Raw genomic sequence first — 72,089 nt, 5'->3', positions numbered from 1 at the left:
TTCATCACCAAAACTTTACTGCAAGGCATGCATCAAGTTAGAAACCTTGTAAAATCTCTTCTACTTTAATTTCATGCCTCCTCTGCCAGGATGTGAACAAGAAAACCACCCATTTAATTGCCTTTAACATCTCCTTGTGACATTTCTGGTTCACTGTGCCGCATCATTGTTCTTTGATGAAGATATAAAACAGAGTTCACATCGTGAACCTTGCCTCGGGCTTTTCTGAACAACCCATGATAGGCTTTTGCAGGTACAAAAGCGTAGTATGTTGCATAAAAGCTAAAGTCAAAGACGTCCTCTTGCAATTTGTACATTATTATCTATTATACTCAATGTGAAAAGGTGATAAAATACAACAGTTTTTTCTGTGGTGAGCACCTTTGCATAAAGCCAAGCTATGAGAGGAGTAACTCAATCATACAAAGGAGTGATATTTACATGCGTTAAATACTTCTCTCACGTATGTGAACATCTCATGTAATTAATACATTTATCCTAAGAGTACTAATGAGATTGAGATGGTTCTTCTCTGGAGGAGTGGCGTCTAAGACAATAGATGATTTGCTCAAGGTCACAGGAGGTGGTCGGGGTAGAGTACAAAATCCTCCCACCTTCAATATCGCAAGGTCACATCTTAACCATTGCATCATTTATAATTCAGATACTGACATCCAAATGTCAAGTGTTCAGAAGACTTTCCATATTACCCTCAAAGATGTCTTTCTGACTTATTCCATCAGAATCCTCAGAAGCTTCTGTGACCTCAAGGAGCAGATGCCTGTTCCCTGGTGTCTCTCAGAGGTCTGAGAGCATCCCATTGCCCAGGGACACACGCTACTGACCACCACCGCAACTAGGTGTGGAGCCTGGTCAAGCCTAAGGGTTTGCTGTTGGGGAAGCCATTGAACAAAGGTGGAGGAGTTACTTTCTCAGCCTTTTGCTTTTCGTTCAAAGCAAATTCACGTTCCCAGGTGTTTGAATTTAAGCTTGTCCTGTGTCCCAGGAATTGGCTCTTTTCCTCTGCACCACCCAGTTGTGCTTCAATTGAAAGTGCAGAGTGGTTTTGGAGGCACTCTCAAACTTAAAAGGCAAGATGGAGTATTTTCCTCCCTCTTCTGTTTGATAGGAAGAATTTGTATTCAGAAGAGATAACTGTAGGAAAAGCCTATTTCCCATTGACTTTAATGAAGCCAGGGATATGTCTTCAGGCTCAAAGGTTGGCTGATGTTTAATCTTGGTCAAAGGTTTGCTCCTGTTCCTTGACAAAATGAGAAGCATATCAGAATGTCTAAAATATCTAGGACATGTTATTCAGGTACCAGGAGTTGTATACAGCATGTGCTGTGGTGAAGCACACATTTTATCTCTGTGTGATGAAGGGCTAGAGAGCAGCATCTAAAACGATGCTAAAACCATCAGCAAAAAAATATATTACAGTAATTAAGAAATATTTCTGCTACTAGTGGCACTCTTCTGTAGGATGTACATAAGTGTAGGCAGTATTAAAGTATAAATTTCATTTCTAGTTAAGAGTTTTTCCCCCCAGTAATTAAAAACATGTAGAGTACGTTGGAAGTGTTTAAATGTATTGCACATTAAATGGGCTCATAAGGATGGGGGACACAACTGGGTGGGGAAAGAGTGGAGTCTGGAAGAAGAAGAGGAAGAAGGGAATTACAAAATTTGTGTGTACAATCACGTGCAATTCATTCAAAGTTAAACTAGGCTCTGTGTAAGATGAGCTAATGACAAATAGAAATGCAGCCCTGTTTGTGGGACTGTATAGCAGGTAAGCAAGCTAAGGAAGCACCCTGTAAACTCTTCAATCTATGACTATGCACATTTCTTTCTTTATAATGGCTTTCCATGGCATTTCTCTTTCACTTCTTCAGATAGTTGAATACTCTGTAGATCTTCATGCAAGCAATATTCCGCCTGTTTATGGGCTTTAGATTTTCCACAGAATAATGAAAATGTCAGATTTATTTTAGTACACATGCCTAAATGTGTAAATCACACCTGTGATAATCTGATGTTGGGCTGGGAGAGTAGAGGGAAAATCACCGAAGACACACGCTTGCCTTTCTTCCAGGGGAATCGATACATTCCCAGCAAAGAACCACCGACTGAAGGGATTTCACATAAAATCAACCTCAGACATTTCAATTACATCATTGATCTTCTTGGTGCTTAATAGTACTTGCCATTTACATTCTATTTAGCTTACTTGAACCTTTTTATTTTTATGAGTTGTTTTTTACCATTCTTCCTCGTATGAGGTGATAGGACAAAACTGGCGCCTTTCTGACCAGTTTCTGTCAGAAGAGCAACGCAATGAGATTGTCCCAGCCCTGATCTCTCTGCCAGTGAAGCTTGTCTGATACTCCCTTGTACTGGCAGGACGTTTAAGCCTCCAGCCCCAGGAATATTCTTCAGCTTTCCTTTTCACTGAATCTTCTACTCAGAGAAGAGTATTTCAGGGGCGTTTTACTTGCTAATGACCTGCAGGAATGTACCTCAGATATCAAAGAGATTAGGCAGTGAATTTAGAGAAACTAGTTCTGTGGTCTTGATTCCAGGCATTATTCCTCTCCATCCTCAGTAAATGCAGCAGCTGGGACTCCGGCACACCAAGGATGAGCCCCTGCAGAAATGGAAGCCGGTAGCTTATGGTTGAGCTGTGCTTCTGGAGAAACCTTCTGCACTGAGAGTCCCTCATTAAAGAACAGGATGACATTCGTCTTCATTTCTTGAACGGTACGGCAACCAGCCTTTTGTATTATCAATCCAGGGATACCAGTATTTATCTTACAGATGCTGGTGAAGGCCCCCTTTCACAGGTCGGATTGTCCAACAGGAGACATCCTGCCTCCCACACCTCAAAAGCTAACGCCCAAGTAACCTTTAAGGCCTGAAAGAAAACATCTCCAGATTCCTGCACTGAAAGGCTAAATTAATTCAATGGCATTACCATAGACTACACGAAATAAAGCGCACGTTTCTTTCCTTGCAGGATGAGTGCCTTCTTAATAAGGTTGTTCTGTTGCCAATAGACCTGAGTTCTGGCCAAATTACAGGACAGATGCTAAAAAGTCCCCTCAGAGTTTAATGGCCGTTGGGTTAAGTGACAGACACATTTGCCTAAGCATCCCGGTCTGGCTGGCATTGTCATTTAGCCCATGAGATGATTCAAATATGCTTTCTATATTTACAGTGCATATCGGTGCATTATTGTGAATAAATGCCAACAAAAGGCATTAAACTCTTTCCTTGGCTTGGTGGAATGCCAATAACATTGTAAGATTCTGTGTCAGGAAAAGCTATGTTTATTTATGTCTTGATCGGGTAGTCTTCAAATACACTGAATGAGTTCCCTGAGAAATCTGTAAAACTACAGAAATGAAAATAATCACAGTTTATGTTAGAGTACCAGGAAGTCAAATCATTAGTTTAAGATAATATGTCCCCAAATCCACCTATAATACAAAGGAAACATCGTGTTTGTCTTGCAAACAAAGACAAACATTAGCTTGACAAATTTTGCTGTGACGTAAACAAGGATTATAAGAACGTTTTACACAAGTAAAAATATGTTCTGAAGTATATTAGCTTGCATTTGTTTTTCTTAAAAAAAAACCACTGGAAACATATTTTTTAAAAAAAACAAATGAAAGCAAACGTGAGAATTGAAAGTAACATTGATATCAAGTTCCAAAGGGAAGAGCAGCAATTTGAGCAGTTTACGTGACCAGTTACAGAATTTGATCATGCAGAAATTATACTCATTTAGACTCCAGAAAAATATTTTTTTGGGGCTGCAATCAGCTATTGAACTTTCTTCAGAGTCTTTTATTACACTATCTGTGTTTCTTTAATCTTGCTTTATGTCCCTGACTCATATGTCTTTATCAATTTTAACTAACAGCAACACGAAGTAGTGGTTTATTCGCAGGGAAAAAAACAGTCGTCATACTCCCAACCCAATCCCCAGCTTAACTGTCCAAATACTTCTGGTCAGAGCTGGTTAGTGACATCATTTTTGTGAACATCTGTCTTTTTCCCCATTCTATACAGCATTAACAGTCCATTGCCACGACACATTCACTTTTCCAATATTGCAGATGGCTGCAAGGACAGTGGGATTTCCTCCGGAGGGCTGCTGGTCTAATGATCTGCTGCTATGATCCAAAGGGACCGAAAATCAGCTCACTTACCGTGAATTTAGCATAGGAATCAGATGCCACCGCTCAGAACCCAACTGTTCTGAGGGCAATGTCAATGTACCATCTGCCACCGGAGAGGAATGTACGAGGAGTGAGGTACCTTAAATATAGTATCAGAACCAGATAAAGGGTCAGAGAACCCCACAGCAACATCTGATATGACCCAGAGCAAAACTCAACCCGAAGTTAAGCAGCTGCTTTCCTTTATAAGGTTTCGCTTCTTCCCTGAAGCATTATGGTAATGCTCTCTGCTGGAAATACACTGACTCTGGATTAGACAATGCTTTCTTTTATAGGAACCAAAATTCCTGTGTCTAAAACTTACCAAAGTGGAAAAGAATCCAACCCAAGGAAGAAGCTCACCCTCTATGCTCAAGCAGAACAGTCTGAGTTTAGAGCGAATTTCTTTCCCCATGCTGTGCTCAGCTCAACTCTAAAGTAAAAAAAAAGGGTATTTTGGCCAACTCCTCAGGGAAACCAGCACCAGGAAAGAGGCAGATAAGACAGCTTCAGACCACAAGAGCTGCTTTTGGCTAGACAAATATAAAATCGCAGGAGCTACAGTCTCTCACACCCTCCGCAGGAGGATGGCTGGCCCCAGCAGCAGCGCCCCAGGGAGGGGGTTGCCGGGGAAAGGGAGCACAGCGAGGTGGCACCGGCACCTCCCGTTGGAAGGAGAATAGATGTGCCACCAGGGACTGACACTCGCTCTGCTGCAGAAGGCAACGCGCGAGACGTGTAATAGACCATAATAACTGAAAAAGAGTTCAGCCGGCATGCCTTTGTATTTTTGTAGCTATCTTTTTCCTTAACCAGCTGAGTAGTTGTTTTTTGTTTACAGATGAACGTGAATACTTCAATGGGATGGGGGATCACATCCAAGGTGAAGGCTTTCTGAGAGGCAAAATCTACTTATCCTCTGTAATCAGGCCAAGCATCTCCAATCTCACCACTACAGGAGAAGATGCCTGCACCTGTTTTCATTTTATTTTCTGAGATTTGCTTAATGTCAGCAGGTGCCCCATGAGTTTCGCACACTACCAGTAAGGGTTTTCCCGGAAATATTCTGTGCCATGCTGTTCTAAGGCTGGTAACAGTGCCAGACACTCTAACAAGCACTCGATTTCAGTGAGTACACACATCTCCTAAGCTCCTACAAAGACAGCAGCATGTTTACAATCAACACCACAAAACATCAAAACTTAAATGGCGCATGGCAATAAGGGATCTTTTTTGTTTTATATCAGAGAGCATAAGCACGCATGATGAGATTAAGAGAGAGGAAATTCTTCATATCCTTCTCTATTTTTATGCACTTTGGGCATATTCTTCTCATCCCCAAATGAGCATAACTGAGTATCTGCTGCAGAGCTCCCCTAAAGGAGGGGGAAAGGCAGGTTTATCCCCAGCCACGTAACATGCATGTCACATACCACTACTTGCAGCAAAATCCTATGCCAAATGTGTTGCCAGAAAGTAACTTCTTCCAATATACACTCCTCTGAAAAGACTTTTGAGCAGCTAATTTTCTTAAGTAGCAAATAGAATGGGGGAGGTCGCTCGGAGAGCGGCCCACTGAGACTTCTGCCCTGGAGTATCGAGGCTCCTCCTGGATCCCAGCTCAGTGAACCTGTTAATAACTTATATTTGATGGTCTTTTAATGGGATGTAAAAACTTCTAAAATGTGCTCTGTTGTGTTAAAAGATTTACTAAGCAAAGAGTGTTAGAGAGGACTGGAGGGGAGGGAGGTGGTTTGTTTAACTGGGGTAAAAACAGAGGGTCGAATTCTGACTACTCCCTGCAGATAAATTTGAAACACTTCCAAGAAAGGTTAAAAAATAAAAAGTGCCTTTAAAGCCAGAATAATCTGGCTTTTTTTTTCCTGTATAAAGTGTCAATGATCACAGCTAATGTCTTTCACTAAAAAGCAAGCTCATGGGTTGGTAACTGGGCCATTTGTTTTGCATTTTTCTAATTGGCTCTGAATGCGCAATGGAAACTGAGTTAACATGAGTTTTCTCTGACAGTTTGTTTAGAGGTCAAGCAGATCTGCATTTGGTAAGAAAGGTGTGATTTCTATAAGTTAAAAATCAGGAGAATGTCTCTTTGCTCGTATTTGTAGGGAAACTACTTTTCTGGCAAGGTGTGAATTGAAATGGCACTCTAGGCTGGAGGAGTGAAATATAGAGACAAATTAGTTGCTGAAGATTATTCCTTAAAGCAGCCTTGAAATATTCAGTTTTCCATTCTTTAAGCCTCCGAGTTTCAGACTTTACTGCTCTGCCCGACTGCCTTGCCTGCAAACACTCGCCTTTCTTCTGTAGGCAATACCCCCACTTTGAAGGCTCAAAGATCGATTCTGACACCTTCTATTGAAGAAAAATTGTCCATAGTCAATTTCAATTTCTTGCTACACGATAAGGAATTTCAACCTCTGAAAAGTAGGACTTTACTCCTTTCTTGCTCACTTTGCTTTTGTTCAGCTGCTCATACGGCTGTAGGGAATTCTGTGGAAAAAATCCTTTAGGAGACACAGCTGGAATAACCCATGATGAAGAAGCATCTGCTCAGGACTTTGCCCTCTCACTCGCAGAACCACTCCTTGCATTTCTGCCCCAGGTCCGCGGGGGCCCAATAACGTGCCCGTGATGAACTTAGTTTCCAGGTCAATTTTTGTTCCCCGTTTCAGGTGAAAGGAATGTCACGTTTTTAGTGGCAGGTCTTTAGGGGCAAAACCTGCTGCCGGGAGAGTCAGCGTGTTTGGGTTGAGATGCTGAATTCTGCCTAGAACTAAGGGCCATAGAAATAAAGTTCACTGTGTAGGTAGTTCCAGCAAGTCTAAAATAGTGTTATTCAGGTGACACAGGGATTGCACAGTGCACTGAGCAGGCTATTGAATATCCTCAGTTAACAGAAGTTTTCACTCTAAGCTATCAAGACTGATCAATATTCAGCAACAGCCATGGGAATGAGGAGAAAACAGTATCTCTAACGTATATCTGCTTTCAAGGAACACTCAATTAATTTGTCCAAAAGAAAAGTCCTCTCAAATCAACGTTGCCTGTTACTGATTTCCTCATATTACACTACATTCGTACAAACCCTTTGGGTGCCAGTGAAATGGAAATGAATCCCCACCCCACCTACCACCCCCAGAATTTTTTTTCCTGAAAATAGGAATTGAGGAGATTGGCTTGCAATTCTTCAGCCCTATTTTAGTTTCCACCAAAAGGTGAAAAAAAAACCCCACAGATATGCTGGTACACAGACAGCTTGACTGTCACTAGCACTTTTCAAATTACCCTGTGACCAATTTTCATCCTCTTTTCTTATTTTTCTGCTTTTTACCCGCTAGTGAATGTCCCACAAACTCAGGCAGGAAAACTTAGATCCTCCCCCACAAAAGATGGCATGTGGCTAAGGGTATAGTACAATTTCTAATAAAAACCTTCAAAACTGACAGTGTGAAAGTCTCACTCACATGAAATAATAAGACACTTGAAAAATCCTGCTCTAAAATCCTCATACACGAATTGAACACCTCCCTTCTTTGATTTCAGCGGCTTTCATTCCAAACTTCCATCATCATTATGCTATTCCTATTGACTAGGTACAATGTTTTGGAAATGAATTGTAAATGAGAGCCATTCCCCTTCCTCTTTGCTGAATGTCCATACATTGGAAGTTTGGAGGGTTTTTTTTCCTAAAGCTCTATGAGTATCATTTTCTTAAGTATTCCTCTTTGAAAGCCCCCACGCAGGGTTTCTGTAAAATGAAGGTGAAAACCTGGGATAGGAAGTATTAATAGTTATAATTGTTCTGAATAGAGAAAACCGGTTGGGAAATTCTCTAAAATGCCTCTAATGGCTGTCACATTTCACTGCCTGACATTTACATGTAATCAAAGTGTCAAGAGGTTTCACTGTCCGTAGCTCAAACTAGATTGTAAAAAGAGAATGAACGCTGCATTTAAACACTGGCAGACTACCTTCAGCATCAAATAGAAAGATGTGAGGAGTATGTTAAACACACAGCATTGGTTTTTTTTGGTAGTTTACAGACATGGTTTGACCCATTCCAGCTCTAAACCGAAATCCCATTGAGAAATTAGAGAAGTATTGTCTTTCTAGGGATTCTTTCGAAAGCTCTTGATCTCGGTGAGAGTTCTCATCCAGAGTCGCGCATCTCTGGCTCTGGAGAAGTAAAGTCCCTTCTTCCTCTTCCAGAGTCAGTCTCCTTAGAAGGACTGTACTGAAAACCAAATCTCTATGTTGAAAAAAAATTAATAAAGCTTCAGAGCCAAAGGAGAAATCTAGCATAATATTTCTGCAAGTGATGCTAAGCAAGAAATGCGGCGTTTGTTCACTACTTCATCCCTTACTATTAAGTGCTTAAATTATGGGGCTCTTGCAGGCAGCTCAATGGCAAATGTGTCCCTTCCTACATGGGTGGCATAATCAGGGTGTCCAACAGAAGGGTTGCTAGTCTGCCCGGTCTCTAGAGAAATGTTTTGCTAGCCTCTGCTCCCAGACTAAATGAATAAGTCTGTCTCAGTGATATTAGATATGGCTTTAACACCACCACAGGCTTCAAATACTAGGAGCCAACCTTGCATCCTGCAGATGACAGTCATGCTGCTGGCACACATGGACCCTACCTGTCATAATAAAACAAACAATTTCTCTCTCTTGCTGTACCTCCTGCATATCTGTGTCAAGCCTTGTCTTTCTGGGAATTGAAAACAAAACAGCAGGAGGGAAGATGAAAAGGTTCAGAAAAATACACATATACAGTTTTGGGTTTTTTCCCCTAAGAAATTTCAACATAACCTTTGAATGTACTCCAGTAATAAAATTCCATATACCAAATATGAACTATTCATGGATTCAAGTTATACGCTTACAGAGAAAGGCCATGTACTGCTTCTCCATTTGTATTGGAATGAAAAGAAATCGTGATCAAGAACCATTTTATCACGTTTACCTTTAAATTACTAACTTTTACCTGACCAGGAGAAGTCAAACCTCACGGTTGAGCACCAGGTCTTACCAGAGCACCAGACCTCCAGCCCCAAGACCTTTGCTGTGAACCAAGAGCATGCTTAAAACTATTTGAGGTCAAGGCAGAAACACAGGGTGAAAAAGAAGATACACTGTTGTGCAGTTACACTGATGACCTTGCACTTAATTGCAGTTAGGCAAAGGAACCATTTGTCCTAGAAAGTCTGTAAGACGAACACAAACAAACAAACAGCGCCAGTTCAAATAAGATAAATTTAACAGAATTGTGGGTTGCAAAATCATGCAAAGTCACCTGTACACAGGCAACCACAGCAGTGATACTAAACAAGGCTGAAGCTGTCTGAATTACAACCTTGGAAACACTGGATTATGGCGCAAATGTAGCAGAATTGGGATCAGTTAGAGAAAAGTAATTAGTCGCTTATTTGGGAGAAGTTTGGGTGGAGACAGGGAGGTACAAGAGTGGAGAAGAGGTGCACGGAGGGAGAGGACAAATAGAAAGAAAAGTTTTAATACCAGGTGCGTGAACGTAGAGGGGCAACTGCGGAGTTACACAGTCAGATTTTGTCCCTCTTAAAACTGCTTGTGTAACAAATGGGAGTGACAGTCAATGGCACTCATGTGTCTCTCTTCCCCTCAGCAGCTAGTAAACCAGAGATTAACCTGAGCTGGAGAAAAACTCAGTCACCTGAAGCACAGCAGCTGTTGCTGGCTCGCTCCTTTTTCACCTCCTGAAGAACTTCTTCTGAAGTTTGGTGTCAAATCAACAGTTTTTATTCTGTTTCACTATCCAGTGCAAGACAATGAGCAAAATTCTTCTTCACTGTATGCCTGCCCTGGGAGTAGATGATGAAGAGAGATGGGAATGTTCTTGTCTCTGAGTTTGTGTCGTGTCAGTGCAAGTGAAGGCCACAGGTTTCTATCTAAACCTCCAGGGCTTCCCTACAAGAATGAAGAGAAATCGTGTTCACAGAAATTAAGAAACCCAAAGTCATGGTGGGTTCCTATTAGCTTCTTGCTTTCAAAGAGCTCAACTTTCCTCCCCTTGAGCGCTTTCCCATATGGAGAGAAGAACTGAGCATATTACAGTGTTATTTCAAGACAAGTGAGTCTGCCCAAGCATTTTTTAGGACAGGAGCTGGAGACTGTTTCACAAAAAGCATCGCTAAACCAAGCTTAAGGAATTTCAGAGCAATTAAAATGCGCTTCTTTTTAAGTGTGCTTCTCCCCATGTTGATCTTCTGAAGTGGGATCAACATGCAATAACAGGGATGATAAGAATTCCTCTCTTTGCATCCAGAGCTTTCCAGTTATTCTTGGGGAAGAGAGGACAGAATCAATGACAGCTATAGAAATTCTGCCTGTATTTTGTTCATTAGCAGACTCCGAAAGCAACACCCCTGAAGAATGGGGTGTAAGACCTGCTTTGTCTCAATACTCTCTTTCACATCAGGAACTCACCCAGAGGCTTTTCTCTAAGAACAACAATAATAAGACAGAGATTTCCCTTAATTATAGAATTTAGACCTTGTTCCTTGCCAGTCTAAGCTCAGAGTGATCGACAAGCTAGTTTGTTCACCAAAGTTCAGTTTTGCCTTGAAAGCATATTAACAGCCAAGTCCACTTACACACAGGTCCTGGCAGAAATGCTTTGAAATCTGGACTGACTAAAATGAACATGGAAAGCTCTCATTGGTTTCAAAGGCAGGAAAGGTTTCAGGAAACAGTGCTGATGTAAAGATTTTTGTTAAATATTCTTCTGTACTGTATATTCGGGAAAGCTTTACTGCTGTATAAATGTCCGAATCCCTCAGTAAGTGAAAGAGTCCAGCATGCTAAAAAGGGGGCACATTTCAAAATCTAGTCCCAGATACAATAAACCTCTAAAAAAGAAGAAGTCTCAATGGAGATGGGCAAGGGCAATGTGCCCATGAAGCTCAGGGAATAATGCAGGGTGTGACTGACCACAGCTGTTGCAAAGAAAGCTGACGTTATCTCAACACATAGGAGACTGCTGGAGTGGGTCAACTGATGGTGTAAACATTCCTCCCTGAGTTCATTGAAAGAGTGTGAATGTCTCCCAGAGTCAGCCAGACCAGCATGGCGGGGAGTGAATACGTGGCTTAGACAAACAGAGTATGAAAACTAAACAACAGACAGAAGAATTTTTAAGGCAGAAATGGGCTTGATCTGACTTTTACCCATGTATTCCTTGGGGAAGATTGGGGATGCCCAGTGTCCTGACGGTGAGCAAATTATAGAGATGAGTAATGGGAATCACAGTGGTATTGTGACTGATCTGTCTACTGCTATTGCTGTATTTTGTGAAGTGCAACTTATATTTCTATTGTGTTTTCTGTGTATTTTGTATCAGCCTGCTAATTCAGAAATCTCATGTAACATCAAATGTCTTCAGGTAAGTACATTTTATATTAAACATTACACCTTCCAGGCATGGAGTTTGTAAAAGAATCTGGTCAGAGAGTATTGGACTCTGCCACTTGGCTGCACAGAACCGTAACTGCCAGACAATCTTTCAGAAGCTTCACTGCACTCTTTTTAAGTCTCTTTTGTAGGAAAACATAGCTACTTGTTGTTCCTGAGGCTCATGAATTTTCCTCATTTTCTGGAGAAGGGGTACACTAGTGTTTGTCAGCAACAGAGTTGTAGGAAAAAAAATTGTATTTAGTTGGAAAATAAGTAAAGGCAAGTGCAAATGACATGAAAAGTTTTTACAAAGAATTGACTGCGTTGTCCTCCTACAAACTCTTTCTCTATTGCTAATTCCCCAAGCCACACTTTCTCTCCATATTTTCTGGTTGCTTCCAAGAATTGTCCCAGAAGGATGGCACTGTCCATCTTTTCCTGGTTGCTCAGATTGTGTTGCTCTGTTCTTCTTTGCTCAGTGACTTCCTTGTCCATACTGTAAAATGCCCAAGGAAACCTGTGGGTTTTGGACCGGTTACAGATAATCCAATCTATCAATACTACAGCCATGCAAAAAACAACTGGACCATAATACTTTGCACATGGTTTGGCCTAAATGACCTTGCTTTGGTTTCTGAAGGGTCATTTTGTAATTTAATGTTTCACATTAATTCCCTGTGTTGAAAGATTAAACTTCTCATAAACTCACTGAGTAAAGATGGAGCCATTCCAGAACTTCTCAAGATGAAACCAGCCATGAAAGTACTGCACATATATGTGGAATACTCATTTTTCTAAGTGGTTACTTTCTGTGTCTAGCCTTACAGAAAAATTAGCCTGCTGAAAAACAATTGCTCTAATTGAACTGAAAGCCTGCTAGGTAAAATTAATTCCAAAGTATAGGTTTAATAAAGTCATAGATAAGAAAGTATCAATATTGCCAGCTAGTCTTTATACTACATTTCTATTGATGGGAGAAATTCCTGTGGTCTTTTTTCAGTCCTACAGTTACAAAGAATACTATAAAGCAAATTAAAACTGATATTTTAAACTCATGCAAAAATATAAGCAAAATGGAAGAAATAGTTACATTTGAGCTGCATTTCCAAAGCAGATGGTTTACTTTAATGCGTAAGGCAAGAGAAGGGGGAAGGAGAGGATCTGTATGTTGAAAAAAAAAAGCCACAAAGGAACTCTGTAAATTCATTCTGTTCCTCTCCAAAATGAATATTCTCATATTGAAGCCATATTGAAGAAAATTTCAAGTGATCTTTTTTCAATCAGCTGTCTTAAACCACAAATTTATGGTCTGGTTTAACAAGCATCTGAAAGAATGACAAGCAGAAAATTGCACATTCTTACTGAAACTTCCTTGAATAAGTCAGATTTTCCAGAGGATTCAGAAAACAGTTTGTTTTTTCTTTTTCTCTCTCTAAATAAAGCCAAACGAACTCGTGCCTTCACTTAGTCATTTAAAGGCAAACAGGTTCTGAGGGGTCACTTGGCTACTACCTGAGTCAAAGATACTATATTCTGAGCACTTTCAAAAAGATGCCCTTGATTTTCAGACTTATCACAGGAAAAATGTCATCTAAATGAAAATGAGATGAATTGAACTCAGACACTGCTTCACTCTCCATTAAACTGCAAACATACACTCTACCCTTCTCGTTAATACAAATATGGAAACGCTGACAACGTTGGTTTGGATAAAAATGCAATGGAAAACTAGCACTACCAGCCACCTCGTCTAGATGGGAGCAGTTAATGTTGGCAGTGCAGTGCCAGAAATCCCGGGTTCTTCTCTATTTAAGTCTCTAGCCATCACATTGATTTATTGTATTCAGATTAAAAAGAGAAAAATGCAAAATAAACATAATATTTACCCCCAAACGAGCTACTGTGGATATAAATTTGCTTACATGTTTGTCATCGGGTTATTGGTAACAAACAGGAATGTAACATGAATTCCACAGAGAAGACTTCACCCTGGTAAGACTGTTGCTTTATTGATGGTTGAAAGTGAGTTATAAACATTTAAAACACCTGTGGCTCTGCACTCTGATGATACATATCTAAATTTCCTACATAAATCCAATTGTCATTTAAAAGTTGTAATCCTGTCCTCAGAAAGTAAGATCCTGTAAAACAGCTAGGTGAAAATGAAATTTGAAGGAAAAGCTCTGAAACATTCTGTACATTCAGGCGTGTGACAAATTTGCGCGTTCTGTAACGCACAGAATCTGTGAGGGAAACTGGTCATTTAAGGCTGCATTAACTGTGTAATACAGGATGTTAGGTGACCAATGAGAACACCCATTTGAATCTCTAAAGCAGCACAAACCCTACTGTTGAAAAAGAACCTAGAAGGTCCCATCGCAAGTTCAAAGCACCGTCCCCACGATACTAACCTCTCCCCCAGTAAAGTCTGCAGAAATGGGTGGATCTCTTGCGTGCAGCTGGAGCCTGCACGAGAAAACAATTGTCCTTGCCAAGAGCATACATTGCCAAAGCTCCTGCAGTTGTCACAGCAGCCATGAAGTGTCCCCTTAACTCCACACAAATGTTGTCTGCGCCATGTGTGGAGCATGGCTGAGCTCTTTCCTCTTTCTCCTCTCCAGTGGTGTCAGCAAGGGGAATCACTGCTAGCTCTCCTGTCTCCCCTCAACAATACGTGTAGCCCTACGACAGTCGAGGATTGATGAAGACTAAGTTTCTTTGCCAGGTATCAAGAAGGATCATTTTCTGGCTCTGCACTGAGTACAACCAAAATGATAGATAAAGATATATCTGTATATATACATATTTCTCCCTGTAGGTACAAAGCCTGGAATGAGCCAGCTGTGGAGGTATTTCGAAAGCAGGTATTGTCCTTCTGGCCTCTTCTGAGCAGCACGCAGGACAGACTGAAAGCCAGCCCACCCCGGGAGGGTGTCTGAAGCAGGGTTTGGGTCTTGGCCAGTGACTCTTTTCTTCTGCTCTGCTTTCACTGCTCCTTTCCCTGCAAACTGAGAACGGGAGAAACCCCTGCACTGCTTTCTGGTTTGCAGCAGAGTCGTGCTGCCTGGGCGTGTGGGAGGCTGCAGCCGCTGCGTGCTGCTGCTCCAAACAGCTTCAGGCACCATCCCAGCAGATGCAGAACACGCGTTCTGGGTGTTTGCACGAGGAAAGATAGGCTGAATGCACAGGCGCAGTGCTCTGAACCACACAAGGAGAATAGAAATCATTGGAAGCATGGAAATTCAGGTGACGCCAAGCAGAAAAACTTCTCAGAACTACATTTAAATACATGTCTTAAGAGCAGAGGCTGAAAGATAAAATCAATTGTGAAATCACCGAGCTGTGCCCTGGAAGTAACAGGATAGATCATGTTAGTATTATCTGGATCACAGTTCACATGGATTTTCTTTTTCGCAATTAAATAATCCATAGGGTATTGATTTCATGAAGCTTCCTTCACATACAGAGTCCGAATTGGAACCAGCTGCAACGTGCCAGCTCTTGTGCTGTTTATTTAAGAACAGGATACATTGCTCAGTTGAGTTTTCCTGTCCAGGAATCCAGAGGACAGTCTGATGCACCGCAAAGTGAGAAGAACATTACATATTAGAAAGGTCTCAAAGGGCAAAAGCTAGAACCAGTAGCGCGGGTTAATTTTGAAACTTGGACTACAGCCAGCCATTTTCAAAACTGACCAAAGAAAAATTGCTCATTGTAGACCACCAGTCACAAAGTGAAGGCAAACCTGAAGAAGCCTGAGGGACTCCGTTTTGTTTAGTAATTCCCAGTTTTGAAAGGGATGCGTTCAAAAATCATGCTGCACTCCCATATCTCAGATTGGGCAACCTAATCCTGGGAAGTCTCCAAGTCACTCTTACTTGTGAAAATTCTGCTCACAATTAAAAACAACTGGCATTTCTTGGAATGTATAAGGCAAGATTATTTCTTACATGTATTCTCTCTTGAGGGGGGATATGCATTCCTCCTGAGGGAAGTGCAATCCAGTGCTGTGGGACGGATTTGGTTTTAGTCTTTGGTATGAGTATTTCTTCATACTTGCCTTTGTAGTACTCATTTTGTACATTTCAGTGAAGTTCAGTTTGCAAGTTGGTCAAGAGATTCAATCTCCTTCTACTATAAAAAATGGGAGATGGCTTTTTGGTACCAACGTCTGTGTGAAGGATTCCGCTGCAGTTTATGTTACTGCAAGTCTGGCATAATCCCATAAAAGTCCCTTTGGTGTCAATGAGCATTTAACAGTAGTTGAATTTAATCAATGTTAACAGCCTTACTCCATTATAATTTAACAGTATGATGTCTTGGGAGAGTATTGAAAATTACAATATGCATAGTAGAAAGAGGGTAACATAATTTATTATTTCAACACGGGTCACTTTCAACTGCCTGAGCTGTAGTGGGTGGTTGTTCCATCTTCCTTCCCTTCTAGCCACTGCCAGCTAATAACAAACCAGGAGCCGAGATGAGAAGGCATGCTTTCTTTCCCCATGTCCGTACAGTGACTGCTTCGATAATTCTTTTATCAAGATCTGGGCCAGAACACTCTTGTATCAGACAAACAACAATATTGCTCTAATGAAGTCCATTGGCTTTTTGACGTCCTGAAGTTAAAGCGTGTTTTGCTGCAGTACAAAGTACAAAGGGAAACATTCTCTAGCACAGAGGCCTTACAATACTGGAATAAAATAAAATAAAATTCGCACCACTGTTACAATCATGGCCAGAAAGAGCAGACATCAACTTTGTGCTTTTTTTCTCCAAACCACTTAGAAAATCACTGTCTGATTCACAGCAGAAATTAAAAGCATTTAATATTTCAAAAATCAACAGTCTAATTAGCATTAACAGCATTCTTAGTTGGATGATTAACTCCTTTTGTAGCTGAATTAAAATCACACATTTAACGGAAACAGTGAAGTGCCAGAAAAAAACCAAAAACCAAACCCAAAAGAAAAGGTAAAGCCGTCTGGCTTGGGTATCCTTTACCAGAACATGTTAGAAATTCAGAAGTGCAAAGATGACAGTCCTTTCCTGGCTAATTGTAAAATTAATGTTGTATTACATGTCCCGTAGAAGGTGTGTGCCTAATGAAATGACTAATGTGCTGTTAAGCATTCATTATCTTGCTCATTGTTCATTAGCTGTGACCCTTCTTCTGCAGCAGGGGCACAGGACTATGAGATCATGAGCTGTCTTGCATATTCTTTGCAAGCCTGTGCAAGGGGCCAAACAAAGCTTGAGATTTTCTTGCATGCAAGGATCCCCACAAGTTCCACAAACTCGTACTTCGGGTCCCCAAAAAGGTCAATGGATCAGCCGTCAGCAAAAGCACGAGTAGCTGATCGTCTTTGTGGATGAAGCAACGAGTACCATGGTTTGAGCTCTGCCAGGGAGTAGAAAGCATCGTCAGAGCCATGGTGAAGGGAGAAGAGGGGTGCCAGCTCCAAGGACCTCTCTGAAGGGAGTCTACATGGGTGCAGGTATGTCTCAAGGGAGGTATGCCGTGCAGGGAGATGATGACTTCTCTCCCACAGCCCAGTGAGGAGAAAGCGGAACGTCAGAGGAAGCCCTGGGAAGGCAAGAAGGCTGCACAGGCAGTCCCAGGAGGGAGTCCCAGGAGGGAGTCCGAAATGGCTCCCTGAGGCTTTGGAACGACACACTGCCACGTGAATCCAGAAGGCCAGCCTTTGATTGACCTGAAGGTGGTTCACTGCAATTGAGATGGTTACTGCACCAGTACATGAAATTACTGGTCTTACAGTTATATAGAAGCCTCTACTTTTTCCGATACAGTGACTTTGGACTGCACTTCCTAAACAAGCATTTAGTTTAATTGGCAGGTTTCAGACCTTGAAGTTGCATTAAAAAGGCTGACACAGAAATCACTGGCTCCAAGATGTTTCCCTGAAAATTATGTGGAAGCAAGGATGAAGAAAAAGCGCAAGGTAGAAAGTATGAACTTTTAGCCATACTTGGAGCCAGAGATGTTCCCCTCCCAAGCCCTTCTAATAATTACATTACTTAATTTAAAAACGGTCACAGAACCTTCCCTTCTTTAAAATGGAGAGCTCTGAACAGTTCAAAGCCTGCTTAACCTTAGAACAACACAAGGTTCCTCTTCTCCTGTTTACTTTCTGGCACAGATCTACCACTTTGCTAAAAGAGACAAAAGAGAAAGGAGAATGAATCTAAAAGAGCAGGCTCCTGGGGTTAAGGTCTCTTCATATCTACAAAGTACCGTTACACATTCATTAACCATTTCGCTGCTCAAAGTGCATTAGAATTCCATAGTTCGCCCTGTGTAATTAATACAACAGAGTCTGCTTCATAATTTCTTGCACGTGGCATCATTAGACTTGTGTCTCTACATCCTCATTGCAATGGAGTGTTTGCCATCTGTTTTTGTTTAGTTGTCAAGTGTCACCAAAGGGATATAAACCAGAGCTGGCCGCCATCACTGACCATGTGAAGCAGCTGATCATGATGGGGAAACCACTGTCCGTACGATTATCGTTACAGTCTGAGGGTGTTGGTCAGGAGCCAACACTGTGCAGAAATTACTAGTGATGGCTCACACTTCTCCCTTCTGTTATTCAATTTTTATCCTGCTCCCAGGGCAGAACTGACAATATAAGCACATCAAAGGGAAACGGAGACACCTTACCTCTTGCCCTGTTATTCTAATTCGTTATGTAGAAACATAACCTACACCCTTATCCCCATCACGGTTCCAAAGATAAGCTGCATTCTTGATGCTGAAGGGGAAGCTCAGTGTGAGGCTCAGTATGAACTGCGGACAGACAAACCTTCACTCTTTGCTTTTTCTCTTCCCTTATGAGGGGTGATGTACAACAGCCAACCACCTTTTTTCCTGCCGTTTCACGCAGGAGGACCAAGTCTGTGTTTAAAGGGTTAGGGTTAGGGTTAGGTTCATCTGCTAATGCCACAGGCAGAAGGCACATCAGACTTCCGTCCTTAAGGACCTGACTCTTAGCAAGAGGAAGGCATCTTCTACTTCCAGTCCTGAACTCCCTTCAGAAAGGCTGACCGGGGGTCTTTGCCTTCCAGACCTACCTAGAAAAGCCCCATGGATGCTCTGTTTCTAAATTTATATGTGTTGCTTGTCCCATAGCATCTGGTTAAACCTTCAGCTTAGTACAACAGAATCAGAGTTCTGGGTTGCGTTACACGAGCCCAAGCAGCTTTTAAGGAAAGAGAAAAAAGTGTGGCCTATCAAAAAAAGTCTATTGGCCATCAATAGAGCACATTTCAAATCAGATACAGAGACCGGATCCATTTTTTGTGCATTATTTGTTGTGCAACTGTATCTCTAGCAGTACATTTATTAGGAATATAAACCAAGGAACAGAGTATAATGCTGTGCCAATACACTGATGGTATCTTCTAAGCCAAATATTCCCTAGGAATAAATAATCCTCTTAGAAACTACATTTAAAACACAGAAAGTGACTGTCGAATTAAGAGCGGGTTTTAAGCTCCCAGGTTTATCTCATTTGCCAATAGTATTTGGAGTACCCTGAAGTGGTGATCTGACATAAACCAGTCATTTGCTTCCCGCTTCCCCATCAGCCCATTTGCAGTAGGGCACGCAAAAGTCAGAGGACCAACTTTGCAGCAGAAGAGCTTTAGCAGGGGGAAAAATGCAAAAAACAGCCCAGATGGGAGAGTGGCCATTTCGCACAATATGGGTACTGCAGCAGCACCTGGTCCATCACAGCAGCCTCTGCTGAAGCGCACACACCAGCCTGGTGAGAAGCCTTCACTGCCCGCTTGATTTCGACAACGGTGATGAGCATCACAGCATTCAGAGTGTGTCTAGATGAACACAGGTAGAAAAATGGATTTGGGTAAAGCCTGAAAAAACAACGGTTGTTCCTCTAGCTTCTTCTACTTGCCCTCAAGGCTCATGTATTTCATGTACTTCTGCAGACATTGTATCGGTGAAGACATTAAAGCTCAGTTTATTATTTAAGCTCAGAACTGTCTAGGACTGGAGCTTCCAGCCTTCAATGTCGATAAAGAAATTTGGGCTTGATATGTGAGACAATGAGGAAAAAAGAGCAACTTGTTCTTATAAAACACACCTTCCCCTTGCTCGCAGAAGACAGGCCAGGTGATGGCAAAAGTGGGCCTCTGCATGGAGTCCTTCAAAGCTGTGGGCTCTCTGTGCCCAGACCCATTGCTGAGACCGTGCCTGACTGTATGATCAGTCACAGACAGGTTTTTACAGCAATCTCCGGAACATTTACCCTGGAAAGGTGTAACAGAAGTGACCGCAAAGGCCATGAAGGAACCAAGCGGAGAGTTTCCAGGAATCACAGTGTCCCAGTGCTCTCGTTCTTCAATGAGTGTTCAGGTACCAAAGGTTCAGTGCTACATCTCTGTCACCTGCGCAAGGCAGTCCAAGCTGTTTCTCTGAGCTACAAGTGGGTTATTCCAACATATAACATAGAACGTCTGAGCCTGACCCTTAGAGCTTCCTTGGAGCTAAAGATATCAGAGGGTTTTGGGAAAATGCAAAGATTTTCGTGTGGTTTTTTTTTTTATTACCTGCATTGCCCTCATCTGCCCCTACCCTCAGTGAACAAAACTCAGAACAAGGCTCTCTAAGGCTGGATGTAGAGAAACAGTAATTTCTGCAAAGTCTGATCCCAATGAGAAAACTCTCTACCAGGTGCATGAGGAAATGTCTTCTGCTGACGTTCTTCTTTGAGTAAGAAGCAGGAGCTGCTTCCAACAAAAGCTCTATCACAAACACGGGTTTCTTGTAAAAATAGCCTCCAGGTGCATAAGTGTCTGTGTGCCTTTGTGTATGTCGGGAAGGGGTGTTATACAATGAAAAGTTTTGTAAATTTTCCATAGAAGTAAACTTTTATAAATGTATAAGCTTACATAAATGCAGCACTGGCAAAATTACCACAAGATGATTAGGTGATTTAGTTCATCTGCTCTGAGTCAGATCAATCATGACAGAATCACAGAATCCTCATGGTTGGAAAGGACCCTTAAGATCATCGAGTCCAACCAAACAACCTACAATCTCTGCCACTAGAGCATGCCCTGAAGTGCCACATCTAGACGTTTCTTAAACACCTCTAGGGACGGTGACTCAACCACCTCCCTGGGCAGGCTGTTCCAGTGCCTGACCACTCTTTCAGTAGAGTAATTCTTCCTAATATCGAATCTAAACCTCCCCTGCCGCAACTTCAGACCATTTCCTCTGGTCCTGTCATTATTCACCTGGGAGAAGAGGCCAACACCCACCTCTCTCCAACCTCCTTTCAGGTAGTTGTGGAGGGCAATGAGGTCTCCCCTCAGCCGCCTCTTCTCCAAGCTAAACATGCCCAGCTCCCTCAGCCTCTCCTCATATGACCTGGTCTCCAGACCCCTCACCAGCCTGGTAGCTCTCCTCTGGACACGCTCCAGCACTTCAGTGTCCCTCTTGTACAGAGGGGCCCAGAACTGAACACAGTACTCGAGGTGAGGCCTCACCAGTGCCGAGTACAGAGGCATGATCACTTCCCTGCTGCTGCTGGCCACGCTATTCCTGATACAAGCCAGAATGCTGTTGGCCTTCTTGGCCACCTGGGCACACTGCTGGCTCATGTGAAGCTGGCCGTCCACCAGCACCCCCAGGTCCTTTTCTGCTGGGCAGCTTTCCAGCCACTCTTCCCCAAGCCTGTAGCGTTGCTTGGGGTTGTTGTGACCAAAATGCAGGACCCGGCACTTGGCCTTATTAAACCTCATACAGTTGGCCTTGGCCCATTGATCCAGCCTGTCCAGGTCCCTCTGTAGAGCCTTCCTACCCTCAAGCAGATCAACACTCCCACCTAGTTTGGTGTCGTCTGCAAACTTACTGAGGGTGCACTCAATCCCCTCATCCAGATCATTGATAAAGATATTAAACAAAAATGGCCCCAAAACTGAGTCCTGAGGGACACCACTGGTGACCGGCCACCAAGAGGATTTCACCCCATTAATCACAACTCTCTGGGCACGGCCATCCAGACAGTTTTTCACCCAGTGAAGAGTACACTTGTCTATACCATGATTCACCAGCTTCTCCAGGAGAATGCTGTGGGGGATGGTGTCAAAGGCCTTACCAAAGTCCAGATAGACAACATCCACAGCCTTCCCTGCAACTAGAAGGTGGGTCGCATGGTCATAGAAAGAGATCAGGTTGGTTAAGCAGGACCTTCCTTTCCTAAACCCATGCTGGCTGGCCCTGATCCCTTGGCTGCCCTGCACTTGCCAGGAGAGCTCACTCAAGATGATCCTCTCCATGATCTTTCTTGGTAACGAGGTCAGGCTGACAGGCCTGTAGTTCCCCAGATCCTCCCTGCGACCCTTCTGGTAGATGGGCGTCACATTAGCCACCCTCCAGCCATCTGGCACCTGCCCCGTTGACCAGGATTGTTGATAAATGATGGAGAGAGGCTTGGTGAGCTCTCCTGCCAGCTCCCTGAGTGCTCTTGGGTGAATCCCATCCGGCCCCATAGACTTATTTGTGTCTAGGTGCACAAACAGATCATTGACTAATTCCTCCTGGATTATGGGTGGGTTGTTCTGCTCTCCATCCTTATCTTCCAGCTCAGGAGGCTGAGCACCCTGGGGATAGCTGGTCTGACTATTGAAGACGGAGGCAAAATAGGTATTAAGTATCTCAGCCTTCTCCTCGTCATTGGTTGCAACTTTCCCCCCAGCATCCAGTAAGGGACGGAGATTCTCCCTGGCTTTCTTTTTGTTGATGTATTTATAAAAGCTTTTTTTGTTGTCCTTAATGTTAGTGGCTAAGTTGAGCTCCAGCTGGGCTTTTGCCTTCCTAATTTTCTCTCTGTATAACCTAATGAGATCTCTGTACTCCTGATGTCAGGATTACTCTCAAAAGAAAATGTTTGCCTAACTTGTTTTTAGTGAAAGGACGTAAATAAAAAGATGCCACCATTCAGGTAAAGTTTGTGGGTTTTTTCTTCCCAAATTGAAATGTTACCATTCAAGCAGAGGATTGTTTATGTTTTGTCATACTGCAAATATTGGTTCGGAAAGGAGTAAAAAAGAGCATTCCCCTAGATTACTACTGAGGAACATATCCATTCCAGTGTTTTATATCTTACTGGTTATCATCTCCTTATTATAAGTTCTGTTCTTTCACTGGCATGCCTTGATGGGTTTACAGGTGCCCTCTATAATTTGGTGATAATGGAATGAACATGGTCCTTCTTGTCACCGCCTGCATATTTTGGATATGTGTGTATTTCCTCAACACAGAGGAGAAGATGACGAGGACGAGAACTGCCTACGTGGAAATCAGAGCTGGACAGATGCGGGGACCTTTCTTGTGCTTAGACTGGGAACCATGCCTGTGCAAGCAGACCATGACCACCTACCTATCTCAATAGTACACAGACCAGTGAATGTGCAAAGGCCTTTGACTGCTTTTAATAATACACCTGTGAGATCCCTCGTTAGAGGTTATTATGTAAAAATATTGTTTTTTAAAGTGTTGTTACTTGAAACCTCAGGGCTAAGTTGTCAGCATCAGATAAAAATGACAATTGTTATTAATACAACGGCTAACAATTTACTCCTTTGAAAGCTCAGCGTATGCTGGTGCCAGGCATCGTCAGACTGTCCGGACCAGAGGGCAGCCAGTGGCCCCTGGGGCTGTTTTAACGCTTCCCATTTCCCCAGGGCAGGTTGGGCAAGGGCTTTCCTAAATTTCACCAATTTGTGAGAAGCTTTTAGGGCAAGTGGAACGCCCTACGCATATGCAGAGATAATTCTATATTATTCGGGATTACTCCGGGGTGGGGGGAGGGAGGTAGGGACACCAAGAAAACTAACAAAAAGACTATGTCTCATGTATCTTTATTAAACGTAGAACATCTGGAGCTGGAGTAGCTGGAAATGAATACTGTACTGAAAATGCTCATCACAACAAGAGAGACTCAATGGCATTTATAAAAGACAAAACACTGAGTAGTTAACAACGGGCACGGGTAGCCCGTGCCTCTACCCAACGAGAGGACAGCCGATTTTATGAAGAGTTGACGAGACCTTTAATTTCTCCCTTATGCAGCAAAAATGAATAATATATGAAATGTGCTTGAGTAGCTTTTGTAGAAAAGTGTGCACAGGTACAATGTATCAAAGAGAAAAAGAAGGTGATGAAAGTTTGTAAATCAAAAATCCAGCGTGGGTTGAAATTGCTAGCACTCCAAGGCCAAGGAAAGGCTTCATCTAGGAAGCCAAGATAAGATTTAAATGCTTAGATCTTTATCAGGCCTTCCAGGTGTTTTTAATTTCCCATGTCAAGGGGAATTATCATTTGTTCTAAGACATTCCGATGTACATAACGGTTTCGTTTGGCTTAGTCTAACTCCAGGGAGTTGTATTTTGCGTGCCAGATTTAGTCCGGCTCCTTGACAGAAGTGAATCACCACAAATATTTATTCAGAATGACGGAATTTAGTAGCATTTGATTCAGTCACTGAACAGGCTTTAGCAAGTTCTAACTTGCTTCTGAGTTAGCAAGAAATCAGCACGCAGTCAGCTTTCAGAATTATCTCCTGCAAAACCCACTGAGTGAAATCCCCCGCTCCTTCCCTGTTCTGGGTGGATTTCTTTTCCTTCCCGTGTGTAGCACACAGCGCTCTCTGGCCCTAAAAGCAAGAGGTGAAAAACACTTCTGCTAACCATGAAAAAGTAAACTTCCTGGCAGAGTTTAGATCTAGAAATGCCACGCCATACGTTAGCATACACTGCCTTTCTGACCTGCCACACACAAGAACAGGGCTAAAGACAGGGGCAATGGGCAATTTTAAATCAAACAGCACCACAGCCCTGGTGGCTGCGGAAAGAAAGTTGAGTATTGTCACTCAGTCAAAACAAATCAAACCCAGTCCCTACTCATGGTTTTAATTACAATGTACTACCATTGCATTAAAATGGTAAATATTGCATGTATCTCCTCTCTTTTTCTTTTTTTTTTTTTCATGTGCCATTTTTCAGTTCAAGAAGAAACAGGAAGCAAAAACAGAATCTGGAATTAAGGGTTTCACAGTCCTGATGACAGATGCAAGGTCTTTGAGCTTTGGCTGCATGTTATGAAATCTCACTTATAAATTGTTTAAAAATTGAATGAATCAAAGGGCATTGATTTTCTTTCAGAAGAATTTGAGGATTTCAAATGGCCTCTTGTGTCTCTCCACACAGACACCCCGGAGTGGAGGCATTAAGGGCCTGGTCTGGGAGGGAAGACCCTTGCTCTGTCCTTAACCACAACAGATGTTTTCAGTCCAGGTGCCTCTTATCAAAGTACAATGAGGAGGAAGAAACATGCTTCAAACATAAGGAAGAGTGGTAAGTTATGCCCTTTTACACAACCGATTCATGGTTGACCTGTAGCTCTAGTTTCACTCACGTTCATTCTGCTCAACAACTCCTGCGACGGAAGCCTTACATTTACCTGCAAATAATCTAGGAGATGAGGCAATGGTAGCGCACCCATTGTTCAACCTTGGGTGTGCAGAAATCAGGTGTGAAATCCAGAGAGCAGTTGATGCCTCTTCCAAGCTCTCAGGCTGTGTTCCCTCCCGGCCGTTTGTGCACTCCCAGCCTTCTCGCTGTCAGGGCGATGGGAGGAGCAGAAAAGGCCTTGACTGCTTAGCAACAACCAAAACCATTAGCGTGCTACTAACACTATTCTCACCCTAAATCCAAAACATAGACCCACATCTGCCTGCTAGCAAGAAAGTTAACTCCTTCCCAGTTGAAACCATGGCAAGCAGGTCTGCACAAAAGTGACTATTAAATCTTAAACCAGCCAACGCTACTTGGCAAAAATCTCCAAATCCCCTGGAGCAGGGAACCCCCTCATGACAACACCAATGAAGTCTGAGAGGGGTTTTCCTTTAAGTAATCATACTGCAGAAAAAGAGAGAAGAGTCAGCCCAGCTAAAAGATACTCAGCTGTAGTCTGCGAGTGGTAGGAAGTGCCACCTCTACCTGGTGGTTAAATGGATGTACCAGGGCCTGGAGGGAAGCAGCTGCAATCCACGATTAATTTTTGTGCATGTGTTATTGCTCATAGTGGTAAAATAAGCATTTGTCAGGAATCTGAAGGTAAAGGGGTAGGTGCAGAATTGAGTGGAAAGAAAATCTTTTGTTAAATGTTCATGTCACTGGTTAAGGAAGTTGAAATAAACATCTGTCGGTCATCAGGTGGTATATGCAAATGAGTTTGTACTCGAAAGTTGACTTGTCAGCCGTCTTCCATCGAATTGCTTCTACATTTGGGTAGCGTCCCACAATTGTCCAATTTTGCATGTTGATGTGGGAGCAGAGGGAAGACAACTCTGCATCTATATCAAAATGTGCTGCCCTTTCTCAGCCCATCCCTGACTGCATGGCAAATTGAGTCCAGACGAAGACTTCCAGCATGCAGAGGATCTGATCATCTAAATGATGAATACGCTTTCCTCTCACTGCTGCGGGCAGAACTATTTGTCTTGCTTAATTTTGATTGATGTTCCTACACAGGAAAAACAGTGGAATCGATGGAAAACAACCCACATGCACAGTGTGAATATATTACAGTGAATTTTTTCATCTCCCAGATGTAAAAACATACATTTCCTTTTGAGCTCTAATAACAGAATCGCAGAATAGTGCCATCAATTTGGAACATGCACCTACAACTTCTCCTTCCGTACTATTTTTAAACTAGAAATTCTTATTAACAGACAAGACTAGCTAAAGTCATATAGCTTAGTGGGTGAATATTGCTTGCATGTGTCAACGCTCTGTTTTATTTTATAGAATTTTCCTGCACCCTGTCCCTTTGTCTCAGAGATATGAATATGCCAAGTCCTAGTTTGCTCCAAGGACAATGACCGTCCCCAGTCTCTGTTTAGACATTTTCAGCATGTTGAGAACTTCTAGCCAAACAGCCTTCTAGCAAAGTAAAAGATAGAACACTAAACTGACAGTACCGTAGGGACAGGAGTGGAAAACATTTCTTTCCCGAGAGAGTCGGAAATAGGAGAAGGAAGGGTAGATGCTGGTATGACAGTTTGTCTGCCCATAATAATGATGTATAAATTTCTGTGAGTTTTTTGGAGTACTTAAATGCAGAATGGAATTCCATGGGCAAGGTGAAATATGGAGCAAGGAAAAGGCAATTCATTGAAAGCTTAGAGCAAGTAAAACTCCTGTGAGACACACTGCAGCACCTGAGCATTAAGGGAGGTCGGTGAGGGAGATGAGGTCTCATCTCTGGGCTAGAGGGAATTCTGGGGCTATTCCAACATGCAAGCACTTTCTTTCACCAAGTCACAGCACAGAGGCTTCTGAGTTGTTCCTAACATGGACGGCACAGGTCTCTTCACAGCTGCAGACTCTGACTTGCACATAGACACAGAGGATGAGTGTAAATCACCCCTTCCCACGCTGAAGGTGTTAACGTGCAGCATGGCCAGCTTTCCTTTTACCCAATTCCAAGGAAGACCTCTAGACAGGAGGAAACGCCTGTGCTCTCTCTCCTTAAATGATTGGCACTTTATCTAAGTAAAATGTCAAAAGTTGTTAGACACACATAATCTGATCTGCCATTGAACGTTTGAAAGCAAAACCGCCAGTACGAGTTATTTTTTAGGACCAACTCCAAGGATAAATCACGTTACAGGCAAAGCTGGGTTGGTGTCTATTGAACCTCAGTTGCAAGCAGTTAAATGCAGGGTTTTAAAAAATGCTGACTACTCTGACCTTGAAATCAGTCTGAAATCTCAGTCTGACAGAAGCAATTTGCATAGTCCATCGCTCATAAATCAGCATTCACATTCCACCGTGGTTAGACGGGAGACTTACATTCAGCTGGTCAGACCTTTCCTGGAACTGACCAGATTCTAACTGGAAGTTACTGTGCATCAACCCCAGAGAGGCCGTGCTCTCTCCATCCTTGGAGCATTCACGACCCAACTGGACAAAGCCCTGAGCAACCTGGTCTCGTATCACGGCTGACGCGGTGTTCAGCAGGAGGTTGGACTAGAGGCTTCCTGAGGTCCCTTCCCATCTGACTTATTCTGTGATTCCAAGTGAGCAGCTTCAGTTTAAGCCTTCTTACCAAAGAGACAGACTCTACTAAACCTGGGCTAACAGAAGCCATCTTCATTCCCCCAGGCTGTCTTTTGGAGTCAAACTGAGTTACCCAGATGAGGAAAGGAGCTTGCATGCAGAGAATCAGGCTTGCAGAAAGAGGTTTCCCCTCAAGGCCCAGGTGCTGGGATCATGCAGCATTAGCAGGTCACAGGTTCCCCATTTGCAAAGTTGCTAGTGAATTGAGATTACAAAAGTAACAATGAAGAGGAGCAAACCAAAGGGTTTGTATTTCTCAGAACTACACAGCGTGTCCTTACCCCTGCTCATTTCCCAGATACACACCTTCATCTCAGGAGTGCCGTTCTTTCAGGATTTATGTCTGTGGGAATCTCCATAATAAGACCTTTATGAACCACAGGCATCAATCTCAAAAGTCATTTTTGTTCTGATAACTGAGGAAGTGTGTCTACATGCATCACCTTAATCGTTCTGCTTTTCATTTCAAGGGACAATACTACCAAATGAGGCTTGTTCTTCCCACTCCTTCTGCTATTGAAGAAACAAAGGGAATGCTTTAATGGGCTTCCTAAGTAGGCAAAGGAGCTGTAATGGCTATTCTGAAACTCTCTAATGACCTATATCCTTAGATGCTTGGCTATATTTCTTCCTCTGTGGACACCCAAAAATGAAAACTCATAATTTTGTTCAGGAATCATCGGTCCATTTACACTGGCCAATGGCAGAGGTGCTAAATTTCCCTATGCATTTAAATACCCCTACTTTCAAATCCAATTTAGCCATTGTTTGGCTGGTAGATGTATTTTAACATACATTCTGGTTTTTATTAACCACCAAAGAAATCATGTAAAATTAGATTTCCCACCCAACCCAGGGAAATAAGTCATGAAGAGCAACCTCCAAGTTCCCACGAAGAAGCAGATGAGTCGGATTATAAGGCATGAAGACGGGGAAAAGGGAGAGTTAGGAGAAGATACATGGATCATTTTAATGTGTCCTACCACTGGGATTAATTCAAACTAAGAAGAGTAGCAGTCTAACTTATTCCCCAGGGTGATGCACCCATGGACTCTTCCCTTCCATCAGTGATGCTCCAGAGTTTAGATCATGTGTGCTGTCTCAGCTTACATCTTTCATGCTTGAACTGAGGACAATACCATGAATTTCAGCTAGAGCAGGGTTAGCTGCTCACTTTTGCCTGAGTTGAGCTAGGAGCGTAAATGATCTGTTCTTTCTGGGAAAAGTGAAGAGTTCCACTTCAGGCTTGTGTAAACTTATGTGTAAACTCAGCCTCTGCCTCAGTTCCTGATAGAGTCATTTTCAGAAAGGGAAGTGAACAGAAGAGAGAAGAAAAAAGCTTTTGAAATAAAACTTCAAGAAACTGAAAGCATTTTATACACTCCCCCCCTATTTTATCTGCCCTATCGCTAGAGCAAATAGTAAAAGGACCTTCATGTGCATTTATCCGTATCCCTAGTTTTGTTCATTATCCCAACAAGATTCAAACATATATTCAACAATGATGAGTAACCAGAAATGACGCAAAGAAACTCTGAGAGATAATTTGGATCAGTGTGGAAGGGGGGAATCTTTTTTCCTAATAAGAAACCTGAAAGGGAAAAAAAAACCCCAAAACTTCACCAAAAATGTTTTAAAGAAGAGTGGGTGGAAGTTGATTTGATCACCATTTCAACATGCCCACATAAAGAGGAGGAAATAGCTGAGGCTCGAGAGCTCTTCATTCTTGCAAAGGAAGGTTTAATAAAGTGCAGACTGTGGGAACAGCAGCTCTCCCTGAGAGACGACAAAGCGCCCAGCCAGCAGGTAAATAGAATTAGACAGGGACTGAAGGCACTTTTATAAGCTGTAACTGAGAAACACTTGGGAGACTTATCAGCTCTCCAGTTAAGTCTTTCTTTCTCTTTCCACCCCTCGGTAATTTGCTATTTGAGAGGTAACCCTTGGTTTCCACAGGGCGAGTCAAAACTACAATAATGAGGCAGACAAAATCCTGAAGCCTCGATGCGACTCGATAACATCAGGCTGTCTGAAGAAACGATTGCCAAAGCACCTGAGTAAGGATTACAGGCACTGAGGCTTACGAGGCAATGACACACGGCAGAGCCCCGTGGTCCAAGGAAGGGAGAAATGTCTGTGGACCAGCACCCTGTAAACTGGTGGCCTTACAGCATCTCCTGGAACAACACTGGAAACAAAACAGTTCAAAAGAAGCAGAACCAGAGCTGAACGCAATGCTAAGCTCCCTAAAATCGTTTGTTGCCTTGGAGGCAGTACGGGCTGGGTGAACACGCTGAACCATGTTAATTACTGTACTGTAAGCTAGGTTAAGCGATACCATAACGCTTTTCGAACCAAAAGAAGAGGGAGCGGTTCAAGCCCAGCCAGCATTGGGCAGCATTTGAGCTAACATCTCACCTTGGTACCACCTCCCTTTAATTTCACTTGACAATGCAAATGACTCCATGAAGGCATCTATCTCAGCAGCTAGGTTATTCTACCAGAGGTAGAAATGACACAATTTTTATAGTCAGTTGCCTTGGTCCGGGGCAGACAGTTCTGCTGCAACTTGGAAAAACACAGATTTGGGCAGGTGATTTTTTTTAGAACTGAGCATTTGCTAAGGGACCACTTTGCAGACATCGCCTGGGGACAGGCTCTGAGCACCATTTACCTAACAGACACCAACCTCTCTGTCGCCTGCATTGGCCCGCTGCAAATCTTCAGCAGGCCATAGGAGAGCTTTCCTGTTGTTTATTTGCTGTAAGAAGCCTTTACTTTGCAACGTACCCTCCTTACACGTAGTTTCAGGAAATTTCCTACCCTTCCCCTTGTACAAATCAGTCTTTATTTGTCTTACTTTCTGCCAGGAGGTGGCCTACAGGTGCTGCTTCTCTACTAAGACACTGTTTTGAATGCCTACCCAGAAACATGTGAAAAAGAAAAGAAAATAAATTTCATGGCATTCCCTGGGCTTTTCTTCCCCACTTACAAATATTAATAAAACATTGTAAAGCCAATGAGTCTGAGGGGGAAACAACCCCACAAAACATACAGTACCTGGAGTGCCGTTTCTCCAGTTCTGTGGCAAGACGCTTTGTAGGTCAGGTTTTCTTCTGCTGCCCTTCAGCAACGCTGAATTACCGTCCCGACGTCTGTTTCCCTTCCTGGTAGGCAGAGAGGCCTAAATTAAATTGCCACTTACCAGGTGGTGCCAGCTGTTCTCGTCTTCCTTATTCTTTGCGATGCTCCATTGCATCAGCTGTTCCTGCCCGTTAGGCTCTCCTAGCACTTCTCGCTTACCATTGCAGCTCGCTGCTGTCGTCTGCTGTGTATCTTCCTTCCAGCAAAGGTGAATGCAGCCTTCAGATCTCACACTGTCTTCCCACGCACAGGAAAATCCTGAAGAAGATTTATGTGTTTTACTTGTGACTTTCCTACTACTGCTATTTTTCAGCTGCTGAAAAACTCAAAACTGAATTTCCATGTTCTTTTCTCCTTCCCAAATGTTACATTTTGCACCCCAACCCTGCAACCCATTTGTTTGGTCAATGGCGAATATCTACCCTGTATGTACTTAGATGCTGCCAGTTGGCTCAGCCTCCTTTCCTTAGACCTACAACTTTTTTTCCCAGTACGGGAAATGCCTCCTCTTTTATCAAGGTATCTTCCTGAACATAACAAAATGACATGGGTGTTGAATGGATTGGGAGCAGCCCTGTGGAGAAGGACCGGGGCTTATTGGTGAATGAGGAATTGGACATGAGCCAGCAATGTGCACTTGCAGCCCAGAAATCCAAGTGTATCCTGGGCTGCATTAAAAGGAGGATGGCCAGCAGGTTGAGGAAGGTGATTCTCCCTCTGTGTCAGTGAGACACTGGAGCAGGTTGCCCAGAGAAGCTGTGAGTGCCCCATCACGGGCAGAGTTCAAGGTTAGGTTGGATGAGGCTTGGAGCTACCTGATCTAATGAAAGATTTCCCCACCCAAGGCAGGGGGGTTGGACTAGAAGATCTTTGAAGGCCCCTTCCAACCCACCACTCTAGCATTTTATGATTTCAGGGCAGATGGGGCAGGAGGGAAAAGGAGAAACAAAAAGTTGTGACAGGGGGCATTTTCCGGGATATAAGTGTGTAAAGAACTTAAGATGATCACAGCACCTTGGGGCAGAGTCCTTCTAAAGCATGAAATGCATCCCCTGAAGTACCTGTGGATCTAGCTCCCATAGAAATTAGGGAATATCTAGGTCCTCGGAAATTCCAGGTACTGCTCGCATCTTTAGACCTTTATAACTCTTAAAAGCAAATCAACTTCAATTCCAAATGAAAAGAAATACAAATGGCATGCCTTAATAGGCCCTTGATCAAGCAATGAGAAATACCCCTCCCAACAAGAAGACAAAAAGTCCTCATGAACAGAATTCCATCGTTGTCCATATTTAGATTGCTAAACACCAATGTTTGGTAACGGACATCCTCCATTTGCATAGGTTTAAAGAGAGATCTCTGCCCCCTGCGTGCAGAGAAAAATTCTGTGTACAATTAATGGCTATAAAAGGTGAATCTGTGCCAAATTTTATTCTATTCTTCCGAGCAGCGACTAAATGCTCAAGCAAAATAATAAGGTCTACTGGGAACATGATCCGGAATCATGATTGTATCTCTACGTTCCAAACAAATAAAATTGTTTCAGCACAGATTTATGGTTATTGAACAATATGATTGAAAAAGCCAGTAATAGCTTTGGCTCCAGCCACTATTAAATCTTAGAAAACCACTTGACAGAGCAATACTCTTCATTTCCTATTAATGCAAAGGCTGGGTTGACCAATTTGAGGGAATTTACTGAAATTATAGGTGAAATAGATACAATATCCCAGGAGAGTAGAATAAAAATGACTTGTTGCAAAAAGAAACTGATACAATACTGCTGAATGAGAATCATATATCTGGCAGGAGCGTACATGACAGAGATTGATGGAGCCCCGGGAGTTTAGCAGTAGCGGGATCTATTACGTTGCCCAGTTTTAAGCAAGCACATTTTAGAAATCACGTTGCCTTCTAATAAGAGCGAAGAAAATCACCTTTTCAGCACGGAGGAAAAAAGTTATTTAAAAAATAATCATTCTTTTAAACATTTAAATACAAAAGGCAAATAAGAGCAGCCATTTTAAGTCAGTAGAAAAATCTACCACCAGGATGGGTAGCAGACAACTTCACTGTCAGATATTGCATATTGCAAAAAAAAGTGAAACAGAGCTGATCCTCAGCCACTGTTTACTCTTCAGAATCAACTCTGCTGTGTTGATCAAAGTGCTAGAAGTGTGCAGTCTCTGCTTTTGAGGTGTAAAAGAGACTGGCATTTCACATGAGACATTCTTCCCGAATTTTTGAATCCAGAGCCTAAGCAAGCCTTTCAGCTATTTTTATTTCATTTTTTCTCAGTAGCAACCTTTTTATTTTCTCTTGCTGATTTGAAAGCAAAGCCATTGCAAAACCAAACTCGGTGTATCTCCAGAATAAAGATGTTGGTTTTAAGTCTTTTTAGAGCCAAAATCTAATGCTTGTGCTAAAAGTGTATGCACAGTATTCTGGGTACAGAATAAGGAGGACTTCATCAATAACAGGAGAGATGTTCTTGTGTGGGGATTTGGGATAGGTATGCCACGAGTGGGAGGTTTAACATAGGGGACATGGAAAAGGAAAATCAGACAGTACTTAGGGCTACTTGTCTTCTCATAGTAATGGTGAAATCAGGTCAAATACGGAGGGAGACATCAGTGCTAGTTCCACTAGGCCAGTTGTTGGTGTTAGTGCAACCTTTGTTAAGTTTGGTAGCAGCTATCAGCCAGCTATCAGGGTGCAAGTAATCACATACCTTGTGCCGGTGGAAGCATTTGAATGTGGGCTAATTCTTAGTTAATGCTGGCAAAAGAGAATAAGAGTGAAGAAGCAAGGCCATGGAAAACATTTTGTTTTTTCCTTTTGTGTAAGGCTTTGAAGATTCTTGGCATACATGGCTGAATCCTAAGTTTCTAAATGATGGTCAGAATTGCAGGGGAAAAAGGCAGAAAGCAGATACAAGGAGAGTTTGCAGCAATGACCGTGGTGGGTCGTGTTTTTGAGCATCCCTGGAATGTCCCTGTGTGAAGTGTGCTTTTAAGTTTGGAGAGATTGCTAAGCAGCATGACATGACTGCATGGGAGGTGTACTCTACACCATGCCCAGGCTGGGCCATGGTTTGCTGTCCTGATACTACGGGCGTGGGTAGCCCTTCCTCCCAGCTGCAGCACTATATTTGTGAGCCTGTTCTTACATCAGCACTGGGAAGCCCATGGCTGCACACAGCTAAATCAGGTTTAGGTAATCATGGCCTGGGCCATTTAGAAAACAATTACTTTCACCAGGCACAAGTTACCCTTCCACCATCCCCTCTCCAAGTCACGGTGGTCCATGACCCAGTGGGGCTGAGGCGTGAAATGGAGTGCAGGGCTAAAACAAAATACATTGCTTTCACTGGGGTTAGTGCAGCCTTACAAAAGATCATACTGGCACAGGAGAGAGGTTAGTGACCTTCAGCACACCACAAAAGGAGCAACTGGAGGAAGACTTACTTTCATCTGTTTCCACGGCCGAAGAAAACAAACATTGGCCCTTGTTCTTTGACTGTGGTTCCGCATTAGAAATTTTCCAATGCAAAACTGAAAGAAGGGGAATCCTGTCCAATGATATTTTTAAGGATTATTTTTTAAAGCTAGACTATTTCACAAACTTGGTTTACAACAACACAAGTAGTCCCCTTAGTTTGACCTGTCATGTCTATACCACTATGTGCAAAACAAATAATTCCATAAAAAAACCCACTACAAAATGTAATTTAAAAAAAAAATTGTAAAGAAATGATAAAGAAAGAAGGTTGTCTTTTGACCGGATAGGTATCATACAGAGTTCTCCTTGTTCCTAATTGAATGATTTTCATTCAAACATCATCTGGTTTCCACTGAAATATCTATTGAGCACGCAGAATTTATTTTCTGCAGCCTTTGCTTCAAGCTTGCTATTCCAGAAGATGTTCTTGTGCCAGTAAATACATTGCATGATGTATTTTTGGAAAGTGAAAGCAACTGAAGCAGATTCTGTTCAGTAGCTCTTATAAATTTTCTTAATGACTTTCTCTTTCTAGTAGAACTACTGATTGTTGCATGCACAGTGAACAGAAAAGTTGTAGTTTCTGGGATGAACTACATTAATCTGAAATTCAGTTTGAAACTGTATAACAGACACAGTTAGTCTTGGGGAAGGTGCTCCAGCACGATGCATCTGTTATGCCTCAAAAATCTCAGAAGTTACTATTTAAGAGGTCATTTGACAAAGGGTTAAGTTTTACTTTAATGAATGAGTGGAAATTATTGGTAATTGTAGTTTTGGTCTCACGAGCACATTTAACAACTCAGCTGTTATTCAGTCATTTACATTGACAAAACTTTGTTTCAGCAGCATGTGAAAGCTGGTCTCCTATTTCCTTTTTTCAATGAGGATTGCTTTTTTTTTTTTTTTAGTGAGAGGAGAAATATTCCTCCTCAGAGATTTTTTCAAAAAGCTTTAATAATCTCTGTGTGTCTTTCTTTTCAGGATCTTCAGCTCCTCTCCTTTGAATTCTGTTTTGTGTCACAGCAGGAGGACGCTTTCAACAGAGATATCTCTGAGTAGTCAGCTAAAGGGAGGAAAAATGTTATGAGTTTCTTATAGCCAGCTATCCTTACTTGGATTTCAGTATACCAGCTTCTGCTCATAGCCCTTGTACTCTGTAACATAATGTAGAGAACTTGCAAACTTACTCCCATGTTTGCCATAAAACCCAAGTCACATAGCCTCACCCAAAACCTTAACTCTCTTTTATTATAAAGTGGCGGGATCCTGTTTATTGTTGTTTCTTTCAACTCATGTATTCCATCACAATTCTTATAAATATTGGAAGATTTAGGTAAATCCAAGCGAGGACTTGCAGAAACATGCTGAGAGTATAAACAGCAAATCAAATATTTCTATAATTTGCTGATTACAGCTGCTGAAAAGATTAAGATTAAAAGAAACATGAGTTTTGGTAGGGTAGAGTATACTGCGGGTCTTTCTTTCAGCTAGTAAGAAATTGGCGGTGTTAGACAGCCATTACCTTGAAAGAAGGCTGAGCTTTGGCTCAGTGAAGCCTGTGGGTGAGTAGTTCTTGGCCTGGGATTCTTTTCTGGGAATTATCTGCAGGACCTCCCAGAATTTTTCTAACAGTTAAGCAGAAACTTGAAGTAGAAAAGAGATCTGAGGTTTCAAAGTACAGCTGGAATGGGATGCTGTGATTTTCACATCAGTTTAAGAATGAACATCTGTTTTTCATTTGCAAGAGTTTTGCTCTGCAAAGTCTTATGGGTGAAAAATAACTTCTCTGACTCCTTGTAATCATCTTTTACTTTTCCATTGAAAAATTTTCTTGTAACCCATAGTTTAAAACCACCAGCTGGACATATGAACATAAGCAGAAAGGTTAGAATACTTTTTTTGTTCATTTTTTTTTCTTTTCTTTTTTCCAAGTAAAAAAAAAGTAGAAAAGTCCTAGCATGATGTGATTGCTATAGACAACAAAAGGGAAGATTAAAACCTGGGAACTACAACCATAGCTGTCCAATATATCTAAAACTTCCACATAGAAAATAATCTTTCAAATGTACCACCCTTTTGAACATGGGTAGGCAATGTTTGGAAAGAATTCAAGCAGTAGATCATCAAAAACTGAGTGATTACTGTATTTGATGGATATTTTGTCATCTTCGTGCTCTTTCTAGATTCTTTCTGCCAAAATTTGGCTGCAGAACATACCCTTGTGGGTATTGCTGCTGCATAATTGCTCTTCCAATAATTAAATACAAAAGACTGTGTAATTTATTAGTTTGGAAATACCCCAATATGAGGAGCAGCAGTTCTAAGGCAATGAAAATGTAATTGATGCTAATTGTCCTTGCTTTTATTTCTATAATGACTAATCTGTTTATACAAAGTTGCCACTCTCCTGACAGGCTTCCAAGCTCGGATACAAAGAAGGGATGAAAACTAAATGTTTTGGTTTTTTGGTTTCTCAGCTACAAGGAGGCTTTCAGGGCTCAGTTCAGACTGATAGCTGGGTGATTGTCAGGCTGCACAGGCCGGGGCATAGATGGAGAGATTATTTGTTTAGAAGAAAAAAGACAAAGCTAATTTATTTGGACCTTGGCATAAGGTAATGCCTCCATGGGAAGGCAAATATCTCAAGCAGGGATCAGTCACTGCTATGTGGTGAAGGGAGCCTCTGTTGCAAGGGTCCTAGCAATGATGTCTTCAGCTGTAGCTGAAGAGTCTCCCTGAACTGCTGTTCAGCTCAGTACTAGTAATCCAGATGTCCCATGGCCCTGTGTGACCACTCCAGCCCATGCACGATCCAATGTTATTGACTGTCTTAAAGTATGTAGGACCTTGTTAACTTACCTGTGTCCAAAGGATCATCCTACACAATTATCTTTGCCTCTGCCATACCAGCTTCTAGTTGCTGTTTACAAGCATCTTTTCTGTGTATAAGCAGATTAATTTTGCAGCAAGAACCATCTAGGGCAGTCACTTTAAAGGCCAGATTATCCACCTACAATGTCAAATAAATAACACTTTTAAAATTCTTCTAGTCACAGCAGGAGCTTCCTGGAGGAATTCCTTAGTACAGTTGGATTTTCCCCACCTAGAGAGCTCCTGCACCTCTCTGTTGTGAAGGTGGACAGAAGCTCGCTCAGCCACCTTGTTTTGAGTTGTCCCATTGTTTCAAACAAATTCATTATCTCATCTATGAAAATAAGTTTCTCATCTATGAAAACAAGTGAAGTTTCTGGACCAATCAGAGAAATCATGTCTAAAGCTCACCAGGTGTGCACATATGTCTATCCCTGATACCTGGCAATACCATGATTATAACAAAATTATTACTTACAACTCCATTATAGCTTAAGTCCCATCTCTCTTCCCATGCTGGAATACAGACAAAAAAAAGAGGCTCATCGTCTGCTGTGACAAACAGGTCATTAGTCTTAGATGCTAGTAGTGACTCTGCTCTCTGCTCAACAGATGAAACTGTCAGCAAAAAACTGTTCTGGCTTTGTAAAAATCATTCAGGCACAACAGACTGGATTTTCATGAGGAAACTGACCTTCAGAGATGTCCCAGCAGCACACTACATCCTGAAAAGGGAAACAGAGACAGCAGAGTGCACACCAAAACCTTGTTTTCTCATGGGTACAGATTAGCTGAACAAAACAAGGTTTACCCATTTCTCTGTCTGCCCAATTCCTTCTGGAGAGTCAGGTCTCATGCACAGTTCTAGGGCTTGAAAGGATGTCAAGTGCACAACTAAAGGAAACTCAGAGAACATGGCTATTTTCTACCAGGTAGGGTGTTTCAGAAATGGTTATCCAGTTGGAAGATGATACTGTACAGTGTGTTTGAAAAACAGCGGTTCAACCGAGGCAAACGTAACTAGCTCCTCGCAGTCATGGGAAGGCCTGGCTGATAATCAAGTTGTTTTCAGATCTTTTTTCAGTTCTGAACTCATTAATTCTTTTCTTCTCACCTTCTTCAGTTCTATCCAGAATTAAAAAAGAAAAAAAAAGAAAGAAAGAAAAAAAGACACCCTTTTCTAGGTTTGCTAATCACTTTCTTCAGAATATATGTAATTTAACTAATGAACAATAATTTTATTGCAGCAGCAGTATTATTTTCCAAGAAGTCTGGATTTCAGACACACTCTGTTGTTGCTGTTGGATGAAAGGGTGGCAAACATCTTTCCTTACTCCGTACTAGCATGTTTCATGTGTTTCATGTGTTTAGGCTCTGGCCTAAATGCTCAAAATGGTTTTTCTCAGCACTGGAGTGTCTCATTGGAAAACAGACAGCTATGATTCATTAACAAGCACTTTTCATCCATAGTTTTCCTTCATAGAAAAACGTCCCATGAGAACATATAAGGAAAAGACATCATGACCATTTGAAGTCTCTGTCAGTTGAAGTGTTTTGTGCCACCTGTACTACTAGCCTGTTCCTATTTGGAACTAGTTCCAACTAGTTACTAGTCCCTGCTTTTAGGGAAATAAATTACCAGCAAACCAGATTGCTTCATGGAAACAGAAGACTGCTCAACAAGCAAGGCCTAAATGCCAGGTGTTGAGAAGCCTTACTGACATAACCCGAGCCCCACAGAAGCATTGACTGCTACAACAACTTTGTTCTGCTGATGTGAAGGAGATGGTGTGTAGGCATTGCTTTTTAAGGAGGATACAAACAATAAGGCATCTATTTGCTGATTGTCCCACAAACACCCTATTCAGTTGTGCCCTCCCCAGTGAAAACAAGTCTCTTTTTCTTTCTTTTTTTTTTTTTTTTTTTAATTGAAGATTCCTTCAATGATTGCTGTTTTAGTCTTTCCCAGATTTCATTGAAGCTTTAGGGATAGTTTCTGTTGTGGTTTGGTTTATTTTTACAGAATACAGTATTTTTGAGGGACAATATTTCTTTTCAAACAAGTAGCATTTCTCCTACAAACTTACAGCACGCATTTTGCCCCATGAAAATGTTCACATGGAGAAGTAATTCATGGGAGTGAGAACTAGGTAAGAAGTTATGTTCTTGAACTGGCCTCGAGGCAGAAAAAGGTGTGCTCACCAGAAAATGTTCCACTATAGCCCTGGCTGAGTGTTGGCTCATTCCTGGCAGCTGTATGCTGAATGACAGTGTCTTCCCCATCAGTAAAAACTATATTTTTTCATCACTTATTTACTGGATATTGCTTTTATTATATAGATAAAAAATGTTCGTACCATTAAGAAAGACAGTTCATTGTCTTGCTATAAATTACTGTTTCATAGATCATAGAATCATAGAATCTTCATGGTTGGAAAAGACCTTTGAGATCATTGAGTCCAACCATACACACACACACAAAAAAACCCCAAAATCGAAACCAAAACCACCCCTACAATCTCTGTCACTAGAGCATGCGACTTATGTGGTGCCATACATAAGTAAGGTTATCAGTCATATATTTTGGCAATAGCTGTAATTCTACGGGGATGATATGTTGCATGATTTTCTTTTTCATAACTTCATTTTTATTTCTGCTCTTCCATAGGACAGAATTATCTCTGTGAACTTTTGTCTGTTAATACTATGAAATGTTTTTGATGATCATTGTCTAGTCATCTTCTGATGGCACCAGTGTTCTGGAAATAACTTCTTAAATCTGCTACCCTACTAGATAAATTCTTTTACCACCAACTTTCCATTTGTTTTTGATCATTTGCATTAGGCATGTGCCCGGAGAGGTGGTATTTGCACAGAAAGGAGCTAGGTGGAGTTAGATTAATTTCTGCTGGCAATAATTTTCTATCAATTTCTAGACTGATTCTTGGTTCTCATTGGTTTTTTTTAGGGAAATAAGCATTACATGCACTCTAGAATTATTTTAAGATTTTGTAAGAGCATCTATTGTGGTTAAAGTAGAGAAGAATTCTGCACGAGATTACATGCCACCTGACATCCTATCCTTGCAGGTTATGCCCTGAAAACAAGGAGTGTAAAAATTAAAAAAAAACCCTAAAAATTCAAAGCATGAAAAAACTTGCTAAGGTCCATGTTTGTATTCGAATTTTTGTATCTGTTGGGCAAGATAAATCACTGCTGAATCTAAAACCAAACAAAGGATATCTGTGTCTTCAGCAGTGCCGTTGCTTGAAACAAGAGCCCTGCACCCTTCTATCTAACTCTTACAAGAACATCTGAGAAACTGGGTTTCATGTGATGGGTTTTTTTATTAGTTTGAAACAGAAGGACTAACGTGTATTGGTAGCAAGTTCTCTGTGGAATATGTAATTTTCTATTTTTTAACCAAAAATTGGTTTATTGAAATATTTACACATCTATGGTATCTCTGTTATTGGATCAAAGGGACTTAAACATTATTCCTTACATTAAAGCTTGATTTTTACCCTTTGCACCTCGAAGCAGCTTTATTAATATTTCCTAGTGGATGTTTGACAGATGACTGGGACATAGTACAAAGAAATTCATTGTTTCTTAAAACTGGTTAATTATGTAGAGCTGCATTGTACAGATCCTAAATGTAAGTACTGGAGATTCCATTTAAATTCTTCTCTTACAGATAGTAGATGCAGCATAAATCATTCTGCATCAAAAAGAGAGTATTTTCATGCTGCACAGAAATTATATGACATTTTACAGCCAAACTGCATGGTTGCAATAATATTCTTTAACTGCTTGGACAGGTTTTTAAGCTATGATGTCAGATGCTATGCATATTGCTCATGAATCTGAATATTTAAGATGTTCTCAGTTTTAAAGAGCTGCATGTGACATTTTTGAGACTATTTTGGAAAATGCCAAAATGCTTCTATGCTTTCTTTTCTGCTTCCTGTCAAAGAGATCTCAAAGACACACATTTTACTACTAGGAGAGCCTGCATGTTACTCGGTGATCATGGCGTAACATCATAAAAATAGATGCTTTTCTGTAGCAGAAAATTTCGTTGTGGAGTGCCTGCATTAAAATCTGCATCGCAGAACCTGTTTTAGTTTATAAATGTGAAGACATTTGTAATAGGCTTTTTTTTTTCCTCTCTGTTGTGACATTGTCTTCCTCATCTGTTATGCAAAAGGTCTGATCCTTTCCCTTACATTAGAATGGTAAGGCTAACAGGTACTTTTTCAGTATACTTGATCTAATAAATGAGGTTTGAGCAGCAGTTCTGTTTACGGAGTGCTGTTCATCTCCATTTACTGTCTCTTCCAGCGTACTGTTCAAGCCAAAGTAATGTGTATATGATGGTAATTACCCTAGTGTTTTGCATTTGTCACATTACCAGACTGGCTGTACAGCAGTTTGCTCTGGATTTGATCACAATTTATAGAGGCAAAGGTCATCTTCTTTAACCACTGTCTGGAATAACTGTGTGTCTTGGCATGCGCATGAACTCCGCCACAATTGAACTGTAGAGACTGCCTAAAAACATTCATCAGAATGTGCTTTTGTGGATAACTTCGATTGCATCTGACTGCATAGACTAAGCCTTTGCAGAAGGACCTTTAGTTGTTCTGTATTCACTGATAAAAGAAAGTCTTTCTTCTGTCAAGTTAGGTACATTTATTGGACCTGTGCTTGGTTCTGAGAGCTGTTAAGGCTCTGGCTCGTTCACATCTTGTGCCTTCTGATGTCTGTACGCTGCTGCACCCAAACCTGCCTGGGCATCTGGTACTTTCAGAATGGTTGCTCTAAGCTCTTCCTTCACCTCTAGGTTGACGACTATCTTATCCAGGAAGTTTGATAACAGATATCCAAGTTTCCTTTCATTGACAGAATGACAAACTACCACATTCCACCTCCAGATTATGATGGATGTGCTGCTTGGACAAATCTTTTATCTGTTAAGTCCATGTGACTCCATGGATGGGATGCAGTTCGTCTTGCTGTGAGTTCAGTTATCGATGTTGCCGCTAGGCAAGCAAAGATGATTTCAAATGATGAAAAACTGGCTGTGGTATGCATTATTTTCTATTCTATCTGGACAATCAGTCTGCATTTTCTTTTTGTCCTCCTCACTTTAGTGTATGACCTCACATATTATTCCTTAGTACTTGGATCTTCCAAAGTTTTCTTTACCCATTTCAGAGAAAGACCATGGGTTTCTTCATAGCTTAATTCCAGAGCTTTGGCGATTAACTCTGCAAGAAGGTAGACTAGAAGTATAGAATGTAATAATATAGAGGTGCACATTTGCAAAGGTACGGCCCTCCTCTATATTTTCTGTAATAATTCAGTGCTATCACTCTGCTGCCACTCATGGCAAGATGCTTGCTTTTGGCAGTCTACTAACGCTCTATGACTGATGTAGGGATTTCGCTGCTTTGTTTTGTTTTACCTCAGGATTGGTGCTGCCCAGTTGCGCTGGTGTGAAATTTCTGACAGTACAGGCGCAGGTATTTCAGGAGTAATTGGGCATCCCCACAGAGAGCTCACAAAATACATCTCCCCTCTCCTAGAAGGCACTGTGTAACTCTAAAGGCGTTAAAAGTTTTATGTAGCCTAGCTGGCGATTGTTAATAAAGTTGAAAGGCTCTGTAGTCGGTTTACGGTCACCTCGTGGCATGTATGTTCTTAGACCTTGGGGAAAACATAAAAAGTATTCCTTGCAGTGGACTGTGAAATACAGTTTTTCCTAAGTTAACTAAGGACATCTGTAGCAAAAACTAGTATCTGCGGTGTCTTCTATGACTTTATCTTCTCTACTAGGATTTTAAAGCCAAATGCCCTAATTTAATGATAACGAACTCCAAATTTTATCTTAAAACCAGCACTTTTAGAAACCAATTAAATCACATTTAATCTTTTCCAAGAAAAATATGAAAAAACAGATTTAAAATTCAACATAGCAGTATCCAAAGAAACTTACAGAAGTTTCTTAAGTGCAGCAACTTATAGAAGTTTGTCTGTGCACTCAGGGGAGTCAACATGAGCTCAGAGCTCATGAGCTTTCTATTGCAGTTCTGCTACATTTCTGATGCTGGGCTGAGGAGCATCATATAGCCGTGGAACTCTGAGAGAGTAGTTGGATTTGCTCTTGCCAATATGGGGGAACTGTTCAGGAAATTGCAGATCTGCAATTTTGCCATGGTTTCAAGCTATTATGCTTTGTATTCCTTTCACAATCAGAAATACACTTAATATTAAGGCTGTGTGTGTGCATACGCGTATGTGTATGTGTGTAATTATCCCTGGAAACATTTAAGGTCATGTTGGATGGGGATCTAGGCAACCTGATCTATTTGAAGATGTCCCTGCTCATTGCAGGCCGTCATTGGACCAGATGGCCTTTAAAGGTCCCTCCCAACCCAAACCATGCTATGATTCTGTGTACATGTACATATATTTGCAAGTTTTGTTAAGAATCCTTTTAATATCTGCTGTGGATATTTCTCACCTGAACTCCAGCTTCTGGAATTCAGATCTACTGGATAGTAAATGAACTTCTCATCTAGTGACCAGAGTTCCCTGTCTGAAAATCACTATTGTCTGCTACTGGCATTTATTACAGTGTCACTCAAGCGCACGTGCAGAATTTGGTCCCACAGCCTTAATGAATTCAGAACTTCTTCTCCTGTTTGCTTAAGCAAGTCTAACCTTCTTCCATTTAATAAAAAGCAGATACGCACACATTCAGTCATGATGCAAAAGTGATGGTCGTCAACATGGAAAGAATTTTTTTTCCCAGTTGAAAGTTGTGTTGGAAGAGCAACGAGGTAAAGCTAGATTCATATAACATTTAAGAAAGGTTTGGGAAACTAGAAACTTTGTCAACATGTAGGATACAACAGAATGAGAGTGATTTTTTATTTATTTGGTATTTCCTTTCTTTAGGACTGTTTTTACCCAACAGAAAAGTAGGATAAGGAGAGCTTATTCCCAAATCTTTCCACACTGAGCTAAATCTAACTGCATTGCACTCCCTGCATGCTCACAGCAGCATGGAAGCTGTTACCATGAACTGCTCAGCTGTGAAATCTTGCTTGTTCATCTAATTAATCCAGTCAATGCAGAGCTTTCTGTAGTGTTCACTGCAAAAATATCCAACAAATGGAGACTCTTTCCTGTTTCCCTTCCACAGTTTTATCTTCATAATCTCTATATTTCAAAAGTGTAGTTTTTTAAAGCACTCTCTTTCTCATCATCTCTCATCTAACTGGGTTACCTAACCTTGTACAGACAGTCACTACAGCCTTGGGAAAAACAAGTATTTATATTATTATCTCTGTTTATGCACTAACATAAAAAAAAAAAAGGTTAAATACACCCTCTCACTGCCTAGACTGTACACTAATACCTTTAATCTTTGGGCCAGGATAGAAATTATCCATTATTCAGAATGCTAAAATGGCTCTTTCTGAACTTGCAATGTCTGTTAGGTCAATCTCATAAGCCCCTGCTTCAGACCTTTGCCTTGTTTCTGTCATCTTTTTAACTTGCAGAATAAATATGGGATGGATCTCCAGGCAAGGGAAGTGAAGATTAATAGTAAGCCACATCGTTTTGTTGAAGATGTTGTCTTTTTGTGATTCAGATACTTCTTCATTTATATGGCAAGAGCAATAGGAGCTTGACAAAACTACAACTCAATTTTCCCATTAAATATAAAAAGCAAAGACAGGACCTGTTCACTTTTTTTTTTTCTTTTTTTTTTTATTTTTTTTCTTCAGTCTGTGTGGAATGGCTGACAAATTCCCAGAAGAAAACTTCCCTGTCAGCAAAAATGTGGGATCCTCCATTTTCATCCTGAATAATTTTCCATATCTATAAAAGACATCAAGGCTTCCAATGGTAATTTATGTACATATGTATATATCAAGCTCTCCTGGAACTTAATGTAAGGAATTAAAGCCTTTGGGCTTTAAATTGTTGAAGGGAGAAGTAAGAGACACTTCTCAAATTTATTTTTTTAAAAAAAGTCCTCAGGAGTTTCATTTAGAGATAACACTCCCAGGGAATTTTGTCACCATCGTCTGACATGTGGCACAAGCAGGAACAAAGGGACCTATCAGCGATTACAGAACCTTAAACCTTTTTCATCTTCCACTGGAACAACATTTGAACTGTTTCTCTGGAAGACAGCTAGAGTTTTATTAATTGTTTATGTGGCAAGAGCTATATGCTTCTACGGAAAATGTATTTTAACACTGGTAATGACATTGAGCCCCATGGTGGAGGAAGGAACGGCAAAATAAGAAAGAAATGAGAAGTGTCAAAACCAAGACAGCGTCGTATTTGCAGCATGGAAGCTAGCATTTCACCACTTGGTGTCACTGTAGCATTTGACGTTTGTAATTACTTGCCCATGTTGTTGCTGAAGGTTTGGATTTTTTTTTGTTTGGTTTGTTGTTAGGGTGGGGTTTTTTTTGTTTTTGGTTTTTTTTTTTTTTCTGTAGTCACTGCAGCTGTTTTTTAAGAAGTAAGAATGAAAGGTAGCAATTAAACCGAGAGCTGCTAATAGCTCTCAGATCTGCCAACGAGTTTGTTCAAGCATTAAATCCACAGTGTAAAGCCTCGGGCACCAAAATGGTTTGCAATAAACTGATTCAGAGATGGATAGGACTTACGTAATTTAGGGTCTGGAAATCTGTCAAATCTATTAAGATAGTCATTTGTGAACTTGGTCAAGTTCACAGTACTCTTCCCCTTACATCTACACCCTTTCCATTCTTCTTAAAAATAGGTAACTTCTGACACTGACACTTCACAGAATCACACAGAATCACAGAATGGTTCAGGTTGGAAGGGACCTTAAAGATCATACCTTCTCTCTACGACATGGACAGAATTTCAGACAGAAAGTGTTTTGTTTAAAAAAAACTATTCAGACTATACATTTATTTCAGGCAGTGATTTTCTCTGTGTTACGTACAATGCATGGCATGTCAGATAGGGGTCCTGTCTTGCCCAGTCCCTCTAGGCATTAGAGCTAATTTTTCTATGAATTGAAGAAAGAAATAAAGAAAAAGAAATAATTCTACACTGAACCAAGAGCATCCTAAAATAGAGGCTGGCAGATGAGAAAGGGCTGTACCAGTGATGGAGCAAATGCATTCCTTGGTGTCCCTGTGTAGCCAGATGCAACTGATTCTTTAACTTGTTTCTGCTTCTCTCCCTGCTGTCTTTGCTTGCCTATTCTGTCTCACCAGCCTTATCTCTTTGTTGAACACATGTATTTTTCTACTTTGTCCTCACTGGTCTCAAGAGAAAAGTAAAAATGAAGCCTCTAACTGAAATGCAAGCTTAATATTGTGTGGATCAAATTTTCTACACATGATTTCTTTGTTCCTAGTTTTGAGAGGAAACTGTTACCCTTGGCTTTAAAACTTTGCAATGCTCTGGCAGACTGGCAATGCAGTGTTTGAAGACACTGATATTTGAGTATTTCTGTCATCACCTAGTGCAAGGGAGGCTGAAGAGTGAGGGACTTAAAGCCCACTAGGATGACTAGAGTTCAATGTAATCCAGTTTCCAAACGGGAGAAATGAGGCAATGCAGTATTGGCTAAGATGCTGCATCTCTGAAACTGGTAAAACTGGGTCAAAAATAGTAATGATTCCTCCTCCTAATTCCCTGATAACAGAGAAGCAAAATGGAGAAACACCCTTTACATGCTAAATTATCAATTTGTTTCTCTTGAATCAATCAAATAAATTTGATTGCTGTTGCTTTAAAGCCCTGCAATGGTGCAAGGCAACGTGGCTTTGGAGTATGTATAAAGCTACTGCGAAGAGGGAAAACCGGGCTGGTGGCTCTTTATTCCTCCCATCCACACCCCCTTAAAAGGGGGAAGGTGGGAAGAAGGCTAAGAAAGAAGGTAAAGGTCTGTTGAAGATTCCCCAGTTCCTTTATTATGTTATCCCCTCTCTCTGGGTAGGCAAAAAACAAAATATGTACAAGTGTATATAAATAATACAAGATAATAGCACAACCTCTCCTTCCTACAGCAAACAAAAGGATAAAGAAAAGGAGAAGAGAACACCATGTTGCAGACAAAATTCAAGGCATCACATCTTAAAGGGCTGGGCAGCCATATATTTATGTGTGTAGTTCAGACATGACACAGATATAGCATCACAGCTCCCTTAACCATATCCACACAGTGTCGGTGGGCTAATGGCTTCATAGCCCCCAGCTTGGGTCAAACTCTGCATGAGTAAGGGAGAAGGAAGAGGAGTCACTAGCAAACCAAGTGTGGGTGGTGAGTCTCTGAGGGAAAAGGCAGTGAGAGCAGCAAGTGGGACTTAATCAGAAGTGGTCAGCAACGGCTAGTCCAGGAGCTCAACGTGGTTCCTAGCAATATAGCTTTGCATGACAGCACCTATTGAAAAATATATCTGCGATATGTGAATGTTTGTAAACTTTCATTGCTGCTCTGGTATCCACCATGTCTCCTGGAAACATGGTTCTACTAGAAGATAATGGGTTACAAAGAAGCCACCTGTCAGGCAGGAATAAGCCTTCTTATATATTGCTTGTTTGTGATTAAGTGACTGAATCACCATGTCCGCATGAAAGATCAATAACTGCATGGGTTATTGAAGTGTTAGAAACCATGGAAGCACCTGAGAATGGTCACGTAGGAATTAGGGATTCTGTCATCAAAAAAGGTGGAGGGATCAATAGCACACCTGAAGTGCATCTACACCAATGCATGCAGCATGGGAAACAAAAGGGAGGAGCTGGAAGCCATTGTGCAGCAGAAAAACTATGATGTAGTCACCATCATGGAAATGTGGTGATATGACTTGCATGACTAGAATGCTGCAATAGATGGCTATAAACTCTTCAGAAAGGATAGGTTAGTAAGGAGAGATGGTGGGGTAGCCCTGTGTGTTATGGAGTGTTTTGACTGTCTACACCTTAATGATGGTGATGAGAAGGCCAAGAAGGCAGATATCGTGGTGAGAGTCTGTTCTAGACTTCCCAACCAGGATCAAGAGGCAGACAAAATATTCTATAAGCAGCTGTGAGAAGTCTCACAATCGCTAGCCCTTGTTCTCATGAGGGACTTCATCTTACCAGATATCTGATAAAAATGTGATTACCAGAGAGGAAACAATCTAGGAAGTTCCTGGAGTGTGTTGAGGATAACCTCCTGACACAGCTGGTGAGGAAGCTGACTAGGGAAAGTGCCCTGCTGGACATGTTTTTTGTAAACAGAGATGGACTTGTATGTGATGTGACGGTTGGAGGCCATCTTGTGCATAGCAACCACAGAATGATAGAATTTTCAACTCCTGGAGAAGTAAGGACTGGGAGTCAGCAGAACTGCCCCTTCCTGAGAGCAGATTTTGGCCTATTTGTGAGACTGGCTGACAAAGTCAACCAAGGTTGGACATTCTTCAAGAAGGAAAAGCTAAAGATGAAGCATCAGGCCATCCCCACGTGCTGAAAGACGAGCCAGCGGGAAATAAGACCAGCCTGGCTGAACTTTGGAGCTTTGGCTGGAACTCAGGGGGAAAAAGAGAGTTTATGACCTTTGGAAGAAAGGGCAGGCAACTCAGGACTACAAGGAGGTTGTGAGGTTATGCAGAGAGAAAATTAGAAGGGAAAAAGCCAAACTAGAACTTAATCTGGCTACTGCCAATAAGAGAAAAAAAAAAATTCTATAAATACATTAGCAACAAAAGGAGGGCTAAGGAGAATCTCAATAATTTATTGAATGTGGGGAGAAACATGTGTGACCAAGGATGAGCAAAAGGCTGAGGTACGTAATGCCTTCTTTGCTTCAGTCTTTAATACTAAGACCAGTTATTCTCTGGGTTCCCAGCCCCTTGAACTGGAAGACAGGGATGGGGAGCAGAATGAAGCCCCCATAATACAAGTGGAAAGGGTTAGTGAGCTGCTACACAACTTAGACACAGAAGTCTATGGGTACTGAGGGAGCTGGTGGAAGTACTTTCCATCATTTATCAGCAGTCGTGGCTAATTGGGGAAGTCCCAGTTGACCGGAGGTTAGCAAACGTGATGCATATCTATAAGAAGGGCTGGAAGGAGGATCTGGGGAACCACAGGCCTGTCAGTCTGACTTCAGTGCCAGGGAAGGTTGTGGAGCAGACCGTCTTGAGTGCCATCATGCGGCACATACAGGGCAACCAGGTGATCAGACCCAGTCAGCATGGGTTTATGAAAGGTAAGTCCTGCTTGACTAACCCTAGTGGATGAGGGAAAGGCTGTGATGGTGTTTACCCAGACTTTAGTAAAGCCTTAGACAGCATTTCCCACAGCATTCTCCTGAAGAAAGTAGCTGCTCATGGCTTGGATGGGAGTACACTTTTCTGGGTAAAAAGCTGGCTGGATGGTCAGGCCCAAAGACTTGTGAATGCAGTTAAACCCAGTTGGCAGATGGTCACAAGTGATGTTCCCCAGGGCTCAGTATTTGGGCCAGTTCTGTTTGATATCTTTATCAGTGATCTGGAGGAGAGGACTGAGTGTCCCTTCAGTAAGTTTGCAGACGACACCAAGTTAGGCAGGAGCGTTAATCTCCTTGAGGGTAGGAAGAGTCTACAGAGGGACCTGGACAGGCTGGATCAATGGCCTGAGGCCTGAGGTTCAACAAGGCCAAGGGCCAGGTCCTGCACTTGGGTCACAGCACCCCCATGCAATGCCACAGGCTTGGGGAAGAGTGGCTGTAAAGATGCTCAGCGGAAAAGGACCTAGGCGTATTCGTTGACAACCAGCTGAATATGAGCCGGCCGTGTAAACAGGGGGCCAAGAAGGCCAACAGCATCCTGGCCTGTATCAGGAATAGTGTGGCCAGCAGGACTAGGGAAGTGATCATCCCTCTGTAGTCAGCAGTGGTGAGACCACACCTCAAATACTGTGTTCACTTCTTTTGGGGCCCTCACTACAGGAAAGATATTGAGGTGCTTGACCATGTCCAAAGAAGGGCAACAAAGCTGACGAGGGCTCTAGAGCAAAAGTCTTATGAGGAGCATCTGAGGGAACTGGGGTTATTAAGTCTGTAGAAAAGAAGGCTGAGGGGTGACATTATCACTCTCTACAACTACCTGAAAGGAGGTTTTAGCGAGGTGGGGGTGAGTCTCTTTTCCCAAGTAACAAGCTATAGGACAAGAGGAAATGGCCAGAGGAGGTTTAGATTGGACACTAGGAAAAATTTCTTCTCCAAAAGGGGTTGTCAAGCTTTGGAACACCATTCCTGGAGGTATTTAAAAGATGTGTAGATGTGGTTCTTAGCGACATGGTTTAGTAGTAGACTTGGCAGTGCTAGATTTACGGTTGGACTCGATGATCTTAAAAGTCTCTTCCAACCTAAAAGATTTTATGATTCTATGACATGCAATAGGTTTGGCTTTGGTTGCCACTCTGACCACCAGTTGCTGCAGACTTCTACCCATGTTGACCATTCAGTGAATCAATGTATAATTTTGGCAATTGTATCTGCCTTAAATAATAAAGGTTTTTATTATAAATATATAAAGCAGCTTATATAAAGGAAGCTGCTGAATCATGCCCTCAAGATGGGCCTGTTTTAAGAATTTGAATCATAATTAGGCAGGATTAGTGTTCTGCCCAAGTCAAGAAGATGCTCTATGACTTTTACAGAGGTTGCTCCGAGTCTGACAAATTTAACCCCAAAACAAAAAGAAAGGGAATAACGCATGGGGCAGTGTGAGTGAGGAAGGCTCCTCTGCATGTAGGTGTGAGGTTGAATTTTGTATGTCTATAGTATTAAGTAGTACAGCTGGTTACATTTGCCCTCACTTGAGTTAAATTTAAGTATTTTTCTAAATATGTCAGATGATTATACTCATCTCTACTTCCAAGTAGGTGAGGACTTTTGCTCAACTTATGTATGAGGCCCTCATAAGTGTTAAAACACTCCAGTATCATGTGTTGCTAAATTTGATGCAATACTTAGAAAATTGTGATGTCTGCAGCAAGTATTACAAGCAATAAAATTAGAACTGTGTCACTCATGCTTTCAGAGATAATTTTTTCAGGGAATAAAATTGAACCATAAGTTGATGTTGGACAGGCAGAAAAAAACTTCACTGAGAGGTTCAAATTAACAATTTATTTGGACTTCACTCACAGGTCCAATATGCCACTATTGCAGGTTTTATGGATACAATGGAGAATGCACTATTGTAATTTAAAAAGCAATTCACAGAATACACTACTACAACCTACAAGTGATCCTGAGAAGTACAAACACAAACCACAAGCACGCTAAATATTAATACCTTAAAAGAGTGCACTGATACCATCTTTGAGCATGCCAAATACCATACGTATGCTTCTTAATCGCTTACCCTGTATCTCAGATAAGGGGCGCTAAATCCCTGGGAAGTTACCTTGCACAGTGTCCTGGACAAGGGAGGAAGAATCTCCTACAGGACAGCTCTACCATTGGAAGACTCCCCAAATTTCTCCCCAAACCTGTTTATATTTCCTGATTCGATGTGTGTGCCTGAGTGGATTACACTATCTGGAATGGTTATCTCTGGTGGTGTGATGGCCCCTCAGTTTGTATTGCTAATTTTGTGATGTCTGGTACACCAAGTCACTGAATAGTAGTGGGATGGGACTCAGGGCATTTTGTTTGTTAAGGGACTATTCAAGGCTCTTTTGGGTTTCTGTTCTTATTGTGAAGCAGTGTTGAGGCAGCCTCAGGCTGAGCATCTCCCCCCAAGTTATCTCTGCACAGATATGATCTGTCAAGGAGGGACAAAGCTGAGTCGAATGACAGCTCCCTGCATTTCACCACTTGTGCTCTGAAACTGGTTTGGCCGGATTTTCCCATTCAGATGTTTGGATTTAACAGAAATTTATTCCATGTAACAGGACCTTTATGTTGAAGAATATAGAGCCTAATATTCTTTTTCTATCAAAGTACTAGAGGCAAAACAAGAGACATTCTGGCATTCAACAGCTTTAGCCAAAATGACCCTGAATCAGTCTGAATTATTTTAAATCCATCAACCAGTCATGAAACACATGAATATAGATATAGGTATAGCAGTTGCTGAATCCCGCTGCAAAGATTGATGAATAAATGATAAGCCTCATAAGAATATTAGATTATGACTAGTAAAAAGTGGTCAAAACCCTTGAAACATCCATAAAATAGAGGGAAATATGTCATTATGAGAAAGGAGAATTGAGCAGCTATAAAATCTGTGTAATGTTCTTGGTCTGTAGCGGTTTTAATTACTCTAATTTATACACTACCTTGTCACACCATGCTTTGCGAATAGGTTTTAAAAATATTGGGCTAAAATTTGCTTCTTAGATTATTTTAACACAGGAGATCATTATGAAAGTTATAATTGCCCTGTTCATTTATCTGATCTCATTGAATATGTAATTTAAAAACACAGCTGCGTTTTCTCTCGTTCTATTTATACTGAACTTACCATGATGGTATCATTGCTACACCACTAAAATAAAGTAAAAAAAATGGGTAAAAATCCTTTTCTTTCTCTTTTTTAGAAGAAATAATATGCTTCCAATGAGCAAATTAAGTCGATAAGAACTACACAACAATTTGACAGATGTAATTATTATTAAGAGAGAAGAAATAACTTTTTTTAGCGGGTTAGGTAATTGAGTAATTATTTTTCCAAGTTTCCCACTGTTCATGATACTTATGGAAAAATAATTTCCAGGTTATTTTTGTATATGGTTTTCGTAAAAGGTATATCTCTAGTTGTACATTTGGGATCATTCCAAACTGTGCCACAGTCTTCAGGTGGACTGAAGGGTAGGTTTGATTCTCTTAACTCTTCTGAGTGACACTTTTCCCCCCAAGCTATCAATTAATTAATTGCTGGCACCCATGCACACACAAATTCTTCACACTCTCTGAAAGTGTTCTTTAATATCTGATTGAGCAGAAACATTATTACAGGAATAAATATGGACAAGGACAAATCCCATACAAAGAAGAAAAAATTGTAAAATATATATATTTGTATACAGATAAACAATATATCTAGGTAGCTAAACAAGTAAGGTAGGTGTTTTTTCAGTCCCGAACAAATTTCAGTTCTACCACTGACATGTCCAGCAGCATAAATGTCTTCTTCATTTCCTAAATTAGTTGTGCACCTGGTGTGCTCACATTAACAAGGCCAGCATGCCTCTTAAAACACATTAAGTATTAATTTAAATCAACGAGGAATCACAGCACACCCAAAGCTTTGTAAGCTGTTCTGTTGAAAGGAGCAGATTAAAAGTTAGGAGGAGAAGTGAACAGAAAACTTTGAGTGGAGTTAGCAACAGCTCTTGAGCCTCTCCACTTAAAGAGGTTTTGTAAAGCAGAGTCCAGATTCACTTGGGATGCCTCCTTACCAGTAGCTTACTTTCAAATGAGTCAGTGATATAGATAATATAGAATAATATAAAGCAGTGTAACTGTGGTAGTCTATAATTAGTGATGGCAGTGCAACTGATGAAGATACAAAGCATCATGCCGGTAATTCAGTTAAACACCCAGCACACCCAGTAACTTTGACTGCGGATGTACGTACGTGAGTTAAGATGCTAAGGCATCTGGATGTGTGTTTAGGACACAACTGGGATATTGCCTCACCATACATTCCAGTGTACCTCTGGGGCAAAGGAGTGGGAATCAGTCGATTTATTCTTGGAGTTCAGGGAAGTAAACCCAATGTTTTCACCTTGTAGCTGTCCCAAACCCTTGGTAGAAGGTTTGGGAAAGGGCATCAGGAAAACCACTCCCTGTAGCAAAGGATGAACACTATCAGGTGTGTGAAGCTTTGAGGATCAGGGAAAATATTTACACAGCCTAAGGCAGTGGTGAAAGTTAGGAGGCAGAACATAATTCAGATGCTTGCTTTTCCAGCAAAAGGCTTCAGTTTCAGGAAAATGTTTCATGTCCCCCTTTTCAGAAAAGAACTATAATTTCAGAACACCTCAACAATCATAGTTGCCATCAGCAGGGCTCTGGAAAGGAAGGAAAACAAGTAAGAGCAGTAAGAAGGAGAGAGAGAAGAAAGGAGGTAAAACCAATGTTTGTACACTTAATGAACCTTAGGTACTCTTTGTACTCAATAGTTTTTTTTCCATGTGCTCCATTGGCTCTTGTAAGCCATGTTCCCAATAGTTTTGTCTTTCCTGAATGTGGTTGGTCTGTGTGTCAGAAAAAAAAAAAAATCCTATGCCTTTCACCATAAAGGACATCCAAGCTTTGTCAAGTGAAATGAGAACAGTGGCTGACACATAGGGCTTGTCCTCAGATCTGAATGGAAATTTAGCAGAGCAGGTGATACTAAATTAGATATGAGAGGTTCAGACAGCTATCAGGCACTGAATAGTTGATTACTTTTTTTATCTTGAACCAGATGAAATACATTTTTTTATCCATCTGTGGAATCTTGAATGCTTTTCCAGCCAGTCTGATCAGAATTTGTGTCTGGGTTATGTTATAGGTATTCATGATTATTGTTGATTTTGTCCAGACCTCGTCAAAGTGTGATATATCTGTAACAGATTCCATGGCTTGCCAGGGCTTGAAGGATGGTGGACTAGTGAGGACTCTTGCTCTGCCATTTCATTTGAGAGAAGGAATAGACGTTTAGAAATCATGGAAGCACCTGAGAAGGTTCTGGTAGGAAATGGGGCCCACACTCACAAAAAAGGTTGGAATCATTAGCTCATCTGAAGTGCATCTACACCAATGCACACAGTATGGGCAACAAACAGGGGGAGCTTGAAGCCATGATGCACCAGGAAAACTGTGACATAGTGGCTATCACAGAAACGTGATGGGATGCCTCACATGACTGGAGTGCCACAATCGATGGCTACAAGCTCTTCAGGAGGAATAGACAGGAAAGGGGAGGTGGTGGAGTGGCCCTGCATGTTAAAGAATGCTATGACAGCTCGGAAATCAAGTATTGTGATGATGGGGTTGAGAGTGTTTATGGATTAGATTAAGGGCCAACAAAGCTGATATCACTGTGGAAGTCAGCTATAGACCTCCCAACCAAAGCAGTGAGGTGGATGAAGCTTTCTATAAGCAGCTGGGAGAAATCTTGCTGTTGTTCTTGTGGGGGACTTTAACCTCCTGGATATCTGCTGGGAATACAACACAGCAGAGAGGGAACATTCCAGGACGTTCCTGGAATGTGTGGAGGATAACTTCCTCACACAGCTGGTAAGTGAGCCGACCAGGGAGGGTGCCCTCCTGGACCTACTTTTTGTGAACGGGGAAGAACTTGGGGGCGAAGTAAAGGTTGGTGGCTGTCTAGGGCACAGTGATCATAAGATGACTGAGTTTTTGATTCTTGGAGAAACAAGGAGAGGGGTTAGTAAAACTGCCACCTTAGACTTCCGGAGGGCAAACTTTGACCTGTTCAGAAGACTGCTTGACAAAGTCCCTTGGGAGGCTGCCCTGAAGGATATAGGAGCCCAGGAAGGCTGGACATACTTCAAGAGAGAAGTCTTAAAGGCACAGGAGCTGTCCCTGTGGGCTGAAAAACAAGTAGGTGTAGAAGGAGACTGGCCTGGCTAAATAGGGACCTTTGGCTGGACCTCAAGGTCCAGAAGGAGAAGAGCAAAAGGAGAGTCTATGACCTCTGGAAGAGGGGATGGATCTCTCATGAAGACTATAAAGATGTAGTGAGAGGGGGAGCAAATGGGAGAAAATCAGGAGAGCCAAAGCGCAGCTAGAGCTCAACCTATCTACAGCCGTTAAGGATAACAAAAAATGTTTCTATAAATTCATTAACAACAAAAGGAGGATTAGGGAAAATCTCCCTCCCTTATTGGATGCAGAGGGAAACATAGTCACAAAGGATGAGGAAAAGGCTGAGGTGCTCAATGCCTACTTAGCCTCAGTCTTTAGCAGTGGAACTAGCTGTTCCCTGGGCACCCAACCTCATAAGCTAGGAGGCGGGGAGGGGAAGCTGAACGAGGTCGTCACAAGGAAGTGATCAGTGACTTGCTACACCGCTTGCATGCACACAAGTCTATGGGACCAGATGGGTTACATTCAAGAGTGCTGAAAGAGTTGGCAGACATGCTCGCCAAGCCGCTTTCCATTATCTACCTGAAGTCATGGCTAATTGGGGAGGTACCAAGGGACTGGAGGGTAGCAAATGTAGCATCCATTTACAAGAAAGGCAGAAAGGAGGATCCGTGAAAATATAGACTTTTCAGTGTGACCCTGGTACCAGGGAAGGTCATGGAGCAGATGATCTTGAATGCCATTACAAGTCATATAATGGACAAGCCCGGGATCAGACCTAGTCAGCATGGGTTTACCCCATCCCTGAATCACCATCCCTGAATGTGTTGAAGAGTCATTTAGATGTGGTGTTGGGGGATATGGTATAGGGGAGAACTTTGTAGAGTGGAGATGATGGTTGGACTCGATGATCCCAGGGGTCTTTTCCAACCTAAATGATTCTATGATTCAAGTTTTCAAACATTTTCTGGTCTCCCAGGCACTCACAACATATGCAGAAATCACATCTTGCTCAGGAAATTTCTGAGTACACTCCTCCTTACTAAATGCACTTAGATAAGACTCCCCAGAAGACATCAAAATAAATGGAGTAGCCCTGCAGTATGCCTTTTGAAGAAGGAGTTAACTTGAAGCTCTCCTCCCTCACTTTCTGAAGCAACGTCAACAAAATCTTTGTTGGCTCTTCTAAGGCAGGAGATGACTGGACTACACTCTGATCCGCCATTTCCACATGGTCATGGTGACCAATACTTGTGCAGTAAAAATTAACAATACCAAAACATTTGAAGTCCTAAACATAAATGAATCAACCATCCTTAACCTAAGATCCTAAATCAAAAAAAGTTCTGTGGCTTAGAAGTATAGTTTTCAAAGCTTGATAAGTCAAGGAATATTTTTAGTTTTTGCTGGTGCTATTTGTCTTTTAATGATGCTAACTCATTTTCTAACATGCTCTATTACATTACTGCACTGAATGAGGAAGAACAGACTTTTCAGATGATGTGAATGCTCCTAATTTCACTGGAGTCAGCTACTGAATGAATTTAATTACCTGTATTAGCCAGGATATTCAGTGTAGCTTCATATTGATGGCAATCATGAGCTATAATTTCTGATGGAACATATTTGAAGTGAAAGGAATTTGAATAATTAAAAACATGAGCTGACATTGCTTTTTATTTAAAAAAATAGTCCTTCAGAGTACTTCACTTAAAAATTCCCTAAAATGAACTGTTCGCTACTTCATGATTTATACTCATATTGTTACAAGCTCTTCGCTTATCATTAAGAGTGAAAATATTTCCAAATAGCAAAACAATTAGGCAGAACAAAAACAAATAAAAAAAATGTAGATCATACTTATTAAGTAAAGATCATCAAGCATGAGCTACTGTTAGCACCTGCAGTCCTTTCTTTTCATGAAAAAAAAAGGAAGATTTTGAATGGGAGGACTGTTAAATGGAAAAAGAAATCTAGGATTGGAGAGAACAGCATATAAAATTGAGATGCAGCTAATAATGTGATTGTATATAATGACACACCTCTGAAGAGGTTCCTAGCTTTGTATCATAAACAATTTCCATATAAGCTTTGACAGTTTAAGCTGATTTAAAAACGCCCACTGTGCTGGTACAGCCTTTATACTGAGTTGGATGTTCTCCCCTTTTCCTTAGACAAAATGAAAACAAACCCCTCCAGTTTTAATGGTTCTTCTGCTAATTAGACAGTACAATTTTGTTTACACAATAGACTGAGGTCAATCTACCACCCTAGGAGATCTAGTGCAATGTACAGGCTAGGTATTAAAGACAGAAAACTCGCGTCTTAAGTTTCATGAAGACAAAGAGTTTTCATTCCACGGCACTGAGAAATTAACTGACAGGACAGGAGAAAAGCTTTTTTGCATCAGAGGTGACATGGTAAGAGAATGACTAGACAAAGAGGCTCCAGCAAAAGCTTGTATAAAGTCTCTTATCGCACAGACAAAAAGGCAAACAGATTCATACCGGATTAGTGGCTAGAAGGGTAGTCAAATGTTTACCAAGGGCTAATGACATTGAGCAATTTCACCAAAAAAGGAAAGAAATGAACAAGTCAGATAAGCCCTCTAGGTGGAGTATAAAGAGAAGTAAACAGAGGTGGGACATCCGGGAAGGATTTTAGACGCTCTGGGTAGGCTGTGAGCCCTGGAGTACCCAACCAATGGGAAACAGGGGAGGGAAAATTCAGCCGGGATCACGGAATAAAAGGGTGTGCTTCAAGAATCAAAAGAGTGCCTACTTGCTAGGTCACCTGCTCTTGCAAGAATGTGAATAAAAATGTGCTTCATAGAGGATGCCGCCTGAGCCTATTTTATTCATACCGAAATGTATTTCTCATAACCGTTAACTTTTTTTCTGATTTAATTTTCAATACTTTCTTTTGAAAAAAAAAAATGTGCCTCAGCAATAACAAAATAGTGAAAAATATTTATTCATATGAATTTAATTACAGGGACAACTCAGTGTCCAATTTAAAATGGTAACTGTCAACTGCCAGAAATCAGATTTGTATTTTGTGGGCATGATAAAATTTTTATGCAAGGATTAAGCAACTAAAAATTAGTCTTCAGCCTGTTCTTGAGGTATTTTTTATTTGACACGTGAAATGATTTACAGAAAACTTCCTGATCCCAGGAGGTTTGTATGGGTACGTTTTCAATTACTATTAAATCTCTCTTTTCATCTTTTCAACATTTTATTTTATCCCAGCACATAATCTGAACAATCCCATTACACACTCTACTCCTTTTTACATGACCAGTTTTTCATAATTAATATGGATCCCTTATGTCATGATCTTGTTCTTTATCTAAGCAAAATGCTGGGGTTTGTTGCCAAAGACAATCCAGCTCCCTAATTGAGAAGAGTCCAGATTTTACAGTCCAATGGATTCCTTCAATTAAGAGAAGTGAGAGCAGTATATATTATTTTCAAATGTAGCTGATTTAGAATGGTTTAACAAACAACCATTTAACTTTGAAGTCTTTTATCTATTGATTAATACATACCAATCCTCTTTATTCTCTTCAGCTGGCCTAGAGCATTTGTTGGTTAATGACTCAAGTGTCATGCTGCATAATCCAGCAACTTTTCTTGCACAAGAAGTCAGCGATCTAGAGATTCCAATTTTATTTACTTACTAAATTATATAATCTCTACAGTCAAGCATAACTGAGTGTGAAAAGAGTCATGGTTGCTTTCTTTTTGGGAAACTAGAGATCTGGGAGGACAAACTAAGGACAAGCCTTATCTGAGCACTCAAGGGCAAGGATCAGGGAAATAAAGGAAGGAAAGCAGTCTGTAGGTAAATTGTTGAATTGGTCTGCAAGACTGCAGGATGGAGGTATTTATTTCTTTAATCTGTGATAAATCTCAGCCTGTTAAACAGCTTCTGAATTTTGTGAGTTGGAATGCTACCTTCCACAGGAACTTCTAGTTACGAATTTGGATTAGACTGTCAAGTAAAGGACTGATTCAGAGGACCTGTCTAATGAGACCTATATATTTTATAAACAGTTTCCACTTCCTACAAAAAGTTGCTATAAAAGCTTGTTTTTGTTTCCTGTTCATAATGGGTTCAGAAAAAAACCCATAAATAAATAGACATACTCTTATTGAGTCTAATTTCACTACATCTTATTTGCTTCTGCCCTGAATGCACCTGGGGAGTTTAGAAGGAAAGCTTAACATGATTTTGGAAACCTCATCTCTAATTTTAAGAATAGAACCTGACATGCAAACTACAGGCACAGGACATAAAAGTAACCATTCCCCTCAAAAACAGATTTTGCCATTTACATTGCTTTTTAAGTAGGTGGGTAAGTGAAGTAATTTCAGTGAATTCCTGATAGTTTGGAATGGTTCTTTTATGGTATTAGACTAGGGAGGGCACAGGCAAATACAAGTGATATGGCAATTATGTTATGTAATAGTAACCCAATATCCTTATATTCATAAAAAGGTTTCTAGCTAGATTTCTTATCCTAATACAGGTCAGAGAGAGAAACTGTGGCACCTGGGATGGGGTTTTAACCTGTAGTAACTTCTAGTATCTGATACCAAGAGTCAATCTGAAAGCATGCGTAGACTAAGAATTTCCAACTCTTTCTTCAGCCTAAGACATGAAAACCAGAAATAATCAATACCCACATGCAATGCTGTTTTGAAATGAGCACACTGCTAAGGTTCAAACAAAAACTTAATGTTTCAAAAGTGTCTTCAATTTCTTTTTTACTATAAATATGAAATTAAGTCAAAATAGATTGTATGGGGAATTGTGGGGTCTCCATTACTTCAGGCCAAAGTTTTCATTGGAGTAAAAGGCTGCAATAAGGATGTTGGCTAATCCTGCCTTGAGGTGTCAGCTAGCTGACTTCCAAGGATGACCCCAACTATGTGATCATAGAAAGCATCTATCTTTTAACAATTCGGCATTTTCCAGCAAAAGCATGTGCTTTTGCATAACGTGATGATCGAAGTCATTTTCATCCAGGTTATTCTAGTGAACTGCTATGAGGAAAGGGAGCTTGGAACATATTGACTTATTTTCAGAGTGGTATGCATCGTACTCTTACAAAGTTTTTCAAAAAGCCTTGTTTCATTTTGTGTTTTTCCAAAACCCTATTGAAATCTAACAGAAGAGTAGGTGTTCTTGACTCTGGATTGGGAAACTAAATGAAACCAGGTGCTTTTGGATTGATTTAAAATTTAGTACTGTTTGGGGTCTTCAACATAAGACTGGCTTTGAGGTTCAGGTACTGATCTAAAAGTGCTGAAGCTATGTGCACTGCAGTCATGAGACAAACTGACTGAAGGATTTTTGCTGCACATCAGATGAAGTCACAGCGACCATGTTATGTCTGAAGTCTTGTGTGGCAAGTTCCTTCAGACTTTTAGCAGCATACAAAAAAGAATTAGAAATAACCTTTCTCTAGTTTTGGCTTTCACATGAGAATAAACTGTTGCACTACATCAAGGTCTTTCTGTCAAACCATAATGGTTTGAGCCCAATTTTGTGAAGATTTCCTCTTAGTAGAGTAGACTGTACATCTTTCTTCACTTCTGAATGCTTTTTTGAAGCTTGAGTCTTGTGTGATTCTTCTCATTATTATAAAACGCATTTTTATATATTTTGATAGACAGTGCTCTGCATCTTGTAGATATGAAGTTAAAAAAATATATAGAGTGCGTAGAAGTCTGTAATTTCTAATCCGTTAGGAGACGAAAGATGGTGAGTTTCCAATGTGATCATGAGAAAGATTGTTATGATAGTTCATGGCTGAAAACCAAAGACTTTTTACTTTCACCATCATTATTTTTTAATTAAGAGTGTTGCAATCAAGAAAGTACCTGCAGAGATTTACCAGCAAGGCTTAGAGAAAAATGAAATGTCTTTTTTTGACTGTCTGATACAGCTGGAAAAAATAGGCATGTTTTCATGAATGCAGACTCTCCGGGGTGGAAATAGATGCAGAACATTCCAAAATCAAACAAAGTCTAAGAACAAGCACTTTGAAGTTAACCTGCCTGCACTTATCAGTTAGCGTGAGTGATGGATGATCTTACTGATGGAGCAGGGCAGTGTATTACCAGCGATGAGGCTGAGGATACTGTGAGCTCTGTCCCTATAACCAGTGCTATAACCACACACCATAACCTGTTATTGTAAATTTCTATAGGCATGCTAGAGTGATGAGAGGCCTGCTTTGGTTGGGATGAGATTGTCAGTGATCATTGTAATAAAAGGATACCTTTTAATAGAAGTGCCTTTATATAATTTTGCTGTGGTTTATGAAATTTCTCTCCAGGTTGATTAGTATAAGCGGATGGCGATGCTGCTTTTTGATCTTTATGTCAGTTGGTGAGATCTTTGCTGTGTTCTGTTATTGTTTATTTTTCCTAGCCAGTTATAATTGTAGGCCCAGTGCATAGACTTTCTTGTTCTTCAAGGTGTTCATAATTTCCAAAGCATTTGTGAACTTCTGTTGCCAACACTCATGAAACAATAGGAAAAACCTCACAAAATAAAAAAAAATCCTGGCTCAAAACCATAGCAGTAACAAAATTTTGTAATGTCAGCAGTTATAGTGCTAATTTTCAGTAATTTTATTTGCAACTGTTTGCTACAATGTGCATGAAAGGTTGCATTACCAGAGATAAAACCGTTCTTATGAATTATCATTAAAAAACCCATGATTTTTTATATTGATTTCTTGTGTAACTTTTTAAAAGACCTATTTGCTGAATTAAATGTTCTGAATGAAAATACATACCTAAAACACAGAGTCTGTGAGATTCAGTAGATAATATTTTTATTTTTTTTTTAAATATAAAGGAATCTTCTTACTGCCTTGTATGGAATATATTGTTACGTTTGCGTGGTGCAGCTCATGGGAGTGAAAATAAATATAAAAGTAAATTCATGGCACAATAACTAATGGCCAGAGTTAAAACACAGAGAAAGAGTAGACTTTGATATGAATTAAATGTACAGTTTCAGTATAAATGGTGTTGGTGAAGTTTATGTGTGACTAAGAGTTTTCTTGACTGATGCAGATGTCCTGAAAAGAAGTTCACAGAAAAGAATATGAGCTTGGGAATATTACCAAGTAACTCCATGTGAGGACATTTTAGGATGCTCCCTGTTTTTAGCAAGATCAGGGCAGGCTGCAGTTTTATTGAGCTATTGTTTCTGTATGGCGTTAAAAGAAAGCATGGAACACCTTTTTGCACACCTCAACATTTAAGAATAAAACTCATTGTTACAGGATACTGGGGAGAAAAAAAAGCTCAATAAATTCAGAAAAGATTTAGACACATTCACAGAGGGCAGTTGCGTCATGGATTGGTGAGTGCAACAGTTCAGATGCAACTTCCAGTTAAGAAATGCCTTAACAGCCAGAGCCAGGATGATTTTGCTGGAAGAAATATCATTCCATGTTTGTTCTTTTGCTTCTGCTCTTTTCCTAAGTGTCAGCCCCTGACACCTGGCTGATAATGAGCATGGATATGCGTGTGTTCTGATCCAATGCATCCTTGCATCATACATACGTTTTATTTTTGTGTTGTAGAGGACTGAATGTCAGTGGATTTTATTTTCAAGGAAAGCTTTACTGAGACTGCAGTCTTCCAACTGCAGTGATGAATCTTTAAATTACTAGCTGTGATCAATTATACTATGAGTATAATTCTCAAAATATGAAATAAAGATTTGGAACCACAGCTTTATTCTGTTTTTAACTTCTTCTTTGTCCCTAGAAGGTATTTTAAAGTTCCTTAGGTAACAGGTGACCATATTATGAGCCTTCCCTCAGTGATACATTGACAGATTCATGTATCCTGACAAACTATTAATGCAGAGTATGGCAATATATATAAAGCGGGCAAATAAAAGCTTTTTACTCTGATGAATAACACCCAGACAACAGCCTGGGTCTAGAAAATGAGAGTCTCAGGTCTGTCTTCAGAAATCTCCTCCCACTGCAAGTGGGAGCCTGTTAAATCAGAGTAATGCTTCTGGAAGTACTACTTTACGAAGTTATAGGAAAATGGAAAAACCATGAAAGTGAAAAAAAAATTGTGAACAAAATTGCCCATCCATACTGCTGTCCAATGGAATACAGTGGTTTATGCGGGACTTAGGTAGCAGTGTTATGCCACCATTCACGTAACTGCAGCTGCAGAGATACGATCTGACAGTCTGAGCTACTGCAGCCTATTGCAGGGTTTCATTCTTTTTGTTTGTTTAGAAATCTATCCCCTTGTGATGATGCCTACAGTATTGATAGTGCTGCATTGACAAAGGAAGGAAAATAAAAGCATGATTTTCTAGCAGGCAAATCAAACTGTGTAACAGATCTTCGGATAGTGGCTCTACATTTTACCTTTTCCTCTCCTGCAATCAATACTCTTATCTCACCATGACTGCAATCCTAGCACCTCAGGTGCTCTGAGCAGGAAATTCAGCTGCCAAATTCCTCTTGCTGTTTTACAAAATGCCTTCTGTCTGTTCTTTACAGATACTTCCCAAGCTTTCTGTTCTCCTTGGGCTTATGTTACCATTAAGTAAGTGTTAGAGTATCGTGCATATATGGGTTATGGATCTGTGCCATTAATGCCAGCACTCTATTCTGGCTGCTTTCCTCTTAAGGGTTTTTGGGGGTGTTCACAACACTGTGTGTCATTGCTTTAAATGTAATTAATACTGAAGACATAAAATTAGGAGATGCAGAAAAAATGCCAACAAATTGAAAATACCTAAGTGCTGAAGTGCTATGTTGTTTTTTTTTTGTTGTTTTTTTTTTTTTTTACCTCCTGCTGTCTGTGAGTATTTCTTTGTTGTTATAAAGTAGTCTTTATCTATTAGGTGCTAACCACAGGTTTAAAAGTAAACTGAAACCTTGTGTGAGCTTTTTATATATTTTTGTGCGTATGTGTGGAAAACCTATCGGAGAGGATTATTATTATTATTTTTTTTAATTAACAAAAAGCTAAGGGTTATACATAGTGTAGAAACAAACTACGTACTTCATAAGGGAAATTGCAGAGAGAGTACAGACAAGGTCAAAAGTGCACGTCACCTCAGAGTGAAGTGCTATATGGTATGTTTTGTTAGTGCTGTAATAGGAACATTAAAAGATGCATAATAAGATAGCACTCTTTAATACTTTCAGAGAATCTCATCTGAAGGGAACTAGGATTAACATAGGTTTTTCTAATACAGCCATTTAATTAAGATTAATTTAACATCAAAGATCTCCACCTTTACAAAAGCACTTTCAGGATAGTTAGATTTCCACACTACCAAAGACTTGGAAACTAGAAGCTGCACATTGCACTGTTTAGAACTAATTGTCTCCAAAACCTAGACATTTTTAAACTCAGGATTGAGTTGTTCAGGAGGAACAACTCTCTGAAATTTCTCAAAATAACAAGAATAAATATTCTTGGCTGTTGTAACTAAAATGTTTTTCATTTATCTGAATGGAATCCCACTCTTCTGCACCAGGTGGTGACCTCTAGCCATGTGGTAGTTATGATTATCCCAAAAAAATAAAAAGGGGAAAAAGCCCAAGTGAAAAGTCCCAAATCATAGAAAGAGGTGTGAGATAGAAAGCAGAGATGCAGTATGGTATCCTTCGCTTTATGTAGTTGAGAAAGGTTTTCTGAGCAAAAAGAAATTCACGTTATCTTGCAACAGTGGCCAACAAGACAAAAGTAGACCTGCATGGTGGAAACTTCTTCCATAAAGTGTGACTACCATTAATACTTACTATCACTCTCCTCCTTCTATTTTGCTAGCGATCTTTTACTAGCTATTCAAACACCCACTGATACTGAAAACATATCGTGCTAGGGAGCTGGTGGGTGAGTCACTAAAACGTTGCTCAGACTTCCTTGTCTGCAAAACCATGATCTATTTCCCAGTTGGTTCCTCTTCTTGGTTGTGAACATCTATACCTGTAGAAATCCTACTATTCTTATTTTGGAGAAGCAAAATCTTACTATTGAATTCGCCAAGCATACATCTCAAGTTAGTCCACTCATATATGCATTTCCCATCCTGGCTTAGGTACCTCTTAGTCTAGCTCATTAATTGAACACACAGATCCTCTGTAAGCGTTACAGAGATTCAAGATTGCACTCCACTGTTGTTTTTCTCACATTCATCTCCTCTCATCCCCACAAATTTTCCATTTATTGTCTATTCCTTCTTAGTATATGTTACAGGCATCCAAGCAATATGCTACACAGGTATCACATCATAAGAAATCAACCTACTACTGCAATTTGTAGCCAATAAACTCAGGTCTACTTTGTGGAAGTTCAGTGCCAGACAAAAAAAGTGAATTTTAACCCTTTTTGATCCAGGAACTGTGTAGCTGTAGAGTGGGTGACTCTTATCCTCTCAGCTTTCTGCATATTTTGGACAAAAGTAGGCAACTCTCCCTGGTAAAAACACAGAATCACAGAAAAAAATTGGTTTAAGAGACCTCTGGAGATCATCTCGTCTAACCTTCTTCTTGAAGGTGGCATAATTTCAATGTTAGATCAAGCTGCTAAGGGGCCCTTCCTGCAGGGGTTTTGAAACTGTTGTGATAGAGGTTATACAACCCATCTTGGCAACATGCAGCAGTGCTTAGAAAATTAGTACTTTGCCTCAATACTATTTAAAAATTGAAACAATATTGATGGTCTCACTGTGGCTTTGACTGATAATGCAGGCAATCTGTCAGGGAGAGACCATTACAGTATTTGCAATCCTCTTCTTCCCAGAACAAACGATCCTGTGTACCAAATATGAATCTTCAGTAGATAGGTTTGTCATAAAAGACAATGAATACCATGCTTCCTAGTAGTATCTTCAACATAAAATTGTCCTTAATTTCCTGATAGGCTCGAGACAAAGGTCTTCAACCTAAAGTTGTCCATTTATGTATCCATCTCACATGCCACATCCATGTGTCTGTGTCCCTTATGTCTGGTCCCAAGTTACTGTTATATGAATCCCCAGAGTTGCAAGATAATGTGTTTCTGATGCCCTAATCTGACAGAAATTAACTTCAGCTGTCCTGAAATCAAAGGAACTGACTCTACATCATCTTTTCAACAAAATTGAATATTCGGGGAAAAAATTAAAAATGTTCATGTCGCAATTATCCCACTGCTACCTTGTATTGAACCCCCAAACAGTCAAACACATAAAATTGTTAGAAAGATTTCGTGCACCCTCTACAATAAACATTTCCAAGGCCTATTAAAAAATAGCAGCACAGAACTGCAGTTTCTGTCTCACTGAGCTTCACTTCAAGCAAGGCTGGTCAGCAAATCCCAAAATCTCAGGGGAAAGCTATTATTATTTCGTATTCTGGTCATCGGTAGTGATAAAGGATCCACAGGTATTCATTGATGCTGTAAATTACAAGCTTAGTGACACCTGTGTAGGCTTACTACCTGCAGTGAGTTTGTTCTGAACTGCCCACTCAGAACTGTGGTCAGTGTGGCTGAGGTATGACAAGGGACAAAACTCCATTTACTTCAGAAATAAAATTCACTTGCTTCAGAAACAAGTGTCTTTCTCTCACACAAACACACACACACACAAGAAAAAGAAGAAAATACCTAATTTCCAACCTGTACAACTCTGAATGGTTCAAATTTGTTTAGGTTTCATTACCTTGGCCATAATATACCATAGAAGCAAATATTTTCACAAAGAAATGTGAAGATGGGAAACAGATACATTGTCACTGTGAAAAAGTGGAATATGGGAAAGTATATTTTTCAGAAGAGAGCAATTAAGGATATTAGCAACAAAACTGCAAGAATTTGATTTCTAGGGGAGTAGAAATAGTTTTCTTCTTTTGAATGTGTGAGTTGGGTTCTCAATATTAGACACTGGAGTTTCTGATCAGTGCAGAATCCAGACTCATTAAATCACATCATTAAAACGTATTATTAAAGAATACTATTAAAACATCCTGCATACTGTTAAAACATACCAGTACTAAACTGGTTTTGGCAAATGACGTGTACTTTTGGTTCTCAGCTAAATAAAACTCTATAATAGTTCCTTATAGAATCACAGAGTGGTTTGGGTTAGAAGGGACGTTAAAGATCATCTAGTTCCAACCCCCTGCCATGGGGGACACCTCCCACTAGACCAGGTTGCTCAAAGCCCCATCCAGCCTGGCCTTGAACACCTCCAGGGATGGGGCAGCCACAGCATCTCTGGGCAACCTGTGCCAGTGTCCCACCACCCTCACAGTAAAGAATTTCTTCCTAATATCTAATCTAAATCTCCCCTCTTTCAGTTTAAAACCATTACCCCTTGTCCTATCATTACACTCCCTGATAAAGAGTCCCTCCCCACCTTTCCTGTAGGCCCCCTTTAGGTACTGGAAGGCCGCTATAAGGTCTCCCTGAAATCTTCTCTTCTCCAGGCTGAACAACCCCAACCCAGCCTGTCCTCATAGCAGAGGTGCTCCAGCCCTCTGATCGTCTTTGTGGCCCTCTGAACCTGCTCCAACAGGTCCATGTCCTTCTTGTGTTGAAGATTCCAAAGCTGGACACACTACTCTAGGTGGGGTTTCATCAGAGTAGAGCAGAGGGGTAGAATTACATCCCTTGTCCTGTTGGCCATACGCCTTTTGATGCAGCGCAGGATGCAATTGTCTTTCTGGGATGCAAGTGCACATTGCCTGCTCATGTTGAGCTTTTCATCCACCAAGTCCTTCTCCTCAGGGCTGCTCTCAAGCCATTCTCTGCCCAGCCTGTATTTGTGCCTGGGATTGCCTTGACCCAGTACCTTTAGTACCCTAAACCTTTTACAAGGCTTACAATTCCTGGCTCGTCTCAAAGATGGTCTTTAAAAGACATGTGTATTTGTATTGAATGAGAAGATGAAGGAATAAGAAATTTCTACTGGGAAAGGAAATGTGATTTTGATGAAATATTTTCCATACAGCATGGATAATAGAAGAGTATGTGTGTGACCTAGGAAAATACAGTGTAAATAGGCACTAGAAGAAGTTTTTTCTTATAGGTAATGTGAAAGTGGAGAGGAAAACTTTGCTATATTCAGCTGTGGAGACAAATGTAAAGATGCAAATGTTTTCTAAAAGGATTGATAAAAAAATACTACTACACTGGCCAGATAAGGACTTTCAGTTGCTTAAGATTAATTTCTTACAGTATTATTAAAGTAGACTCAGTTCAGTAATTCACTTCTCGTGCAATTTTCTTCTTTTTCTTAAAGGATAAAAACATCAATTTAAATCTCCAAAGAAACATAATTTAACCACCTGAAACACGTGGGATAAGAAAGGCACTCAGCGATCATATTAAGCAGCTTTCTCTTAAAGTGCAGCTATGTGCAGTCTAGCAATGTCAAATGATTTTTTCAGGGTTTTTTTTGGTAACTGATTTAAAAGGACCTTTTTTTTCTTATTGAAATTAAAAAATTACCTATCTTGTAGAGGTCCCATGTGCAGAGGCTGAGATTTTCATAACTGCCTAAAAGATACATAGGTCCCATTCCCAGCCGAATAAATTGGATTTAGAGTTTAAAATACCTCAGTTTGAATGTCTTTCTGGTTAAACCTTTTGAATTAAAGTCAAGCTTCTTAAACTACTCTAATGAGAAACTAATATGAGATTTCATGAATAATATGTTTTCATAAATCTCAGTAGCCTAGTAGACTGCTTGTAACTCTGACTTATCACTGCTCTGAATTCTTTTTGCGGATGGTAGGGAAATCAGCCATAATATTTATTAATATCCTAAACATACTTGCAATATCTATTAATCACTCATTAGCACTTCACATTCAACATTAGGAAATGATAGTGCATTTGCTTTATCAATTTCACTGTTTACATTCACTGGTGGACTTAAGACTCTAGTATAAGTGTAAGCCGTTCTTACTAAAATAAATCTTGCAGGTTTTTATTTCCACTTCTGTTCCCTGAAAGCAGAGGCAATGTTCCTTTCCTCCTGTCAGATAGTGAGGACGGCCCTCTTGTTTCAGCAGAAATAAAAAAGCAGAAAAAAAAAAAAAGTTTGTTGCCAAGGAAGTGGAAATACTAGATTGATTGCTGTACTTTGGAATCTTTTCCATTAGTCTAACTGCTGCTGCAATCTACTGTGTTTTTAAATCATTGACAATGTAAAATAATTATGTCTAATGAATGATCTTTGCTCGAACTGAATTTCTTGGCAAAGAAAACTCTAGTTCTATAATGGTAGAAGACTCGGTACCAGCAGCATGTATTATTTCCTGTTTGTGGATTGGAAGGACAAATGGTTCAGAGGAAAAAGATGTTGCGGGTCTTGAAGCAGCTTCCATGCAAAGCTGCAGAAATTAGTACAGTGCTAGTAGAAATGCAATACTGATGTAGAAACTAATTTTGATGGAGGGGCATTTTATCCAAAGTTCAGTCTGCATTTGCATCTGCCAAGCTGACAGCAGTCAGATACTAAGTATAGTTGTACTCAGGAATACATGATGTGAATACAAAAAGGATGGAGAGTTTGAGTCGGTATGGCTGCACTGAGACAGTAAAAATGCTTTTGGGCCATGGTGTAACAATTGAATAGCATTTAGCTTTCCACACAAGAGGATTTTGGAGAGGTCATTTATGTTTTTGCTATGTGCTTAGAGGCTTTTTCCTGAGATGCAGCCTCCACCTCCAGAAGTAGGGATTTTCCAGTTTTCCTCCCGTGTCCCCATCTCCCTGTCATTCTTTTTCCCATATCATCCCACTGGGGGTCTGCCAACACAAACACTTGTGTAAGAAGCAGTGCATCCAGGTACTTTTTATTTTCCAGAGGGAAAAAAAAAACAAAAGTAAGGAGGGGGGACTTTTTCAGATAAGATCATGTTCTCTTGAGAATGAGTTATTGCAGGGAGCCAATACTGTAACTGCAGACAAACATGGAGTTTCCCAGAAACCCCCCAGCCAACAACGCAAGTGAGTCCTACGTGAAGCTTCTGAGACTTCCTTGTGAAAGTGCTGTTACACCCAATGATGATCCCTGTGGATTTCCTGCAAAGCAGCCATGTCATACCCTAAGCAATAGACTGTCAGAGTAACTGCTTCAGGAAAACACCAGTTTCATGGGGACTTGGTTCTAGTTTACTGATACGGCCCCTGGGTAGAAAGGAATGCAGCAGTGATAACAGTTTCCCCAAAGACTGGAGGAATTTGCTCTGGAGAAATTGCCTTCACCGTGGACCCTCTCTCCTTGTAGCTTGCTTCAAATCTTTCTTACCCCTCATTGAAGATTTCTGTGCTGAAAGAGAAGAGAAGTAGGGTGGGGGTTTAGGTAAAGGATTTGGAAATTGGGGCACAATTTCTGCCTTAGAAGTGGAGTCCTGTGTGACAAAATGGGCAAACATTGAAAGCTGAGTTAAACAAGTAAACTGCTTAAATCCTTGGGATCCATAGCCTGTAGGTAGAAAAGTACTTCATAAAAGTCTCTTTTAATGATGAAAAATTAATTCTGTACTTCAGTATTTCCCAAAGAGGATTGCAAGGAAGTTTAGAACCTATGTAAACAAATTTATCCTTCTCAATCTGGGCCTGGGAATCACTATGAAATAACAAAACCTCCCCGGCACAAATGTGGGCTTCCAGCAGCCCATACCAGTTAAAGCAGGCAGATGGTCTAGCCTGAGGCTCTTTCCTTGCCTGTTAGCTTGCTTTTCAACAGAGGTGAACTAAAACTCTCTTTCTGTATTTTTTTCCTTTTAGGCCAGTAGGTCATTGCTCCTGGAGGGTTCAGCTGGCTGCTTCTAGCTGTCCCATGTTTGTAACCAGATACTGAGTTTTCTGGCTACTGTAATACACTGTTCTTTCAAAAAACACTATCATTCACCGTAGTAGGAGAAGGAACAGATGGTCAATGCCAATGCCCTGTGTCCTCACTGGCAACTGGATCATGTCTTTATCTGAATATCTCAGATGCTACTGGTGAATATTATTTTTGAAAATTCACTGTAATCAGCTGTGCCAACCTGGACGCAGCCACAGCTGATATGCTTTTTTTTCTGGGTTGGAGCCCGCTCACTTTTGAATGGACAAAGT

This window comes from Larus michahellis, chromosome Z (genome assembly GCF_964199755.1).
Source record: "Larus michahellis chromosome Z, bLarMic1.1, whole genome shotgun sequence".
Lineage (NCBI taxonomy): Eukaryota > Metazoa > Chordata > Aves > Charadriiformes > Laridae > Larus > Larus michahellis.
This window is presented reverse-complemented; position numbering follows the sequence as displayed.